Source organism: Schistosoma haematobium, chromosome 3 (genome assembly GCF_000699445.3).
Source record: "Schistosoma haematobium chromosome 3, whole genome shotgun sequence".
NCBI lineage: Eukaryota > Metazoa > Platyhelminthes > Trematoda > Strigeidida > Schistosomatidae > Schistosoma > Schistosoma haematobium.
Window position 1 is genome coordinate 45359178 of NC_067198.1, and position 72089 is coordinate 45431266.

Genomic DNA, 72089 nt, shown 5'->3' on the forward strand with positions numbered 1-72089 from the left:
TAACATAAGTAGCATACACTACAATACTATTGAATTTAATTTATCATAGCTGCCTACAAACCTAGACTTCATGGATTCTTTCCTATAGGAGAGCTTAGATGGCTGCTTCTCTAGGTCAGAATACCAGAACGAAACAAATGTTTCATTCAATGTGTAGTCAATCCGTGGTTTCAGTTAACCTTAGATAAATTTTTTTTGTAAGATTTTGAAATAGATTCTTTACTAGTCACAATTGATTGATCACTGGGTGGTGATCAATGTTATGTGTGTCAAGTCCTTATTTAGCTTAGATCGAATGCTACCGTTCATGCTGCAGTGTGGCCACCAGTCTAGGTGACTCGACATTGCGGGCACTATATATTGATTTTTATATGGTGGTTGGAGGTAGTCGACAGGAAACCCTGGACCCGGGTTCGCAACATGATCGATAGCATTCTATCTGCACTAAATAAGGACTTAACACACATGACATTGATCACCACCCAGTGATCAATCAATTGTGATTACATCTCAGTCCTACAGGAGGTCAGTCGCGGTTCGGATAGATCATTGGTAACGTCTCTGACTGTGAAGCTGAGTAACACGTGATCGAATCCGTCAGGGAGCACCAGTTCCCTCAGGATTACAGGTACACCTTAGTGACGAGTGCCAAGTGGCACGAAACCCGGGTCCTGTCGACTACCTCCAACCACCATCTAATTCTTTAATAGCGAATACTGAATATACCCATTCCCCAATGTCTATCATCTTATAAACTAGGATTATGTGAAGTTCATTTTTCAAAATTATTACATGTTAGTTTCTATGATAGGTAATAGGTTATATAACAAAGGGTTAGAAGTGAATAAAACATCTTAATTTTATTCTTTTGTTTCTAAATATTCCTGTTTCAGTATTATTACCATATGAATGATATGAACTAAACATATATTTGTTATCAATTTGGGGTTATAAAGATTGTTAGGTTTTTATCGAGACTATGAACCGATCAATGTTAGACCACTATTGAAGACATGGAAGGATTGGATAGCCGTTTTATCCTAATATGGGACTCCATAGCAGTGAGCACAGATGATCCCACACGCGGGATTCGAACCCATGACCTTTGATCTTGCGCAAACACTTAGCCTTTAGACTATCTGTTACATTCTTGATCTGTCTACCCATTTTTAGTGCTGGGGATATTTATCTAATATGGATTTAGACCTTAACGCGATACACTGACCGGCTGAACGTTAAGGCTAGTATAGGTGAGTTCAAAGTGGAGTAGAAAGAAGAAAACTATTCGATCACCTGATTGGCTGACAAGCACGCGTGTGAGAGAAGACAAGTCAACTGGAACAGTACTCGATTTATTCTCGATTCCGATCTGGTTCCCGATTTCAGATCAATGTAAAAAGGTACATGAATAAATAGATGACTAACCCGACCACAAAGTACAATAATTAGGAAAATACAATTATATCCAAAACTGGAGATTAGCGTAGAAAATAGAATACAATAGCTTTGGAACAAAAAGGGATATGACAGTCAATCATACATTAAACGAAAGCTTATGATCTGTAGAATAGATTAGGGACAAAAATAAATTTTAATGTCTTACAAGCTTTGAATGAACTGAAATAACGTCCCCCAAAAATAACTTCCGTAGTTTGTCAAGGCTTCCTGTGTCTTTGTTCATATCACTATCGTTGGATACCGGCTCATTAGTCTGGAGGTTAAACGTTCAGGCAAGATTGAACGCCCAATCTTCAATCATATGATTTGTTAGCTTTAAAAAAAAAAACTGATTTCCTCTCATTGTCATTTATCAATAAAATTACAACCCAAAATATTTTAGGATCAAAATTATCGTACAATTCACATACTTATAACATTGAAACTGAATATGTATCATTATGTTGGAGTAGCTTTTAGAATGAATGCTTTAAGGGTGAAGAAATCTAGATGAGACTATAATTTATGGATTACCATTGAGTGATGTTAGACTGAACTCCGCCTGGAGTCCCTCCGGGGGCTACTGCCGGTCCCAAGCCCGGATAAAGGAGGAGGGTTGGGCATGGGGTTAGCGTCCCCATCCCGTAGAAAACTAACTCGCTAAAAAAACGCTAACCAGAAAAAATTATTCAAACCTTTTAAACTCTGCCTTGGGAGTCAGAAGGTCTTCATTTAGAAGAACTATGACGCCTCATGATGAAAGCCGAATTCCTTCGGAAGTTACGAGGCCGATGCCCCTTCTGACAACCAGAGCGACCATTTATTTAGGTACATGGAATGTTCGTACAATGTGGGACACCGGAAGAGCCTTCCAGATTGCTGCAGAAATGAGAAGATACAACCTAGAGGTACTTGGGATCAGTGAAACACATTGGACACAAGTTGGACAACAACGACTAACTACAGGAGAGCTTCTGTTATACTCCGGCCATGAAGAAGAAAATGCACCACATACACAAGGAGTTGCATTGATGCTGTCCAAACAAGCACAAATTGCACTTATAGGATGGGAATCTCATGGACCAAGGATCATCAAAGCCTCGTTCAAAACAAAGAAAGAGGGTATTTCAATGAACATCATCCAATTCTATGCGCCTACCAACGACTACAATGAAGACGCTAAAGATCAATTCTACAATAGGCTGCAGTCAATAGTCGAGAAGTGCCCAACAAAGGACCTGACCATTCTGATGGGAGATTTCAACGCCAAGGTTGGAACGGACAACACTGGATATGAAGACATCATGGGACGACACGGACTGGGAGAAAGAAACGAAAATGGTGAGAGATTTGCAAATCTATGTGCCTTCAATAAGCTGGTCATAGGCGGCACCATATTCCCACATAAACGCATACACAAAACCACATGGACTTCACCGGATCACTCTACACAAAACCAAATCGACCATATTTGCATCAACAAAACGTTCAGGAGGACTATAGAGGACGTGAGAACTAAGAGAGGAGCTGATATAGCATCAGATCATCACTTGCTGGTCGCCAAGATGAAATTGAAACTCAAGAAGCACTGGACAACGGGGCAGACAGTATCACAAAAGTTCAATACGGCCTTTTTCCAGGATACTAACAAACTCAACAAATTCAAGATAGTCCTCAGCAACAAGTTCCAGGCCTTTCATGATCTACTCAATGGAGAAGGAACTACTGTGGAGAGCAACTGGAAGGGGATCAAAGAGGCAATCACTTCAACATGTCATGAGGTCCTGGGTCACAAGAAGCACGACCACAAGGAATGGATCACTGTTGGTACACTGGATAAGATTCAAGAAAGAAGGAACAAGAAGGCAGCAATCAATACCAGCCGAACAAGAGCAGAAAAAGCCAAGGCACAAGCTGAATACACGGAAATAAACAAACAAGTGAAGAGGAGCATCAGAACCGACAAATGTAAATATGTGGAAGAATTAGCAACGACGGCGGAAAAGGCTGCAAGAGAAGGAAACATGAGACAATTATATGACACGACAAAGAAACTCTCTGGAAATCGCCGCAAACCAGAACGACCAGTGAAAAGCAAGGAAGGCAAGGTAATTACCAACATTGAAGAGCAACAAAACAGGTGGGTAGAACACTTCAAAGAACTGTTGAATCGACCAGCTCCACTGAACCCACCCAACATCGAAGCAGCACCCACGGACCTCCCAATCAATGTTGGCCCACCAACAATTGAAGAAATCAGCATGGCCATCAGACAAATCAAGAGTGGCAAAGCAGCAGGACCGGACAACATCCCAGCAGAGGCACTAAAAGCAGACGTAGCGGCAACTGCAAGGATACTCCACATTCTCTTCAATAAGATTTGGGATGAGGAACAAGTACCAACAGACTGGAAAGAAGGACTCCTGATCAAAATACCGAAGAAAGGTGATCTCAGCAAGTGTGATAACTACAGGCGCATCACTCTTCTCTCAATACCGGGAAAAGTCTTCAACAGAGTATTGTTAAACAGGATGAAGGACTGCGTAGACGTCCAACTTCGTGACCAACAGGCAGGATTCCGTAAGGATAGATCGTGTACAGACCAAATCGCAACTCTACGGATCATTGTGGAACAATCAATTGAATGGAATTCATCACTCTACATCAACTTCATTGACTACGAAAAGGCATTTGATAGCGTGGACAGAACAACACTATGGAAATTTCTTCGACACTACGGCGTGCCTCAGAAGATAGTCAATATCATACAGAACTCATATGATGGATTACACTGCAAAATCGTGCATGGAGGACAGTTGACAAAGTCGTTCAAAGTGAAGACCGGTGTTAGGCAAGGTTGCTTACTCTCACCCTTTCTCTTTCTCCTGGTGATCGACTGGATCATGAAGACGTCAACGTCTGAAGGAAAGCGCGGGATACAATGGACATCTAAGATGCAGTTGGATGATCTAGACTTCGCAGACGATCTGGCCCTTCTATCCCAAACGCAACAACAGATGCAGATGACAAACAGTGTGGCAGCAGCCTCAGCAGCAATAGGTCTCAATATACACAAAGGGAAAAGCAGGATTCTCCGATACAACACAGAATGCACCAATCCAATCATAATTGACGGAGAAGATTTGGAAGATGTAAAAACCTTTACGTATTTGGGCAGCATCATTGATGAACAGGGTGGATCTGATGCAGATGTGAAGGCGCGGATCGGCAAAGCAAGAGCAGCATATTTACAACTGAGGAACATCTGAAACTCAAAGCAACTGTCAACCAACACCAAGGTCAGGATTTTCAATACAAATGTCAAGACAGTTCTACTGTATGGGGCAGAAACCTGGAGAACTACAAAAGCCATCATCCAGAAAATACAGGTGTTTATTAACAATTGTCTACGCAAAATACTTCAGATCCATTGGCCGGACACTATTAGCAACAACGTACTGTGGGAGAGAACAAACCAGATTCCAGTGGAGGAAGAAATCAGGAAGAAGCGCTGGAAGTGGATAGGACACACATTGAGGAAAGCACCCAACTGCGTCACAAGACAAGCCCTCACATGGAATCCTGAAGGTCAAAGGAAAAGAGGAATACTAAAGAACACATTACGCCGAGAAATGGAGATAGACATGAGAAAAATGAACAAGAATTGGATGGAACTAGAAAAGAAGGCCCAGGACAGAGTGGGTTGGAGAATGCTGGTCAGCGGCCTATGCTCCATTGGGAGTAACAGGCGTAAGTAAGTAAGTAAGATGTTAGACTGACCTTGAGAGTATCCACCTGGTAACTAGGACCAAATGAAGGTTATAAATTAGTGTGAGGAATTATAATTATGATTTACAGTTGATGGTTAAGGTTAAGAATTGGATTTGCGGGGGGGGGGGGTCATCACGAACTGACATCAGCTATAATGCCATGAATCTATTTAGCTCAATGGATGAATGAATTTCGCGCGAAAATCGAGGGCCTGGTATCATATACCTGATTGGCTAGTTTATAAATTATAATCCTGCCACTTGATGACCAGTTTATTAAATCATTCTGGCAACTATTTTTGTTTTATTTTAATAGTATTGCAGTGAACAGCGGGGACAATCGAATGTATTTGAACACAAAATAATAGAACATCTTACTAAAATCTGAGAACTATACAGTAAATAATTAATTTGCAAAATATCAATCTATTGTCTCAAACTTGACTGTTTCTTTTGCAAATATCAGTACATCGGTCCTACAGATGAAAGCTTGATCTTAAGATCACTGAAGTGAGATCCATTCAAAGACAAGTACTTACATGCTTACTTACACCTGTTACCCCTCGTAGAGGAACGTGAGCCGCCCACCAGAAATCTCCATAGGGATCTGTCCTGTTCAACTCTTCCCAGTTGTTCTTAGTTGCTACTGTATTATCTAGTACCACATCAAGCCCATATGGGCTATTCTAACTTTCGGACAGATCGATCTATTCATTCTATTCAAGCCCGATTTTTACCCTGTTTATTATTAGCTTATTAAACTTTACTGTTTTTTATATGAGCGTATGTGCGCGTGTTTCTTGTCCTACCCATAACATGTCTGGAGCCTATTTTTGTCTGACCATAAACATCGACTCCGCCTGTAGCTCTTCTACGGCTACTGCTGGTTCTAAGACCGGGTAAAGAAGGAGGATTGGGAGTGCGGACGGCAACCCCATCCCATGGAAAAAAATCTTGCTAAAAAATAGCTAACCAGATTAAGAAAATTAAACTCTGCTCTCTGAGTTCAAAGAAAAATTATGACGCCTCATAATGAAAGCCGAGATTCTTAGGAAATCATGAGGCAGATGCCCCTTCTAACAACCAGAGCAACAATTCTCATATGTACACGGAACGTTCGGACAATGTGTGAGATCGGGAAGACCGGTCAAATAGCAACGGATATGAGGAGCTACAACTTGACAGTACTGAGAATCAGCGAAAGCTATTGGGTCCAAATAGGACAGCAAAGGCTAAATACGAAAGATGCTGCTGTACACTGGTCAAAAAAGGAAAAATGCCACACACTCAGGGAGTTGCTCTGATGCTGTCCAAAGAAGCACGAAATACACCTATAGGATAGGAATCTCATACATCCGGAATCATCAACACAACTAGGGCTATATCAGAAAACAAATGAATACAGATAATCTAATAGTTCTCCTTACTCCATCATCAAATCGAATATTGAGCAATATATTGCACAAGCAGATGGCTATCAAGACTCAGTAGCCAAGTTGGTAACGCGATAGCATTTGAAGCAGACGGTACTGGGTTCGAGTCTGAGATGCAGGTACATCTAGCTGACGACTCCCGAATACGACGAAACACGCGTCCTCGATTCCACTACTAACCACTATCCATCTTTGCTAACTAACCAATATAGTTTATTTTACATTACGAGAATCAAATATTCAAAACAAATAACATACTCGACAAGTGGCTTTTCCTTTATCAGAAAACAAATGAATACAGATAATCTAATAGTTCTCCTTACTCCAACATCAAATCGAATATTGAGTGTTATAATCTATCAATTGAATTGATGCCTTGAGTACACTGTAAATATGTTTCTCATCTTGTCAATAATCTGTGTCATTTTTCTAGTTTAAAGATGAGTACTTGATAAAGATAAACAATGTGTATGTAAAACGTAAATGGTCATCAATTATGTGACATCGTGTTGTCTTATCATTTATTCACGTAATCGAATTACTCTCATTGTCAATTAGAGCGGTGTTTGAGTGAGTGGGTGAGTGAGTGAGAGAGCAGGAAAAGTTTGTTTACTCAATTGTGAAACGAAATTGTAAACTTCCAATCACTACTCATTCTAATTGAATCAATGTTTGAAGTGGATTATACTCATAATGGCAAGCGAAAATAATTGAACATCCGACAGTTGTAATTATCCTGGTTTGTTGTTTCCGTTCGACAGTTGGTCAATATATTTTTGTCATACATATCAATTTGACATTGAATGTGTTGTGAAGTTGATTGTAGTAATTTCAAATTGAGTATGTTTAGATGGAAAGAGAAGTAGATCAGTCATTTCAGATTGTAAAGACACATTTAGTCGATTTGTGAATGAACATGAATCCGAGTAAATAGTGTTGTGACTTTAAGTCAAGCTAATTATCACGTGACTAATTCGCCGATCGAACTACGACTTATACAAACTTGGTACTGTGTCAAACCAATGACGTTCGAACGGTATGGTCAGCCTAGCATCCTTATTGATCCATTGTTTGTCTAACCCGTCCAGTTGAGTCCAGAACGCCAAAACTGGCTTCCACCATGCGAATCATTTATTTCAAACATACTGGGTTTATATACCGACCAAACACATCGTATCATACCATAAAATAGAAAATAACACTTGTACAAGATCAAGTCAGAAAGTGGCAGTGAGTGTGGGGGACTGTGATCAATAAACTGAACATAAGAATAGTAAATCGTGTTATCATAATGGTCTATTGGTCAAAATGAAGCTTATAATAGGAGGAATATAAATATGCATAGCTTCGCTACCTAATAATTATACAATCAAATTATGTACATAAATAGTTCTGACGAGTTACTATTCATAATTCTCGTCGGGATATAACAATAAGCATTACATTTAGTTGACATAAAAGAAGATCCGTTTATCTTACTGAATGCTACAATCTCTCGATAACTAATGTTACACTTATCTATTCAATTTTGAGCTACCCTGTTGCTCAAGAACTGATGATAGAATCTGATTGTTTAAACCAAATGAAATGGGTTTAAACCTACTCCAATGAATGATTACAGTTTAATTATGTAATATACACTAATACCTTTAAACAAATTCAGGAAACTTAAGTGGCAAAGATTTGCAGCTCAGGCATATGAAAATATTTCCTTAAACCTAATCTATGAACGAATACAGAAATAGTCAATTTATCTTACAAGACTAGAGAACAACTCACATGAACAATTAACATGAACTCAAGAATAATTGAAGATGATAAAATCTATCAAAACAGTGTGTTAAAAACAAGAACATCACAGGACACGCTGATATAGTACTTGTAGAATAACTGAGTTAAGCACTGAAGATGCCGTCAAGCATAATAATGAAAACTCCACCATTAAATCATGTACATCAGGGACACACAACACTATTGAATTCAAATTGTAGAAAATATTGTGATCGAATGGTGAATTATTCTTATTTCGATAATCACTTATTAAAATGACAATATGATCCGAAGAATGGATACTGTGATTATTGGATAAAATTATATTATGCAATTCAGATGGTGGTTGTCACGCAGCTTCATAGTCAGAGACGTTACCACTGAGCTATCCGAGCCGCAACTGACCTCCTGTAGGACTGAGATGTAATCACAATTGATTGATCACTGGGTGGTGATCAATGTTATGCGTGTCAAGTCCTTTTTTAGTGCAGATCGAATGCTATAGATCATGTTGCGATTTGGCCACCAGTCTAGGTGACTCGACATTGCGGGTACAGGTACACCTTGCTGACGAGTGCCAAGTAGCACGAAACCCGGGTCCAGGTTTCCTGTTGACTACCTCCAACCACCATCTGAAACTCAATATATAGTGCCCGCAATGTCGAGTCACCTAGACTGGTGGCCACATTGCAACATGATCGATAGCATTCTATCTGCACTAACAAGGACTAGACACACATGACATTGATCACCACCCAGTGGTCAATCAAATGTGATTATATTATGCAATCGATAACATTTAAAAGATCTTCAATCCTTGATCGTTATGTAACCTAAATCTATACAAAGTATAAAGTCAACATCTTTACTGAGAATAGTTTCAATGTCACTAATCGTTATACATTAAAATTAAAACAGATAATCATTTCATTTTAAGGTAGTATATGTAATGAGTGTAGTACATCTGAATTAGTAATGATCAAAGGTTATAATTGTTTGACCTTCAAAAAAAAGTTATGTTAACGACAAAACTAAATGACTACTTTAAAATGGATTAAAAGGATCACACTGTGATCTTTCTGCATGACACCAAACTGAGTCAAATACTATATATATAATTTCCAGAAGATCTCATAAACAAATCACTATTCATATTTTATACAATACCATAAAAGCTGAGTTTAGATCAATCTTGTGACCTGTTTCAATTATATGTTTAGCAGTAGAGGATGATGGATACTTATCTTCTGCTCTTATTAGGTCACCTGATTGTATGTGTTTCTACAGCCATTTCGGTACATATTCACTCGCCCTAATGTGACCCAATAAGAGCAGAGGATAAACATCCATCATCCTCTATTGTTAAACACTATTCATATTGCTTATATCTTACTCCGTTGGAGTTGCATTTCGAAAATGGGTGTTATACTACTCATTTACTTTATGAGTAGCTAAACTCTTTAGTATAATATTCGATGGTAGAATCTATCAACCATTAAATGTGATAGAATTTTGTATACACTTTTCTAACTAAGGATATTGTATACACAAAGGATAAACCATTCAAGTGTTTTCTTTGATCCACGAGAAGAAGCATTATTGATGCATTTCAAAAGTGATTTAATACAAAACAGATCATGATCAATGAAATGGTTCTAATCCATATTAGTAAAAAAAATTCTCGCATAGACCAGATAGTTTGAAACTACCCAAGTTAATTGTCATTGGATATGTTATATCCTGTGAAATATGTAAAAAAAAACAACTAAACTTGTAAGAAGGACACTAAAAGGTCTTAAAAGTTCTAGGGCGATGATCAGTTTGTAATCTAGCCAAAATAAATGTGTATCATTCATGATCTCAATTATTATCAAGATATGTTATAGACGAATAGTACTTATTGTCTCATACGTTGTAGAATTATGCAGTGGAAATTTACTACAGAGACGAGCTTAAACTATTCTTAAAATGACTACATGATCTTGGAATCATTTTCAGGCAATAAGCAGAAAATCGGAAGTATTTTGAGTTAGAACTAATGCAAGTTGTTAGAGTTAAGTGATTTGAATAAGTTTGTCAGTTTTCCAACCTTATTATTGTAAACATTTCACTATATAGAGTCTTTAATCTGAGTGCAGTTTTATTCATGTTATTGGCCGATAAAAAAGATTTTCAGTAAAATCACTAGAGTTACACAGATGAAACTGTAAAGGAAGTATTATTGTCGCTATACTGATGTGAGGAATTCATGAGAGAAAACCGTAATCTATTTCAGGATCCTTACTTCAATAACTGATCAATCGACCCGTCAACTATCAATAAAATAATTCCTCAGTATAGGGTTGTGGAGATCATCAATTATTTGATAGAGATCATGAATCGATTGATGTTAGACAACCATTGAAAACCAGGAAGCACTGAACGACCGTTTCGTTCTATTGTGGGACACTCCTCGCCAGTGCGCATCCACAATCCCATAAGCGGGATCCTCACAAAGATTCATGAGGGAATTCTCGGAGTTTTGGTGAGAAGCCGTGACCAGTGGGGCTAATCCGAGTGATGATGGTGATGATAGGCCTTGGAACATAATGAATCCGTGTTTTTTTTCTCGTTGTATTTACATTTATCAAAGGATCAAGATGTATAAAACTAAGAATATGATTTAAAAAGATGATATTATATGATTATATATTATATGACTTGTGACGACGGACCACGGGTGAAATCGAGGAAGCTGTAGGAGGGCTCAGAAGGAGCCGAAGATATTCCATCCAACCAAATTTTGGAAGAATATCCTAGAATTCCTACGTGTAGCTTCCTGATTGGACAATGCTAATAACCCCCTGTATTCGGATTGGAAGACTGTAATGATGATTTCGTTCTTACTAAAAATTATAAATACCTGACAATTTTGTACTATAATTTGACAGTGTCTGAGAATAATAGTCCTTTCATTAGTCTTCTGTCTTCTCATTGCGACTTGGAAGGGTTCTGGCATTCTAGTGCTCACGTTATAAGCGGTATATCAAGAACAACCTTCTAGATATAACAGGACTCAAACTGTATGACGTAACACATACATACAAACATATATGTATATATACACACACACATAACAATCCAATCGTTAATTAACTACGGAAAGAATTCTATACATTATAACTTTTTATAATGAACCAAGTTTACACATAGTAATCAAATATTTTTATAATAATTATGTGGTTACCAAAATAAAAGGAATTTAAAAGGTGTCCATGTTTGTAAAAACAAAAAAAAACAACTAAAGTTTTCAGTTTATTCCAAAAAAAAGGACTGTACTGGGTTATTTAAAGAAAGTGTATGAACTCATTAAGAAGGATCAATAAAATGTTATTAATATTAGTATTATGACTTGAATAATCAATTTTTGTATTCCACAATAGAGAGCGTTTAAAATGAAGCCAGGAGTCGGACAGAAGACTGCTAATCTTATTTGGAATCTGATGATTCACAGTTCTAACACTGATAAGTAGTTCCTTAAAACAGAAGAATGCAATACAAGATAACATTCATACATATATCTGTATATAAAAACCAGTAGTCATGTTGGGTGAGATTATGGACAACCTTTGAGCGATGCTAAACTGATCTTGAGACTGTCTACGTACATACTACGGCCAAATTACGGTTATAAACCAGTTTGAGAAATTAGAATTATGATTTACAGTTAATAGTTAGGGTTAAGAATTAAATTTAGGGTTTTCATCACGAACTGACATCAGTTATAATGCCAAAAACTCTATTTAGCTAAATGAATAAATTTTGCGCCAAAATTCAAGACCAATTATCGTAAATCTCATTGGTTCGTCCATAAATTATAGTCTCGCTGTCATACTGATCAAATGAAGTTTACCTAAACCTGTAAATCAATTGACGAAATGTGAATTCTTAAATTAGAACAGAGTTCGTGCGCTTTGTTAAGAAAAAGAGATAGCCTACTTCTGTGATAGATATACGATAAATTAGTATCACTACTGTCAAGCTACAAATGTTAAGGATAAATTAAAACTATTAATTATGAATACTTTGTATGTTTATTTTGTGATAAATATTTCCAATGCTCTGATTTAACAAGATATTATTATCATTGTATTCCAACAGTTACATATTCACAATCTTACAGAAACAAAACTAGGACTATCCCAAATTCTGTATAATTTTTGTACTACCTGACATTAGCAAAACTCCGCCTGTACCTCTTATACGGTTACTGCCGGTCCCAAGCCCGGGTAAAGGAGGAGGGTTGGGCATGGGGTTAGCGTCCCCATCCCGTAGAAAACTAACTCGCTAAAAAAACGCTTACCAGAAAAAAATAATCCAAACCATTTTAACTCTACCCTGGAAGTTAGAAGGTCTTCATTTAGAAGAATTATGACGCTTCATGGTGAAAGCCGAGCTCCTTCGGAAGCCACGAGGCCGATGCCCCTTCTAACAACCAGAGCAAAAATTTTTATAGGTACATGGAACGTTCGAACAATGTGGGAAACCGGGAAGACCAGTCAAATATCAATGGAAATGAGGAGATACAACTTAGCAGTATTGGGAATCAGCGAAACCCACTGGACCCAAGCTGGACAGAAAAGGCTAAATACGGGAGAGATGCTGCTATACTTCGGTCACGGAGAGGACAATGCTCCACACACTCAGGGAGTCGCTCTTATGCTGTCCAAAGTAGCACGAAATGCACTTGTAGGATGGGAATCTCACGGATCCAGAATCATCAAAGCATCATTCAAAACAAAGAAGGAGGGGATCTTAATGAATATTATCCAATGTTATGCACCCACCAATGATAGCAACGACGACATTAAAGATCAATTCTACGAGCGGCTGCAGTCAATCATTGAGAAATGCCCAAGAAAGGACCTAACTATTCTGATGGGAGATCTAAATGCCAAAGTCGGAATAGACAACACTGGATATGAAGATATTATGGGACGACATGGACTAGGAGAAAGAAACGAAAATGGAGAAAGATTTGCAAATCTATGTGCATTCAACAAATTGGTCATAGGAGGCACAATATTTCCACACAAGCGTATACACAAGGCTACATGGATCTCACCGGACCACACTACAGAGAACCAAATAGATCATATTTGCATCAACAAAAAATTCCGAAGGACAATGGAAGATGTGAGAACCAGGAGAGGTGCTGACGTAGCTTCAGATCACCACCTAGTTGTAGCCAATTTGAAACTGAAGCTAAAAAAGAACTGGACAAGTGGACAAACAACACTACAAAGGTTCAATACAGCCTTCCTTCGAGATACTGTCAAACTCAATGAATTCAAGATAGCTCTCAACAACAGGTTCCAAGCCTTACAAGATCTACTGAAGGAAGAAGAAACCACTATGGAGGACAACTGGAAAGGCATCAAATAAGCATTAACTTCAACGTGTCAAGAGGTTCTGGGTCTAAAGAAACACCACCATAAGGAGTGGATCTCTATAGAAACACTGGACAAGATCAAAGAAAGGAAGAACAAGAAGGCAACAATAAACAACAGCCGAACACGAGCAGAGAAAGTCCAAGCACAAGCTGAATACATAGAAGCAAACAAACAAGTGAAGAGGAGCATTAGAAAAGACAAGAAGAAATACGTAGAAGAACTAGGAACGACGGCGGAAAAAGCTACTAGAGAAGGATATATGAAACAACTTTACGATACAACGAAGAAACTGGCAGCGAAATACAGTAAACTAGAGAGGCCGGTCAAAGACAAGGAAGGCAAGCCGATCACCGAAATTCAACAACAGCGTAACAGATGGGTAGAATACTTCGAGGAACTCCTGAATAGCAGCAGTCTCTGCATCACTAGGCCTCAGCATACACAAAGGGAAAACCAAGGTACTCAAATTCAAAGCGCACAACAGCAATCCAATCACTCTTGATGGCGAAACTCTGGAAGATGTAGAGTCCTTCATATACCTAGGAAGCATCATCGATGAACAAGGAGGATCCGATGCAGACGTAAAGGTGAGGATTGGCAAAGCAAGGGTCGCATTCCTTCAATTAAAGAACATATGGAACTCAAAACAACTTTCAACCAATATCAAAGTGAGAATCTTCAATACGAACGTCAAGGCAGTTCTACTGTATGGAGCTGAAACTTGGAGAACTACAACAACCACAATCAAGAAAGTACAAGCATTTATAAATAGCTGTCGACGCAAGATACTCAACATCCATTGGCCGGATACCATCAGCAATAGCCTTCTGTGGGAGAGAACAAACCAACTTCCAGCTGAAGAAGAAATTAGGAAAAGACGATGGAAATGGATAGGACATACATTACGCAAATCGTCAAACTGCATCACGAGGCAAGCCTTAACTTGGAATATTGAAGGGAAGCGAAAAAGAGGAAGGCCAAAGAACACATTGCGTCGGATAATAGAAGCAGATATGAAAAGGATGAATTACAACTGGAAGGAGCTAGAAAGGATTGCCCAGGACAGGGTGGGATGGAGAATGCTGGTGAGCGGCCTATGCTCCTTCACGAGGAGTAACAGGCGTAAGTAAGTAAGTGACATTAGCGAGGAAATTCGGGGTGGAAAAACTTTCTTAATTATTAATTTAGCACTACTTTTGGTTATGATACCGAACATTGTTTAACTTTCTAAAACTGCAGAAAATCATCTACAGGAATATCAGTACACTACCAACGGTGGTTAACATTTTTCGCGTGTAGAGCTGAAATGTAATTAAAGTACTTCAAAATTAGGTTCATTTCCTGATATCACTTGTATCTTGGGTTTTCATAACGATCAACATAAACAATATCGTTTTTATAAGTGTAATGTGATAAAACGTCACGATGTAGAAAACCCCTGTGATTGAGTTAGTTCTCTTTTCAGAGTTATGGTAGTAATACATTGATATGTCGATAAATAAGCTGACTACCTTGGGGGTTGGGGATAGTCAACTCTCCCGCTCGAAATGCTCTGACATTGCCACGCGTATTCAGCCACTGAGAGAGAAGTCCGAATCACTTCCTTCTCGAGATGAAAGCGTTGTTTATGAAAAATAAGAGGACAAAAATCAAATGTCTGACGCTTTAGCTGGGTTGTCGGAAGAAGGTAAGTAAAGTAAAGTAAAAGTAAAGGAAGGAAGGAAGGAAGGATATCTGTAATCACTAACTAAGACAAAACATATTTTCCAAAAAACAGAAACTTATATTTCAAGTATATCATTAACAAATGGAAGATTACATTATCATCACCATCAATCTCTTAGATGGTAGAAATTGTTCACTTGAAAATACAATAACATGTAAATATATCATATTTCACAGTAAGGAAAACACAACTGTAAAACATACCGAGAAATATTGTTTAAAAAATACTGATGACTGGTAATGTATGCGCTTAGTTTTTTCTCCCGTAGGGGGAGATTACAAAGCAATGGATGCTAATACAAAATATTCTACAAAAATGCATACAAAACACTTATTTATTTATTTCTTATTATCTAACTGAGAAATTATGGGGTATTATATATATATATATATATATATATATATATATATATATATATATATTCATAAATACAGAGGCACATTATAACGACACAAGGAAGATCACGTTATCATGCGCATTAATAGATAGTTGAAAGACACATGTGAACTATTAGTTGTGTTATCATTCATTCAAATAACTATACATGAAAGATATCTTTCAGTGGAAAAGCAAACAAATATTGAGAATGTAAATAGCAAAATAACAGTATCAATATATATATATATATATATATATATATATATATATATATATATATATATATATATATATAGTAATGTTGGGAGATAAATTGTATCTTCACAGTGTTGAAAGTGGAGATTACGAAGGAATAATCAAACTATCCATCCATCCATATATATATAACACTGGATACAAGTTGAAATCAAATAGAAAATACTGCCATTGTCAATAAGTAGAATTGAACAGTAACACAAGAGATTCAATTATCATTTTAAGAGAAAATAAGGGAGAAAAAAAAATACTTTACTACATACAAAATAAAACCAAATTAATCAATAAGCAAAGAGATAACCGATGTGCAGCAGAAGAGTAAATGGAAGAAGTTTATTTGGATATTACTATCACTATGATGACAACTACTAATACTACTACTACTACTACTACTACTACTACTACTACTACTACTACTACTACTACTACACAGAATGAGTAGTTGAATGGTTGGTGGGACATAAAATGTAACAGCAGTAGTAGTCGTTAAACAGCTACAAAAATGAGGAAGTAAGAAAGACTTTTCTTATCTCTATTTTACATACACACACATGTACTTCTGTATTTGTCTTCAATTAATTGATAATACTTATCTGTACACAATCAGACACACACACAGAGAAGATAACCTACAACAACTGAAGTATTGATTGATTTTAATCTAAATCCGAATGACGTCGAAAATCTAAATGATGCATAGCTGAATTGAATAATGAATGAAGACGAAACGCTTCAGCCAGTACCAATTTAATATTTTCATCAGTCCAATGAAATGTTGGTAAATGTTGTAATAATAACATAATACCTTGAAAATCTTGTTCACGGCAAAGATCATTAGAAAATTGTAGTAGAAAAGCTGCACAGACATAAACGTGAAAATTTGAAAATCCACTATTTTCTGACTGTATATAAAATGGAATTGAATTATAAAAAGGAAATGATCAATTAAATATATACGAGTAAATCATTCAATCAAATATGAAAGTACTATATAGTAGTAGTAGTCGAACGGGTTGACAGCTTCACTTATCTTGAAAGTTTAGTCAGCCTTAATGGGTTGGTATCGGACGAAATCTCAGCACAGATTCGAAAATCTCGTTTGGCTTTTGCCAACTTACGTCACCTATGGAGAAGGCGAGATATACGCCTATCAATTAAGGGACGAGTACACTGCAAAGCAGTTCGTTCTGTTTTAATTTACGGCAGCGAAACATAGCCATTAAGAGTAGAAGATACTCGTAAGCTACTAGTATTCGACCACAGATGCCCTAGAAATATTGCTGGCGTCTTCTGGGATCACCGGGTAAGTAATAGTGAGGTTAGACGCAGGGTATTAGGGAATGATGGTAAATCAGTTGACGAGTTTGTTAATCTTCATCGACTGAGATGGTTGGGCCACGTGTTACGTATGCCCGAACACTGATTACCACGACGTGCAATGCTAACCGGTGTTGGAGATAGTTGGAAGAAGGTTAGAGGCGGCCAAACCAAAACGTGGCATCAGTGCTTGAAGACATTAACTTCTAGTTTGAGCCATGTTGGTAGATGCAGACTACTTGGTTGGGGTCCGCGTGACTATCGTAACCAATGGTTGGAGACTCTTGATGACATGGCTCAGAATCGGTCACAATGGCGTCGGTGTATACACTCTCTGTTTTCCCTTAAACTAAGAGATTAAAATCGCTTCATATCTTTCTTTCTACTAACTAATTCTTTCTCCCTGTACTATATCCTTATTGCAATCTTTCTTTTATATATTACCACCTCTGAATTAACCACTTATATGAATCCGGTGTCCATCTTGTGTTAATGAGGTATGGCAACTTGGACCGATGCATATATGTGCCTGGTCCCACGTTGTAGCTGACTGACTGATTGTATACAACAAACTAAATTAATAAGATATTTTATACTGTGAAATAGTCTCACAATCTATTCACATCTAAATAATAATTATACGCTCATTAGTGGCTACAATTGATGTAGCTTAACGTAGTTTCAGTGCAGACTTTTATGTCTGAAGAAGTAAGATAGCCATCATGGATGATATTCAATCCAGTGATCAAAGGTGATAGATAGTCAATGAAATTCTTTCTCATACCTCAAATTCACCCTTACGAATACACGTACAATCTGCTATCTTAACACATTTTTTTTCATATCATACACACTATAAAAAATACATTAAAAATTGTTCACATGATTGAATGACCTATTTATTATACAGTTAACTGAAGAACCATGTACCCATTTTTATATTCGATAATTTTGATGTTTGATTATATTTGCTTGAAAGTGTTTGAACCAGATTGTCGAACAAAAATTAAGATTCATTAAAATACTATGAAGGTTCTTATAAAAAATTAGAAGCAGTTCAGTTAAGAAAAACACAACCAGAAAGTAATCATACATTTAAACAAGTTCCTCTCACTTATATGAGCAAAATAAATTTACAACAGCATCGCCACTCGCTTCTATTCTGAGCCACGTCTGATAACGCCTCAAGCCATTGTGTTGCACTATCTGTCGGACCCCAACCAGGGAGTTGAGAAGGACCAACGGAAGCTAATCTTGCACAGCTTTCTTTCGTATTACGCATATCATACACTGACCAACACTCTATTTTTAACAACCGGTCCCAATGTCGGCAAATAATTCACGATGTGGAATTCTCTGGGACGACATTAGTAGGACATGTTCAAACCATTGAAGTCGATGTTTCAAGATAGTGACACTAATCGAATTATCGTTGCTGTGCCCAAACAAACGATGCTGAACCTCTGAATTAATAACATGGTGTTACCACTGGATTTCAGCAATCCTTGCCTCTTAATGCTTCTAAGATTTATTATTATTACTTTCGTAGACTAATGTTCTATTTATTTTTGTTCTATTTTCTATTATACTCATCTTCCTTTCTCTATCTCTACACAATCTCGTTTTTACTTGTATGGAGTATATGTATTTTGCTGTCCCCTGTGTACCGGTAATTAAGGTGTTTAAATAAATAAATATTTTTCACACCATTCTAATACTGATCTAGACAATCAATGGAATACTCCTTTCCGAGAACGACAGTGTCAGTTGCTATGTCAAGCCCACATGGCTTATTCTAGCTTCCGGACAGGTCAATTTATTCATTCTACTTGAGTTACATTTTGACCTTGTTAACTATTCGCTTATCAACCTTGACTGTTTTTATATGAGCGTATATGTGTGCCTTTCTCATTTCACTCATCATATGTATGTAACTTATTTTTGTCTGACTATAAATATCGATTCACGCTTAGTTAAATCAAGTTGATCCACATGCTTTCTCCACTACGTGTTATTTCGCTTCGCTGCCTTCTTTCCGCTTCGTTTCCTTAATCGTTTGTCTGGATCAACGATTGTATGCAATATATGCATGCGAAATCCATTCTCGTATTTGACTTATTTAATCCCGTTATTCACAAACGCGAGTTAAGTCGATGATTATATACGAGGATTGCCGACATGTATATTTCAATAAAAATCACTTACGATTTAAATGGAGTCAGATTTAGGGTCACTAAACAAAATAGAGAAAATGTCGATAATGCAATGAGAAGATGAATGTTATCATTGCATTATCGAAATTTATCCAAGTGACTAATTGTTTTAAAATACAGAAAGTTCCCATGACTGTAAGTAAATGGTTTACTATCGTATCTGTCTAGAAAAGCATTATATTAGGATGCAAACTGCCTTTAATTGCGGAGATTAATTGAGTAGACTAGGTACCATGAAGCGGAAGCGATTTCGAGTCATAAATTTTTCTGTGTAAACCTGTGACTAAAAGGTTATAAACTTTAGGACTTAAAGCAGTACGCAAACACAAGCGAATATACGAGATATTTTAGTAATTGGGTTAGTCGGCTTTTAACCAGTAGGCTAGTCTCACTTCAGCTATTAAGAATTAAGCATTATTTGGATTGACTTTTGTCAACTTTCGTCACCTATGGCATAAGCGAGATGTTCGTCTGGCAAACAAAGGATGAATATACTATGTGGCAGTTTGTTTCGATCTACTTTATAGCTGGGAAAATGGATTCAGTATATTATTTGTAGGTCACTAGTATTTGGCTATAGATGCCTTCGGAGCACTGCTGGTCATCAAGTGAACACTTATGTTGAGGTTGGATGTAGTATATTACATAAAGATGGCAAATCAGTTGATGAGCTAGTGAATTTTTATTGACTGGATTGGTTGGGACATGTAGACTGCCAGGATGAGATCTTAGCTAAAATTGTGACCAATGGTTGGAGACGTTGGGTGATATGGCTCTGAATCAGCCACAATCTAACAAATGCATTCACTATTTGTTTTCACTTAGATTTTGAGTTTTAAGATTGTCTTATACTTTTTATCTCGAAAAATTATTATTTCCTCTTGAATCATTTTGTCTCTGCCTAATCTTTTCTGTTACCTCTGATATTATTACTAATCCTACTATTCTGATATTGGCATGAATAATTTTTACTTTGTTGTAAGGATATGGTATGGCAACTTGAACTGATGGGTAAAAGTGAGTTAGGTTTAATACTACCAATGGCTGACCGATTAGTTCAAAGTCGACTACTACATAAACCTGTACTTGATGAATTCCCATTAAATCTGTGTCGTTAGTAAACCAAAATATAAACGAACATATACAAAAAGACAAGTGAAAAAAATTCAACGTACCATATAAGTATCCCATAAACGTATAATACATCGTAATGGTAATTCACGTATTAATAAATTATTCATCCATCGAAAAGCAAATTGTAAAAATTCAACATCATTTTGTATAAAATGTTGATATAATTTAGTATCAATACGTTCAATTAGACTAGCCAACATCTTTACATTGTTTTGTAGGCCAGGTTGAGCAAATGTATAATTATCTTGTATTGTATCCAATAGATGTGATGTACACCAAAATACATCAGCTTCAACTGAATTCAATTTTTCACAGGTGATATCCGAATGTAGGCTTAATTCACCTGATGTATTTAAATCTATAATGAGTATAGGATAAGAGGTGGAGTTGATTCAATGAAAGTAAAGCGTGGCAGAAGAAGAAAGATAAACAAGCAACAAAAGAGGACAGCCGAAGAGAAGTGATTTCAAAAAGAAAAGACAGTGTAGTGTGCATTACTTATAGTTTTTTTCTAAATAAATGCTACAAAGAAAATATAGTGAATACATATCAGCCAAATGTTTATCCGATTAGGTTGTAAATGATAATGGTTGACCTAAGGTGAGAGCGTATATCTGTTTATCTAAGATGGATAAATATGTAGGATCTAAAGAAACTTCTTGATGAATTTTAAAAGAATGATTAACTATACTACGGATAAAAAATGACATTATTTCCATGATCTTAAAATCTTGTGGTATTAAGAAAAATCGATATCGAGAATCAATCTCTTATATATCGTGGTTTGTATTTTGATTGACGACCATTCAGAGTAGCAATCAACCCTATGTTTGCCCAGCCCTATAGGGTTGATCGAATTCTGTTACCAAGTTCAAATGCAATCGCTAGTCTGACTCGATACCATGTGTATCATATTTTGCTGTTAGTTGGATGCTGTTAGCAGGATCACCTTAGCTTGGATCTCCTATTAGTTAGGATCCATTAGTAAAGCGTATCAGTAATCACGAGGGGATTAATGTAGCTTTCAGGACTCTAAACTGCTAAGATGAGATAAAACGTGAACAGTTTAATTTAGTGTGATATCTGTTCAGTATACCATGCAGCATTAATGTATACATTAATTCAGTGGAAAATTCATTTATACGTTCCTCCTAATTCATTTGTGTGATATTTATTTATTCCTTATTCACTGCCCGTAAAATCTATAAACAAATGAATATATTTGGTTAAAATTGACATGTCTTTGAAGGGTCAATATAATATTCGCTTGACATGGATCATTGTCTTATTATTTGCATTGTGTGAATCTCAGTTTCGCACCTGTCTCAAGTTCAACTTCCATACAAACCTGCATCAGATAGTATACCATTATCAAAGTATAACCTAATAACTGCCTATCATACATACACAATTATATATCACTCATTCAAACATAGTGAAAAAACGATATCAAATGATGACTGCATTGAGACAACATCAATAAAAGTCAATCAGTGTAAAGGACTACTACATAAACACTAAAATTAGTTCTAAGTCATCAATAGAAATCAATGGATCAGTGTAAATCTCTCAGTAGTTAGTTAGTGTGCTTTAATTAAAAGAAAAAAAAATGCTTCAACAATTACATCTCTATGACAATAGATGTTATAATGTTGAATTTTATAAAAATCTAAAGAGCTTCAACTTGTTGATAACCTTTCAATAATCATTTCACATTCTAATAACTAAACTATATAAGAGCTAAGAATTAGAAAGTGGTAAATATATGCAAACTTAGAAATGGCTAAATTATTATCAACTTAATAGAGAAAACGATAGAAATATAGATAACACGTTTAAAACATTTCCTTTTATAGCATTTTATCAATTACGATGTATTACATAACTAAAAGTAAAACACACATATATTGCATACTTTCATGCAGGTACTTTTGAAAAGAGAAAATAAATGAAGTTATTTCATTTGTTACAACTTAAATCAGAGATTATTTGTAGTAATGCTTGATGAGAAATTATGAAATAAACTTCTATCTTTATAAGCAAAAACGGATAGTGATTAGCAGTGGAATTTAGGACAAAGCGCGTTTCGTCCTATTTAGGATGTACCTGTAACTCAGAGTTGATGTTCACTCTAGGACTCGAACCCAGTACAGTTCACTTCAAACACCATTGCGTTATGCACTTAGCTACTGAGTCCTGGTAGCCACCTGCTTGTACAATGGGGTGAAGTTATATTCACTCTGAGATGTAGGTACATCCAGTTGACGAGTCACAAATAGGACGAAACGCGAGTCCTGAATTCCACTACTAGTCATTATCCGTCTTTGCTTATAAAGCTTGTGACTTCAGGCAGTATCGAGTCATTCCGCACAGAATTCACATATGCCAACAAGAGACTGATCAATTGCAGCCCTAAATAACAATGGGAAGACACAAGTAAACAACGTCAAGTGAATAAAACTTCTATCTTGTTATCATATTGTTCATAAAATATTTATTAAAATTACTTTGAAGGTCATCGTGAAGATTAGAGATCCGAACAAATAGATAGTTGATCTAGTTAAATTAAATTATTAAAGCTGGATTTTCAACAGCAACAAAAAATCTAACTTTATCTGGAGCTATTTTCTATGGTTATTGTTAGTCCCAAGCTCGAATAAAGGAGAAGAGTTTGACATAGAGTTAGTAACCCCATCCAGTAAAAAGAACTTTGTTGAAGAATATTAACCAGAAACAGTACTAAATAGACATATTAAAAATTAATATTAACTTAATACTATACTTTGCCTAACAAACCATTACGCAACTGTAGAAAATATTCAACACATCCATGGACAAGTAACGATTTTTATTTAATTATTATAAACTATTTGAAAATATCTCCATGACTCAAGAGTGGAACGAAAGCGTCTTTTTTAACAGCACCTAAGTAACCAAATACAGGTTTGCAGTATAGTCAGTTATGAATCAGAACTATTGTGTGCAGGTTTAAAAACATGGTATATTGAACTAGAAGTTGAATATTTAACCAAATGAATAATATGTCAAGGCAGAGAGAGGGTTATTAATTTGTAAATATGCACCTTGATATGAAAGTTATAACAAATATAGGACAAGATTAATCGAAGGTTAAGATCTATTATTTGGTATAATTTTATGGGACTGCCCTAAACATGCCTAATAACACTACACCTGAGAGCAAAAAATATTAACACTAAGTTTTTATATCGAATGAGATACTCGGCTTCTAACTAGCAGGTAATCGGTTTGAATCCCATGCTACCTATCTCAGTTAGTGTGGCGAAATAGTATACTTTTTTAAAATTCATTTGACAAGTACAGGTCCCTGAACTCGTCAACGAACCACCGTTCAATTGAATAGGGGTCGGTGATATTAACCGGGTGCCCATAGACATTGCTACAAGGCGGCCCCAAATACATATGCGCCACACTTCGTCATTTAATATGTTGTGAGGGCTGGAATACTGATCGGGTGTCCAAACCGAAACAGGTGACTTTCCTAAGGGGCCATTCCCGAATCTTTGACCTACGAGTCTAATACATAAGGCAGTGGAGCGACGTTAGATGAAGCCTTGTGGTAGTCGGTGACCAACAATGGGTTTATACGCCACTTGTTTTTTTAGGATACTGGAGCCCATGTACACCACTGGTTTGGAATCAGGGTTTCCCAACTCCCCTAGGTGGATCTTCTGTTTCCACCAACCCGGTTAAAGCGCCAAATATTCGCTTTTATTACTCTCAATTTCATAAACAACACCCCCACCACGAGAAGGAAGTGAGTAGGACTTCCCTGGCAGTGGCTGCATACATGTTGTCATGTCAGAGCATTTCAAGAGTAAGAGCGGTCTCCTTCCACCCACGGCCGTACCGTGGCATTTGGAGAGCACGAACTGAGGAAAAAGTACGAGGATTGAGCATACGACCTTACTTGTTAGAACTTCACTGATTCAACGACGAAGCCACCGCTCTACAAGATAGCATCACAACTCACATAAATTATGTGGCCCAAAGTTCAACACGTAAGCCTATAATTAGTATCTAATGTCTATGAACCTTGGGTTACAAACACATTCCTATAGTATATTTATTAAAACATGCAATTAATTCTATACTAGGCATAATATTGTAAAAGCAGTAATTTTGACAGCAACGCATGCACTACAAATTTGGGGGAAATAAAGATTTTTTAGAGAGTGATCACCCTATTAGTAAGTGCAAATTAGTCAAATATTTGATAAACATTTTGTATTAACCTTTGCGAAATACGCAATATTTTAGGTGTTTTCTAGCAGTAACACTTACCTGATGATTTTCCATCGATCAAGCTAGGTACTAAATCTGAATGAATAGTGAGAAAATATAAATTTATATACTGTTCTTCATGAAGTAGATCATTTACGAAATATAGATTGAGCCATATCTATTTTTTTGTGTGACAGTAAACGAAACTATCCTATGGTATCACATTATCAAGCCATTGTTTCTGACAAACTCTTCTACAAAAAATACTTTCATAAAAATACATATATCAAGCTTAGAAGTATCACTATGTTCAGAACAATAGATTATACGTTATGAATGCACATATGTAGAACGAAGGCCATTACATCACGGAAATATATGATGGAAATGATTTAACGATCAAAATATTCCTTACAACACAATATTATTTAACTAATTATTGTGTGATGTATACTTATAGCTACTAATTATGGTATGAAGTTTAGTGTTGGTTAAGAACAATGACTAGAACTAATGAGATGGGGTTGTAAGAGATACTTGTGTTTATATATGTGAAAATCCTCCATATGCGCACTCCATGTGGCAACAGTTCTTCGTTTCCCTCTCTACATAATGCTTCTCCTATCGCCTTCTGAACTTCTTCAGAAAGCTGAACGTTCAGACATAGTACTTGTAGCAGGTGATTTTAATGCCCACGTAGGTAGTTATCACCAAACAGAAAAACATTTAGATAGGTATTTTGGTATTCCGGCTCAGCGAACAGATAATGGTGATCGTCTGCTGCAGCTGTGCTCGGACAATCATTTATTTTTATCAAACACTAATTTTAACCATAAGGAGAGACATTGTCTAACATGGCGACCCCCTACACCAAACCAACGATGGACTCAAATAGACCATATTGCCATCAGTCATCGTTGGAGAGGGTCGGTACAAGATTGTCGCACATTCTGGAATACCTGCTTGGACTCCGACCATCCTCTAGTACATGCACGCATCTGCTTACGCCTCACTGGACGCAGAAAAGCCACACCAAGAAGACCCATTAGAATTGAATTGAGTGACGACAAAGCCTGAAGTAGATTCCAGAAACAACTGAGGTCACACTTAGGTAGTTCTGAAAACGAGGCTGACCCGGATATTGCTTGGATAAATATACAACAGGTGTGGAATCAGCAGTGACATCTATTAATGATTTAAAGCAAATGGTTACAAAAAGCCAATGGCTTTCTTCTAAGTCTATTGCACTGTTGGATTCTCGTAAACTTATTCCATCACGTTCCGAAAACGATGACGAGCGAAAGCAAATCAGATCTAGGTTAAGGAAAAGTCTAAGGAACGACCGTGAGCAGGGGTGAGCAACGAAAGCAAAAGAGATGGAAAAGGCAACGGCTGTAGGTAAACCAGACAGCTTTCCAGACTAATAAAAGAAACTGGAATCAGGAAGGCGAGTGTAAGTGAAATTATCTCGGAAAAAGAAGACACTTATCTGCTCTCAGCCCAGACGTTTAGAACGGTGGGCGGAACATTTCAGAGAACAGTTCAGCTGGCCTTCATCTACTCTACAACTACCTTCCACTCCCAGACAGCCTAAATGGAACATTGAAGTAGGTTCCGCAACTCTAGCAGAAGTTCAAAAGGCTATAGTTAATCTAAAACGAGGAAGGGCAGTTGGTCCAGATGGATTGGCTCCAGAAGTCTTTAAGGATGGTGGTCCAATTTTAGCGATTAGGTTGACTAATATTTTAGCTAAGATCTGGGAGTTAGACGTTATCCCATCTAACTGGTCGCAATCACTTATCGTCCCAATATATAAGAAAGGGTCAAAATCATCCTGTGACAACCACAGAGGGATTAGTTTAACTAATATAATATCTAAAATACTAGCCTCGATAATTATCAGACGCGTAACTAAGACTCGTGAACTGCAAACACGAGAAAATCAGGCTAGCTTCAGACCTGGTCGTGGCTGCATCGACCACATATTCACCATTCGTCTGATCATAAAATACAGGCATGCTTAACGGCTTCCGATAATGGTGGTCTTTTTTGACTTAAAAGCAGCATTTGACTCGGTAGACCGCGAGATTCTGTGGCAGTGTGTCATTGAAAAGTGTACCTCAGAAGTACATAAACCTTGTGAGGGTACTTTACTCGAACACTATCAGTTAAGTCAGAGGTTATGGTGAACTGTCATGTGATTTCGTAACCTCAGGTGTTGTCCGGTATGGCTGTCCAATATCTCTATTTCTGTTTAGCTTCATAAGAGACCTACCGCTGGAAATAATGTTCTCGTTGACTGAATTTTCAGGAATCGATCTTCTACCAGAAAGTCCACTTATCGACTTAGAATACGCAGATGATATAGTCCTGTTTGGTGAAGATGCTGATAAAATACAGTCTTTTGGGAGCACTGAGCAACAATGCCAGAATGTCTAGGATGCGTTTCTGCCCCCCCCCTCTAAATGTAAGATGGTGCTTCAGGACTGGTGTGAGTCAACATCTGAACTAGGGATAGGGAGTGAAGCAGTCGAACGCCTTGACAGCTTCACTTATCTTGAAAGCCTGATCAGCCCTAATGCGTTGGTGTCTGACGAAAACTCATCACGGATTCGAAAAGCTCGTTTGGCTTTTGCCAACTAACGTCACCTATGGAGAAGGCGAGATATACGTCTATCAATAAAAGCACGAGTATACTGCGTGGCAGTCCGTTCTGTTTTAATTTACGGCAGCGAAACGTGGCCATTAAGAGTAGAAGACACTCGTAAGCTACTAGTATTCGACCACAGGTGCCCTAGAAATATTGCTGGCGTCTGCTGGGATCACCGGGTAAGTAATAGTGAGGTTAGACGCAGGGTATTATGGAATGATGATAAATCAGTTGATGAGGTTGTGAATTTTCATCGACTAAAATGATTGGGCCACGGTGTTACGTATGCTTGGACACCGAGTACCACGACGCGCAATGCTCATTAGTGTTGGAGACAGTTCGAAGAAAGTTAGGGGTGGCCAAACCAAAATGTGACATCAGTCCATGAAGTTACTAAATTCTGGTCTGAGCCAAGTTGGTAGATGTGGACTACTTGGCTGGGGTTCGCGCGACTATCGCAGTCAATGGTTGGAGACAGTGGGTGACATGGCTCAGAATCCATCACAATGGCGTAGGTGTATACACTATTTTTCTTCCCTTACACCGTGAAATTAAAATCACTTTATGTCTTTCTTTCTACGAACTAATCCTTTCTTCCTGTATTATATCTTTATACACAATTTTTCTTTTATATATTACTACCACTGAAGTAATTACTATGAATTTGGTGTTTATCTTGCTGTACTAATAAGGTATTACAACTTGGGCCAATGCATATATGTGCCTTGTCCTACGTCGTAGATGACTGACTGTTATGTGGACTTTCTAGGTTCATTTGGGATCATGTGCCTAGTCCTTTAAATCACAGTCTGTTTAGCAGCGTAATAAGTTTTCTTGATGGGTACTTTTGGCCTCTGTCATAGAATCATATTATGTGACCAGATTGTTCAAAATGTTCAGAAGGAAGAACGAATACATTGGGCCCCGAATGAACTACCACTGCTATTTTTTTAAAAACTAAATTAGTATTATTAATAATGGCGATTATTGAACTATCCAACAAATGTACAATTGATATTACATGCAGGAAATGAGCAAAAACAAAGTGCGCTTTAATGACTTCGGAATATCCGATGAGCAGGTTAGTTTAAAATAGCTACATTTATTATTAGTGCCTCAAATAATTTTTAGTTAACAATCATTAATAGTTCATAATAATAATAATAATAATAATAATAATAATAATAATAATAATAATAATAATAATAATAATAATAATAATAATAATAATAATATGACATAATGGTTTCTATGATACATAAACTAAGCAATATGTATATCTGGGCTGTATCTCAAACATTAGCTAACTAAATACTGTATATTTTATTTTAAAAAAAGCTTAGAACTAACTAACTGACTAATGTGTAACTGACATTGGTTCGTCTATTTAACCTGCCTAAACGTTTTCCTGGAATTTCGAAATATTCTTACCATGGATAAACAAATGTTAATATTAAGCTTTAAAAATAACTGGTTATCTTTTCAGTCACCATTACTTCTACGGAGGGCTTTACTACGGTCCCAAACATACACACACTAATACGCCTTTAAATACCAATATTACCTACATGACGTTAGATTTCTAGAGAATCTGAGTAGTACTAAGAAGTTATTAACCATGGAAAATATGATGCTAATTACATAACTATTTCTGTTGGATCATGCTAGTTTTGGAGTAGTGTGTAAAATGCTTTGTTTTATCAATGTAGATATAAGATAGAAATTGAACAAAGAAGAATAAAGAGGGATAAAACTACAGAATAGTGTGCGCAAATATGATAGAAATGAATGGATAACATTGTCCATATTAAGCGAAGTTGTCACAGATACTGTATTATACATTTTATATCAAAATAAACGTAGAATAATGCAAATATTTAACAGATATCGAAAAAAAGGATTCACAACAAAATATACGAAACTTACCAACATGAGTGTATTCTGATAAAAATACAATGAAGAATGGAGTTAACAAATCATTGATACCTTGTACATAACCAATTCCTGGATGTCGCATAGACCAGACAAATAGAATTCGTTCAAACATCTGTACATTGTGAAGGACAAAAAAACTGAGACGGTAAAAGTTATTTTAGAGAATCGTACCTGAAAACTGATAAATTTGAAGATAAATCAATAACAGTAATATGGTAATAATAATCAGTAAAGGGTTGTAGAGATTGTTGAATTTTAATTGAGATCATGAACCGATCAATGTTGGACTACCATTGAAAACTTGAAAGCACTGGACAGCCGTTTCGTCCTATTATGGGACTCTTAATCAGTGCGCATCCAAGAACCCACAGGTGGAAATCAAACACAAGACCTTCAAGTCTTGCTTCCGAACATTTAATCTCTAAACCACTGAGCCGGAATCTAACAGTGTTAATGTCTAACTCCAACCAATCCATCATATTGCGCAACCCTTCATCCATTGCTTGTGCTGGATAAATGTCTCACGCCCGACATGGATTTAACTAAACTGGTTATGGATTGTCAATAAGATTTCAGGAGTTATGTCTTGAAGCTAGTCACCAGTGACCACATGATTATGATCAGTATGGATGATTTGTTGAGTGTAGTTGTAATCACGAACTGATCTTTCAAGTTTTTGTTTATATTTTAGGTCCGAGTACCGCATGAGAGGTCGTGGATGCGCACTGTTGACGAGCCCCATACCAGAACGAAACGGCTGTCTATTGCTTCCAGGTTTTTAATAGTGGTTTAACGTCTATCGGTTCATGATCTCGGTTGAAACCAAACAATCTCCAAAACCCTATACTGATGATTGTCATGTGCGCACTAGTGACTAGCTTCGAGAGGTAATTCTCAGAGTTGTAATGAGAAGCCGTGGCCAGTGGGTTTTAACCGGGTCGGATGTGACGCAGTTACTCAATGAAGACAATGGAAGATGGTCGTGCAATGTCGTGAATAATAATAATAATAATAATAATAATAATAATAATAATAATAATTATTATTATTATTATTATTATTATTATTATTATTATTATTATTCTCTGAATACGGCCGTTAGCAGTATATTCAGTTATAGCATTAAAACGTGGTCATTGGCAAACTGAAACAATATATGGGCTGATATAATTCAATTATCAATTCATTTAAAGGATTACCTGTTTATGGTGGGACTAACCTGTGATGGTTAAGCGTAGGATACTGGGTAGTGATGGTAACTTGGTTAATGACACTGTTAACTCACTGGACGAGATAATTAGGATACATGTTATACACACTCAGTTACTATATAAGAAGGTCGAAAACAACTAGGGATAAGCCGCTGCAAACCTTCTGGTCAAGGTGAACAAGGTAAGCGTAATATGTGACTGAAGATAAATGGAATGGTTCAAGATTGGTAGTAGATGTGAAAATATATTGTTTGCTATCTTTGTTTAAATATCTCACACTCTTCGTTCCTCTATGTTATTTATTCCTTTCGGATTATACTTCATATATATGGTTTTCTCTACTAACGAAATTAATTATTTGATTTCCTTGTCTTGAGCACCGCTGTTGGTTCAAAACCAGAGTTTCCCAGCTGCTCTAGGTGAATTCTTCATATTTATTAACCCCATTTAAACACTAAATGTCCAGTTTTGTTGTTTTATTTTTGTGAAAGTACTATTTCAGCGCGAACGTAATGAGTAGAATTTTCCCGAAAGTATAAAGTCTCAGTCGTGTGAAAGTATTTTCAGAGCGATTCGGGGAAACAGTAGATGTGTAAAATACATTTTAATCATCCCTATAAACATCCAAAGCATCCATCCAATCTTTTTCCCATTTCTAAGTTACAATTTAATCATATTGCTGACAACATATAACATACAGAAAACTATATTTTTTGTTTAAGCGCTCAACAACAATATAACTTACTGCAACCATTTCGGGCCTTCGATAAAGTAATGTCATTCTGTTTAAATCTTTCTGAATTTGATGAAACATTGGTTTATGTTTAACATTTTCACGTAAATGAAAATACTGACTAACAAAAAGTGTATATTGTTTACGTTTATCCGCTAGTACAGTGACACGTCGTTCAAGACTAGTTGGAAGATAATCCTGGAACATAAAAATAATTTTAAAAAAGAGTAGGAAATACTTTGTTAAAATACGAATTATGATGACAAATTTACTTCCTTTGCAATATTGATTAACACTACATCTCAGACGTGACACCGTCATTCAGTGATCTAGCCAGTCAACTAACGATACATTATTGACAGTTCAAAACACAACAGTTTTGGTTGAGAATTCTAGTGTACACAGATGTATTCATTAATTTAGCTTAACATTAGAGTTTAGAACTACGATTCCTCATACGATTGTATTAAGTATTTGTATTATAATGTAAACGACTAGCAATGAAAGCGTTCAATTAAGATAAAATGATTTCAAAACCAAAAAAAGACTATTCAGCTGTATTTTGTGTCCAAAAATGAAGAAATACACACTACTCGAACTTCGAGAACATGTGTTTACTTTGTTGTCTATTTACAAATGTTACAGCTGTGATTCAGATTTCGAACCCGACAGAAACATGGATCTTTAAAGGGTGGTAAGATATCAATTACTGACAAATACAAACACAAGGGATGAAAAACATCCTGACAATTTTAACAATTTTTTTACATATCCACTACTGAGTGAGTGTATGAAGAACGCATTTATATATTTAGCTCCAAGTAGTGCCTCTTGTATTTGCGAAGGCTTACGATACAACATAAATGTTCAAACCGAAGTAGACGGAGTGATATTCAAATTTGCAACACATTAGGTGAAAATCGAGTACTTGAATCACAAACCCACTACTCTTTACAAATAAAAAGATATCACAAATAACCTCCGTGTATTAGAAAATGCCTCACCGATATGCATAAACTTACACGTACATTATGTAGAATAAATAGAAAAGGAAACAGAATCTTATGGAGATAATCGGTGAAAAGTTAACCCGTTAATAAATACTCATACCATTATGAAAATAAATAGACCAAAATTTCTGGATAAAAAACCAAATGCTTACACATAACAATTTCCATACTGTTGGTCGAAGTTCTCCTGGAATTCCAGACCAAGAAAGTTGACGCAATATGACTAGAATGAAAGAGATGATGTTTAAAAGAAAAGAACAACACAGAGATCAACACTCGTCATAACTAATACATTAGGCACACTCTGAAAAAAAACTTTATTAGAGAGTAATGTATGAAAAGAATTTCCAATCAATAAGTCCCTGCCAAGAAAATGTCGACAGTGTATTGAGAAGACATAGTTAGACTAAGGAAAGCGATATATTTACGTTACATATTTCGAACAATCTAGTCACACATACTCGTCACGGCATTTCAAAAGAAAACCAATAAAAGTCAATTAAATAAAGGTTCAATAAATATACAGCGATAATTGGAAATAAAGGAGAGAAAAATCAATGTACTGTGGGAAGAATAGGAGATTGTCACATTATCCTAAACCCTACAACGAGTTAACGATTATCAGGACAGATTCAAGGTTAAAACAAACTGCTTCTGGACACATAAAGGAAGTTTGAGTTTTCTAATGACCGAGGCATTCTACAAACTGAAGAATGCGTACTTGGCAAATCCTAAACTATGAGTTGGAAGCTGTTTCAAGGCAAGTTATATGACCTGTTTTGATTGTGTTATGCAATCGATGGACATGGTCTTTTACTCCTTGAGTTTTTCGGGGCAGTTGGGACTAAATAATTATTACTGCATTTTGATGCATGCTTCGTCACCCTCTATTACAATCTTTAATTAATCCCCTTGTGTGTCCACACACATGTGAATTGGTAAATACAGTGGGATATTTAAGACTATGTGGAGTCGTCGACTCCATCTTCTTGATAACAACTAATTTTCACTACTGTGATTTTTCGATGGATGTCTACTCTCTACTTTACAAAAATGCTATTTGACTCTACTCCATAAATCAATATGATGTAAAACCTTTTCTTCGTAACATAATCAAGAAAAAGTTCCAGGGTTAACTGGCTTTTATACAAATTTAGAAACTTTAAAGGATATCCGTTTAGTGTTAATGCTTGGGATATTAGTTTTATATCCACTTTAATCGTATATTCGTTGAAGATTCGTTAAACTCTGTTGAAGATCCACCTTACCACGCCTCACTACAGAGAACAGAAACTCTGAAAGTTGCCATAATTCAAATATCACATTTTGCATACCTGCTGACATACACATATAAATACACGATGTTTTACGTAGACTCACCTTGACCGAAATGACACGAGTGATATGGTCAAACGCATTTTGTTTGCAATAAATATTCTGCTTTGTTCCTCTGCACTACATAAACGTAAGTTGATTTCACTTGGTTATTTACGGAAGAAGTGATTTAGACTGAGGAACGAAACTCAATTTTCTACTCGCTGGGATTTCGCAAATATATTACTTTATTATCATGTGGAAGCCTAATATTTGATCAGTTTACGTAAGTTTTCTATAAACTAGTCGTCTTATGGTTCCGTCATCTCTTTGACTCAAAAGTATGTCTAGAAAAGGAAACTGGTTGCTAATTACCTCACAAGTTAGTACACTATCGTTTTGTATGTTAAGTTTATCTAATAACGAAGTTGTTATGATCTTGGTCTACAGGCTGGCCGTGTAGTTGGATGTGCAGGGGAATCTGTCTTTGATTCTTTAGACTACTTAACATAACCTTGAGACCGCAAATGCGTGAATCCGACTTCTGAATGATTGGTCTTGTAGACGGAGAACTATCCCATTCGCTAACTAACGGTGCGCTACGCGGACACCGAATGGTTGGGAAGAAAAAATGACTGTAGTAAAACCTTTTAATCGGAACTTAATTTTAATTCAAAAGAGTACAAGACTAAATATATGAATGATTGGACTAAAATGCACAGCAAATGAGGATATACAATGTAAGGTATTTAGGGTACCAAGACAGGATACGAAATTCGTGTTCAAATTACGATAAATTTCAAATAGAAGATATGATAATAATTTACAGACTAAACGAAAGCTTTTGATTAGGGGAAAAAGAAAGTCACATAAACCAAATGTCAGTAATGACAGATTGAGAATTAAGCGTACTAATGTCCCAAAAATTAGCTTTCTTAGTTTTTCATTTGTTTTTATCTTCATGACAGAAGTCACATCGAAGTCCCTATCACATAAAACCAGGATATTACGCATGTGCCACCTACACAGTGACCGCACTGAGTTTACTCGTCATATTTCCAACATGTGACATATAAACATCAATTAAGAAAGTTTCTGCAATGTTAACCATACCTACATCAAACACTTGTCGAAAGCGTTCACTCTCAATTATGAACCGAACTTAGTCAGCACATAATAAAAGTGATTCTCTAAATTGTGTTGGCCAAGTAGGAAACATACTACATAAGCAATCAAAAAAGAATACCAACAGTTTTCACTAAAGGCATATTAGTGAATCCTGACCCTGCTACCTTGACCTGGTGGTCGAGATTGCCGATCGGAATGAACCAATCGAGATATATTGGCTGGAACAATCGTTTCTCAAGGTCCTACAATAACAGAAAGGTCCGCTGAAGAGCGGTAAGAATAAAAACAAAAAACCCAAGGTCCGAAGGCGAAATCTTATTGCTAACTGTACAGAGGTGTGACGGCAGTAAGATTTTTCCTTCAGACAACCAGCATGACAGCGATGTTACCTTCCCACAAAAGAAGGGTGGGTTAGAAAAAGTCCATCTTAAGAATTCACACCTTGCCTTAATCCACGGATTTCCGTCTCCGGTGATAAGGTCTCGACAAGTAGGAAGCTGGCAGGAAAATTACCCACGAAAAGGTCGTGTGTGACTGGCCTCAAGCAGTTGTCCCGTGGGCAATGCGGTCACGCTCCCAGATCACTAAGACCGCCTCTAACCCAATGTCCTTTTCAGATGCCTCTAGAAGAAACATTCCATGGTGTGGGCAACCGGAGAGTGATAACCACCCTCATAGCTCTAACAGCACTCATATTAGTAAATAAAGATCAATAAGTTCAAACGTATCTTTTAACAAAAACTTATATAATGTGTTGTGCAATAGGTTTGGCAGTTTTGTCAACTATTTTACGAGTTTATGTGTAGGTGAACTGCATATAGATAATATTGATTTTTAGAAACTACTCGATTTGTGAACTTTAGGTAATCCGTACAAATTTGAGAGTTTAGATTCCATAAGATTTAGAATATTAAGTTCCTCTTTGTTAATAATATTTATTATCAGAATGAGTTTTGTGGAGATTTTAGTAAATTTCACAGGTTGAAATCATGAGTCAGTTGAAGCTAGACCACCATGGAAAACCTGGAAGCACTGGACGGCCGTTTCGTCCTAGTATGGGACTCCTCAGCAGTGCGCATCCACGAACCCGCCCCCTGCGGGATTCGAACCCAGGACCTACTGGCTTCGCGCGCGAGCACTTAACCACTAGACCACTGAGCCGGCATCCAACGGTGTTAATGTCTAACTTCAACCAATCCACGAAGTTGCGCCATCGAACACCAATGTCTTCAGTGAGCACTGTTGAGGAGTCCCACAATAGGACGAAACGGCCGTCCAGTGCTTCCAGGTTTTCAATGGTGGTCTAGCTTCAACTGACTCATGATTTCAACCTGTGAAATAATATTTATGTTAAGGAGTTTTTCACTAGATTGCAGTTTACTCTAGTTTACAATTTCCTAACATCACGACCGGGGACTACGATAAACTGCCTTTCATTACAATAATGGATAAAATATCTTTCTTATAGTCACATTTGTTCACAACAACACCTAAACCTTTATCGGACCTGCAAACACGATATTTAATCTACTCTGGAGGTATTTTTTTATGGCATTAAAACATTTAGCCATTAGGATATTTTTATCTTTTTTGACGAGCATGAAATTGAAGAGCAATATCAACCAATTTCACATTCAGATAACCATAAATGGTTGACAGAGTAGCAAAACCATACTCATCGATTGCATAACACAATCAAAACAGGTCATATAACTTGCCTTGAAACAGCTTCCAACTCATAGTTTAGGATTTGCCAAGTACGCATTCTTCAGTTTGTAGAATGCCTCGGTCATTAGAAAACTCAAACTTCCTTTATGTGTCCAGAAGCAGTTTGTTTTAACCTTGAATCTGTCCTGATAATCGTTAACTCGTTGTAGGGTTTAGGATAATGTGACAATCTCCTATTCTTCCCACAGTACATTGATTTTTCTCTCCTTTATTTCCAATTATCGCTGTATATTTATTGAACCTTTATTTAATTGACTTTTATTGGTTTTCTTTTGAAATGCCGTGACGAGTATGTGTGACTAGATTGTTCGAAATATGTAACGTAAATATATCGCTTTCCTTAGTCTAACTATGTCTTCTCAATACACTGTCGAAAATAGCAACTGATTAGACTAAAGAAGAGGATATCTTTAAAATTACCATTTTGTGGCGTCATTGGTAGGGGTTATGTAACAGTATGGGTGTTACATAGGAATTTCACCTACATAGGAACATATTTAACACCCTTCACAAGTTTACGAAAGAGATCCCAATAATATGTGCGTACAACGCAGATCACCTTTAAAGACTATAAAAGCTACTTGAATTCACAATAACTCAGATGAATAGCTACTGTAAAATCAACTGTTTACTTTATTCTAATATAAGTTGACAGGTGATTTAACCACGGTGAATGAAAGAATAAATGGCCTTAGAGCTGATATACAGTTCTTTTTTCTTGAATTATCTCAAAAAAACTCAAAAGGAATGTGGGTGAGTAGAAATACTATTAATAAACCATAGGCTATCAGTCAGTCAGTCAGTAACAACGTAGAACTTCGTACGTACGTACATCAGTTCGAGTTGCCACACCACATTAGTACAGAGATGCAGTGGTCGATTCAAATACCGTAGTGGTAGAGGTAGCAAGAGTATAAGCAGTAATCGGGAAGATTAGGGTTTGGAGATGTTATTTAAAGAGTATAATCCAGTGAAACAAATTTGGAAAGAGGAAAAAAGGGACATGAAGAATTCAGAAGATTAGAATTTGGGAGAACACAAAGAGTGGATGCACCTGCGCCATTGAAAACGATTTTGAGCCATGTCATTCAGGGTCTCTAACCATCGGTTGCTATCATCTCGTGGTCCCCAACCAGGTAGTCTACACCTACCAACATGACTCAGTCCACTTGTCAGTGACTTCATGGATTTGTGCCATGTTTTGGTTTGGCCGCCCCTACCTTTCTTCCAACCTACTCCTATACCACTGAACATAGCACGTCGAGGCAGTCGGTGGTTGGGCATACGTAACACGTGTCCCAGCCATTATAGGGTCTCTAACTGAAGTAACAACTGTGGGAATATAATACTGTTTATGCTGTTTATGACTGATTCATTAAAAATCTAACCGGATAAAAACGAAAGAATATTAAAGTAGAAGACCAACAAAACCATTTTGAACTATTTTCCTCAAACGATGTTTTCGAAATCTACATCACTGAAAACTAATGATAAATAAATGACAGCACAAGTGAATAACTGGATAAATCCGAAGGTATGAAACCAACCTCGTGAAAGTTAACACGATGAAAAGATTGATTCAAGCAGCATATCTATGATGATATTAAATAAAGTGTATGTTATATGCTTTGCACCTTCCAAGTGCAAAATACTTTTACAAGGCTGGTAGGATTATGGACGTGCACTCACTCTGGGTAGTGAGCAGATAGTGCTGGTAGTGACGTGAGTGATGAGATCAATTCACGTATAATGAAAGTCAGAGCGGTTTATTCTAATCTGTGGAATCTTTCGCGCCATCGTGACGTTAGTCTGGCTGTAAAAAGTTGAATCTACAACGCGTTGGTAGGAGCAGTTCTGCTCTATGCTTGTGAAACCTGGCCTCGCCGAGTTGAGGATGTTAGACGACTCTCTATGTTTGATCATCGTTGTCTCCGAAAGACTGCTGACATCCAGTGACAACACCATGTTAGTAATGCAGAGGTTCAGCATCGTGTGTTCGGACACAGAGACGACAGTTCAATTAGTGTCACTATCTTGAAACATTGACTTCAGTATCTTGGACATGTCCTACGAATGTCGTCCCAGAGAATTCCTCGTCGTGCATCATTTTCCGACGCTGGGACTGGTTGGAAAAAGCAGAGAGGTGGTCAGTGTATGACATGGTGTCGTGGTATGAAAGAAAGCTGCACAGGACTGGCTACTGTTGGTCCTTCTCGACTCCCTGGTTTTGGTTCTAGAGATGCTGCAACAAGCAAGTTATCCCTAATTCTCATCTTATTTATTTATTATTTATTTAAACACATAGATATTGGTACGAGGAGGCACCAAATACATACGCGCCAAAAAAATCTCATTTGATTTGTGTGAGGGCTGTGATAGTGCCCGGGTGCCCAAACCGAAGCAGGTGGTCTTCTTAAAGGGCCACACCCGGAGCCTTCGACCTGAAGGTCTGATCCACAAGGCAGTGGAGCATTGTAAGGAGATGCAGTCCCATGGTAGCCGGTGACCAACGATTGGTTCACACGCCATTTGTTCTTTCAGGATACTGGAGCCCATGTGCACCATTGGTTTGGAATCTGTTTAAAGCTCCGGACAGTCTCGTCTACAGGGGACGTTTTTCCGTTTGGGTAGTGAAACTACCCAGTCTCCCAAATTCACTTTTATTACGAGATAACTTTTAGCTAGGTTTTTAACCTAAAAGCTCAAACCACAAGGTTATGGAACAAATCAAAGATACACGTTCCTTGGACAGGTGGTGGTCATAGTAAATTCATGTAGCGTTTGTTTCTTCAGGAGCCTAAATCTAATTGGTTAGGAATTATGTTTTTCAAACCCTCTTGCACATACAGCAGTCCAGTTTAACGGTTAAATGTTTTTTCACACTTTTAATTTAGTGAGAATATAATCAATCCGTCAAAGAAATTAGTAAAACCAATGTCCTGAAATAGTAAATTTATGGGACAATTCAGAGAGAAAGAAACGAATCTCCCAACTTCTCTACGCAAATGCTCATGGTAACTAATGTATTGTCAACGTGAAAAGTGAGAGATTTTCATATTCTCAGCAGTCTGTGTCAACTATTTTGATGTTTATAAAAGGTCGAAAATGTTTTCTTTGTTACAAGGCTTCGAAGTTAACACAAAGCTTTACAAAGAACTAAAGCAAGGTCACATACCTAAATCTGTTATACTTGAGTTGATACACGTATTGAAACGTTGGGTTCGACCTTGATCTAACAGCTTTCGATGGGCAACAGGAAAATCATCAGGACTTGCTCTCAATCTCACACCCATACCAGGAGCATGTTTCGGGGATTTGTCATATGGGAGTATGAGTGAATTTTTAATATCAAGAGATTCAATCTGAAAACAATGGAAAGAATAAATTGATAAAGTATGTAAGATATTACGGACAAAGATAACAGTTTTAAGTGGATGTCAGACGCTGACAATTACATATTACCCATATATATTTGGGCGAAATTACTGTAAGAGTAAAATAGTCCTCATAAACATACCATGCCAAACAGAAGAATACCTCGCCTTGAGGCTAGACGCAGTGCAGAACAAATCTAATGCACACGTTCACCAAATGAATAAAAACTGTCAAATTCTGTAATGACTTATTTATTTAAACACAAACATTATTACAAAGAGGCATCAATAGAAAACTACGGTGAAACAATCTGCAGTTTTTATTATCAACCAGCTGGTACACTAACATGGTTCTGAGTTTTTGGATCTTAAACCCCAACCAAGGGGTGATGATGGACCGATAGTTTTCAATACAACTATGCATCATTCCACAGAGTCATATAACAAATTTAGTCCCTCTCAATTTTCTACCCAGGACCATAGTCGACGAACGATACTTGACAGAAAATCAACTGAAACATGCATTAAACATGATCAAACCACCAAAGACTATATATTCAGTATGTATAAATACTGGATATGAACAATCTTTAGGATACAACTTTACTGAACACAGACGCTGAATGTTCCCAATTCATAAAATCAGGTTTTGCAACAAAGAACCAGTTATTTGCACCAGTACATAGTGAACTTGACTTCTTACACCTGCAATAGCTCCGCGACAACGCGGGAGGTGTTCGCAGGAAGCATCAAAATGTGGCTTTCGCGACTCGGCAAAACATCAAAAAGTAGCAGGCTTGGTGGACAAAAGAATAAATATTTATATCAATTTAATAGACCACCATGGAAAACCTGGAAGCAATAGACGGTCGTTCCGTCCTAGCATGGGACTCCTTAGAAGTGCGCATCCACGATCCCACTAGACATTAACACCATTGGATGCCAGCTTAGTGGTCTACAGGCTAAGCGTTCGAGCGCGAGACCGATAGGTCTTAAGTTCGAATCCCGCGACCAGGATCGTGGATGCGCGCCGCTGAGGGGTTTAATACTAGGACGAAACGGCCGTCCAGTGCTTCTATGTTTTCCATGGTGGTCTAGCTTCAATCGACTCATGAATGCAACTATTAAATTATTATAATATCCACGAAACCCCTTTCTGAATACATTTATATATTTGTGACATAATAGTGCTTTGAAAATTCCAATGTTCTACAAAACAACCCTAATTAATGAATTACTATTTCACTACAAACCTATCTATAGACTGATTCAATTTAGTTTTCAGTATAATCGGGCGTACTTAGAGGTTTCTAGGTAAATTAGGACCAAATTCATGGTTTACATCTTAAGCATAATTAAATGCAACAGAACCAAGATTACTGTTTTCGCTTTAATTGGATTTATTTCAATTGAAGTAATCGCCAAGAGCATCATTCTTTCTAAAGTAATTTACCATCTGTACTATTTGAGTACGGGAACAAAAACGGCAGTGGCATTTTTTTTCCTCGTTTAGTATATCTTTTAGTATTATTTGTGTCCAAAGGTGTTAAGAACTTTTTGGCATCTATTTAAGTCGGAGTTTTGTTTTCAGTTACAGTAACATATAAACCTCAGCTTTTTGAGTTTATCGTCTATCACCTTTAAAGCCTTTGGAGACACGTATCTTAGAGATCAGTTTTTTGTTGTTCTCTCTGAGATCACTAACCAATTTTATGATGCACGTAAAACATCGTTGTGGTAGACATGCATGCTTTTTCCCGGTCGATGATGGAATGTAATGTGACAACTGCAGCAAGTGGTGTCAAAACATGTGCACCGGACTCACATCGGCTGCATATAAAAGGTGCTACAAACCACTATCACGTTGGCTGTGCAAAGCATGCTGCTCTACAAAGTCTATCCTGATTCTTCAAGCGATTGAGCTGCCGAACATAATTAGAAAGATACTCCCAGATAAACAGCCGGCAGCACATCAGCAGATTTCAGTTTTTGAGAAAGTAGCAAGCGTCATCACGAGTCCAGCTTTGGATGAGACTGCCAAAGTGAACCCCAATAGCGTAGCGGACAACAAACAGACAGATGTAGGCATGGTTACGAGAAAAAGGAAAAAGCGCGCTGAGAAGAAACATTTTATAGGTAGCACTAAGGTAGGTGAATCTACGGTTTCAGTTCCGGATTAACATGTCAACGCAAAACAGGCTCAGGGAGGAGCGAAGCCTGAGCGTGTGGTCAAGAGACATAAGGTCAATGATTGGCCACACAGTTACACCCAGAAAAAGAAAAGTAAGGAAATAGAGTGAGACCTTCGCGCCTGACGCCAAACCGGACTGCAAAGATGATAAGATTTTAGGAAACAGCTTAAGACGGACCTCATTGACAGGTCAGTCATTTTTCATAAGTAAAGAGAATCTTCTCGTTTCTCTTGGACATATTCTTCATACACACACGGTTATGATGTCGATCAAATGACTTTCCTCCCACATTTAAGAAGTGATCATGCAGTCATATTATTCAAGTTCATGGCTGAGATGGCCTGTCAAACAGTTGCGCCGGCTCGTCCTAACGTATGGAAGGCAGACATGAAGGCGATCAACTCTACAGCCTCGGCTGAAAACTAAATAATTGACTCAGGGGCATCAATAGAAGAGGTAAGGAGTCATTTCCAGCAGTTCTACAATCAAGTAACTCAACCTTTAATACCCTAGACAGTCCCAAAAAAGAAGCACAGCCATCCCCAGATAGATCAGGATATTCGACGTTTACTACGACAAAAGAAATGTTGGGACATAACCATCAGCCTTGGCATAGCAAGTACGATGGAACGTTACAGGTCGGTAAGAAATAAGTGTATAATTACAATCTGGGAAGCTCAGCAAAAATCCGGGATGTAGTTGGCATAATCTGTAATCAAGCAGCCTAAGAGACTATTCTCGTACATAAATCACAGAGCAAGGACGCAGCATTGGATTCCCAACCAAGCCACGGAAGGAAGTGGATCTTGAATGATAGAGGATGATCAGGAAAGAGCAGAGGCTATGGCAGACAATTTCGGGACAGTTTTCAGTCACGAAGAACTAGACCCAAGTACAAAGTCATCTGCTTACTTTAGACTTCGATCGAGACGATGTACTTAAGGTCCTTAGCGCTTTAGACATAGAAAAGTCAACAGGCCTGGGTGAACTACACCCTAAAACCTTGAGACTAATTGCACAATATATTGCTGCCCCATTGACTATGATATTGATTGTCAATTGGCCAAGGTGAGTTACCTGCGGACTCGAAGGATGCGATCGTCACTCCAAAATATAAAACAGGGTCAAGACAACTTCCATCAAACCAAAGACCTACCAGTCTCACCAGTGTCGTGGTTAAAACACTGGAAAGAATAGTCAAAAAGACCATAATGACATTCGTGGAAACCAACAGCTTGTTGAACATAGAACATGGCTTCAGAAAAAATTTATCTTACAAAACGAATCTCTTAGTAGTAAGAGAGAAATGGATAAAAGTTCTAGATAATGAAAACCAGCGGATGTTTTCTATATAAACTTCAGCAAAGCATTTGATAAGGTGCCAACAAATAGACTACTCTTGAAGCTGGAAAATCTAGGTACCGTCAGACCTCTCCTAAAACGGCTTAAAAATTTCCTGGAATAAATTCCAAGTACTCCTTCTGGAAAACAGTACTTAGCGAAGCAACACAAGGCTCTATCCTAGATCCTTTACTTTTCATACTGTATGTAAATTAACTCCCAAGTATGACTTAGTCCCCAGTGTTACTATACGCTGATAATGTAGGAATCTAACGAGAAGTAGCAGGAGACACAGGTGCATATGATCTTCAGGCGGACTTAGATATTCTAAAAAGTGGATCTGCAAGTGTGTCTGCAAGCATGTTAGGGATACAAAGGTAAATAGGTACAGCATAGGGGAAGTGCCTGTACCCGTCGTGCGGTCTCACAAGAATCTTGGAGTCAGTCAGTAACAACGTAGAACTTCGTACGTACGTACATCAGTTCGAGTTGCCACACCACATTAGTACAGAGATGCAGTGGTCGATTCAAATACCGTAGTGGTAGAGGTAGCAAGAGTATAAGCAGTAATCGGGAAGATTAGGGTTTGGAGATGTTATTTAAAGAGTATAATCCAGTGAAACAAATTTGGAAAGAGGAAAAAAGGGACATGAAGAATTCAGAAGATTAGAATTTGGGAGAACACAAAGAGTGGATGCACCTGCGCCATTGAAAACGATTTTGAGCCATGTCATTCAGGGTCTCTAACCATCGGTTGCTATCATCTCGTGGTCCCCAACCAGGTAGTCTACACCTACCAACATGACTCAGTCCACTTGTCAGTGACTTCATGGATTTGTGCCATGTTTTGGTTTGGCCGCCCCTACCTTTCTTCCAACCTACTCCTATACCACTGAACATAGCACGTCGAGGCAGTCGGTGGTTGGGCATACGTAACACGTGTCCCAGCCATCTCAACTGATGAAGTTTCACTACGTCATCAATTGATTTTTCATCCTTACCTAGTACCCGTTTCCTAACAACTGTGTTACTTACTCGATGGTCCCATGATATACGAGCAATGTTTCAAAGACACCTATGATCGAATACTAGTAACCTACGAATACCCTCTACTCTTACCGGCCATGTTTCACTGCCATAAAGTAGGACGGAACGAACTGCTGCGCAGTAAACCCGTCCTTTGTTTGATAGACGGATATCTCGCCTACGCCATAAATGACGCAAATTGGTAAAAGCTAGTCGAGCCTTCTGTATCCGTGCTGAGATTTCGTCACACACCAGACCACAAGGGCTGATGAGACTTCCAAGATAAGTGAAGCGATCGACACGCTCAATTACTTCACTCCCTATCACTAGTTCGGGTGTAGATGTAACCCAATCCTGAAGCAACATTTTGCATTTCGAGGGGGAGAATCTCATCCCGAACATGCTTGCATTGTTGCTTAGAGTGGTCAGAAGACTGCATTTTGTCAGCGTCTTTACCAAATAAAACTACGTCATCAGCATATTATAAGTCAACAAGTGAACCTCCCGGTAGAAGTTCAACCCCTGGAAATATAGACGAGGAAAGTGTTATCTCTAAAAGTACGTCAATGACAAAGTTAAACAAGAATGGAGAGAGTGGACAGCCCTGACGAACACCACTTGAGGTAATCAATTCTGATGACAGTTCGCCATAAGCTCTCACTCTACCAGTTGTGTTCGAGTAGAGAGCCTTCATAAGGTTAATGTACTTCTTTGGTACTCCTTTCGGTGACAAACACTGCCATAGAACCTCACGATCAACAGAGTCGAATGCCGCCTTAAGGTCGAGAAATACTACCATTGTGGGAAGTCTGAACGTGTGTGTGTTCTAGAACCTGACGTAGTGTGAATATCTGATCTATACAACCACGTCCAGGTCGAAAACCGGCCTGGTTTTCTCTAATCTGCTCTTCACGAGCTTTGATTAGGCGTCGAAGTATTATTGAAGCTAATATTTTAGACACTATATTATTCAAACTGATTCCTCTGTGATTGTTACAAGAGGACTTTTGTCCTTTCTTATAGATTGGCACAATCAGTGATTGAGACCAGTCAGATGGGATTACGTCCAGTTCCCAAATTCTACCTAAGACCTCGGTTAATCTCATTGCTAATACTGGACCACCATCCTTAAAATCTCAGGAGTAAACCTGTCAGGGCCTGCTGCTCTCCCTCGTTTCAGATTTCCTATGGCTTTTTCAACTTCGTAAAGGGACGGAGGACCTACATTAACTTGCCATTCAGGTTGACTAGAGATCGTGGGGAACCGAAATGTGGCTGAAGGCCAGTTGAACTGATCCCTAAAGTGTTCTGCCCATCGATCCAATCTCTTGGATTGAGAAGGTATAATATATCCATGACAAAGAGTCATGATATTAAGACTACGTCCCATTGCCCTGAGGTTGCAGCTAAGGGGCTTAGAACTCTATGGGCTTTAAGACGGACATCCACCAAGTTAGATACTACTATGTTTACTACAGTATACACAACCTTAGTGAGAACGAAACTTGAGAACTGAGTTTGGGCTGCAAACCTCTTTAAAAGGTGACTCGTACATCCTAGAAAAAGCACAGAGGGCAGCTACCTGTGCAATTTCAAAGGATATAGCAGGCGAATAGAAAAGTCGAAAACAAACAAAATACTTGTGGCATACAGGTTTTCACACTGAGTCATCAATTATTGGAACCTGTTACACGAAGTAGGGATGTCCGCACCTCCAACTGACTGACTCAAGATAAAACACTCACAGAAGCATACTAGGAAAGGAATAGCACAGGTCGTAGGAGTTCTGTCTTTACTATACAAATCTGAATTTGAGTTAGTAGTTTAAATTGAGCTAAGAAATACATGCGTACGAATATCATGGATAAACAGCACCAACCTGGTTCCCTCTTTTCTAGGTACAATTTATAGAGTGGCTCGGAGCTATAGATTGAAAGGATGTCCTTATTTAGAGATTCTGGGATAACGTTATACATTATGCAAAGGGAGCAATTATATAGGAAGACACAGCAACTACAACTGCAATCTACATAAAAAACAATCCTTAAAAACATTAAAAATGAAAGTGAATAAAAACGGGGACAAACACGTTACACTAGTATATGTATAAATATATCGTTCATATTTGACATCACCGGAATCTCTCAAAGTAGAAGGCAAAAGTCATAGAAAGTAGCATTTTCTCAGCCTTACATTTCTTTGTCTGTTATCCTGCTTTTCAGCGATAGCCGACTCTTGTCTGTGCATGTCCAGAACTTTTTGTGCTGTTTTTTGCACAACTAACACAAAATAATAAATAAATTGACAAACAACCTTTAGGTGATATTATGTTCAGATATTCCCGATCGTCTGCATCCCACACATCTTGACTATTGATCTGAAACAAAGCGAACCCTTTTGATCCCTTTCCAGCCATGAAAATTAACAATCAATGACAAGTAGGACGCGTTAAACCGTGCGAACTTCGGGGTATTGCCATCGAAAAATGCAGCGCCATTTTTTGAATGCGTCCGCTATTAATTTAGCTTTTATTACAGAATCAGTTTCAGTTTGGGAAGGACAGGAGGCCTGATGGCCTGTGTTAGTCCTGGCAATGGTGGTATCTCAGTTCATTCAACTTTCTTTTGAAGGAATCGACGGACGGAGCCTCAACCACGTGCTGAGGTAAGGAATTCCACTCGTTGATGATTCGGTGGGAAAGTCGATAGTCAGCTGACAAGTAATTTGTTCTGGGCTTGTGAACTTTGTTGGAGTGTCTTCGTAAATTCCCTGTTTTGAAAGACAAGAAAAATGAGGGCATATCAGGTGCAAATTTGGCACTAAGCAATTTGAAAACTGTAATCAAGTCGCCTCTAGTTCTGCGATATGACAACGGGAAAAGGTTCAGCTTGGCCAGTCGAGCTTCATACGGAAGCTTCGCTATTCCGGGAATCAGCTTAGTCGCCGTTCTCTGAACCCTTTCCAGAAGCTCACTGTCTTTTTCTAAACATGGGCTGGCCGCTTGTATGCAGCACTCAAGTTTAGGACGTACAAACACTGTATACAAAATCAAAAACTTCTTGGCGTCAACATGACTAAAAGCCCTACGTATTGACCATAAGGTTCTAAAACCTTTGGCGGCTATTGCACGGCAGTATGCAGTAGTCTTTAAGTCTTGGCTAACGATGACTTCTAAATCATTATATGTCTGGACGACAGGTAGCTCAGTGTTATTCATCGTGTACGTATCTGTACCTTGATGACCGATATGCATCACAACACACTTGGAAGTATTTATCGGCAACTGCCAGGTTTGAGACCATTCAGATAATTTCTTCAGGTCATTTTGGAGTTCTATGTTATCACCCTCACATCGTATTGTTCTCCATATCTTGACATCGTCAGCATACAACAAGACCGATGATGATAGGAGACGAAGAAGGTCATTTACATACAAGAGGAATAGCACTGGCCCCAAAACTGTACCCTGTGGCACTCCACTAAGCACAGTTTCCCAGCTAGATAACTTTGAGTTCACTCGTACTCTTTGTTGACGCCCAACTAGGAAGTCTTTTATCCACATAAATAGATTGCCTCCAATCCCGACATTTCTTAACTTATATAACAGCCGGTTGTGCGGAACTTTGTCAAAAGCTTTATTAAAATCAATGAAGGCTACGCCTACAGGTAGCTTCTGGTCCTTAAGAGCGCACCAGCTTTCACGAGCCACCAATAAGTTAGTGAGAGTTTATAACCCTCAATTAACCGTAATGTACGGATGGACACTCTCGAGGTTGTCTATAAACTATAGTCTCACAGATCTATCTCATGAAGACAGACTGAGACATCCAAACTTACTTCTATTATCTTACTGCAGATTACGGGGTAACTCAATATTGGTTTGTCGTATACCGAACGATTAACGTAAGTCAATGCCCATTGGCATTAATGAGTTGACATTTCCTTTCATATAGGACAGATCATTTGAGAGGACATACTAAGTTCAAAAACCTAGATAAAATCATCTACACCTGGATTTTTATTTTTCACACCGAGTCTTCAGTAATAAGGATAGTAGGTTGATGAACCTGTATTAATCCTGACACACTGCTTTCCAGTGAAGGTCCAGTTTCTCCTTGAAAGTATTCACTGATGGGTCTGATACCACTTGTTCGGGTAAGGCGTTCCAATGATTGACTACTCGATGAGAAAAACGGGACACCACTTTAAGTTTATTAGATCGTGGTTTATGAACCTTCTTGCTATGACCTCGGAGATTATTAGTGCTGTAGGGAGCAAAAAGACAAGACATATTAACACCCAAATCATAATTGAAGATACGAAATGCCAGTGTAAGGTCACCTCGTGTCCTACGATACGACAAGGGGAAAAGATTTAGGCGTTTTAAACACTCATCGTAAGGGAGTCTAGAAAGACCCTTCACTAATTTCGTTCCTACATGCTGGACACGCTCAAGGGAGTTAGTATCCTTTACCAGACACGGGCTAGCTGCTTGGATACAGTACTCTAAATGTGGTCTTACATAGGTGGGATATAAAATTCGGAACGTTTCCTCGTCAAAAGATTTGAACGCTCGGCGAAGTGACCATAACGCACGAAAACCTTTGACAGCGGCTGCTTTGCAATGCGTATTTGTTTTTTAAATCATGACTTAATACTACTCCTAAGTCTTTATGCTCTTGAACGCTTTGAAGAGGTTTACCCTCAATAGTGTAACGGTAACTATTACCGTGACCGATGTGCATTAGCACACTCTTCCTAGCATTGATTTCTAAGCCTCACTCTCGAGCCCATCTAACTAAATCGTCTAAGTCAGCTTGAAGATCCAGATGATCAGCCGCACTTTTTATTGTTCTCCAGATTTTTACATCATCCGCAAACAATAATGTCGACGACCTAAGTAACAGCGGTAACTCATTAACGTAGAGAAGGAGGAGCAGAGGGCCTAAGATGGTGCCTTGGGGTACACCACTTTTGACCGGCTTCCAATCGGATAGCGTTCCGTTGACCCTCACTCTCTGTCTGCGGTCACATAGGAAATTTCCTATCCACTCATGCACAGTACCTATTATTCCGAAGCTCGTGAGCTTCTGCATAAGACCTACGTGTGAAACCTTGTCGAATGCCTTGCTAAAATCTATGAATATCACATCAACAGACAGACCGTTATCTATAGCTGCTGTCCAATCCTCCCTCGCAATAAGCAAGTTAGTCAAGCATGAACGCTTGTTACGAAATCCGTGTTGCTCAGGAGCTAACAGATTGTGTAAATCTATGTGGCTTAGCAACCTAACCCGAATTATCTTTTCAAGTAACTTAACGACTATGCTAGTTAGACTAACAGGCCGGTAGTTAGATACTATCTGTCTCTGACCATCCTAAATTTATAGGATTGACTATAGCTTCCTTCCAATCTCTAAGGAGTTGAGCGAGTGGAAAGGACATGTTGAAGAGTGTCGCAAGCGGTTTTGAAATAATGTCCGCCAGAGCTTCATACGGAAGCTTCGCTATTCCGGGAATCAGCTTAGTCGCCGTTCTCTGAACCCTTTCCAGAAGCTCACTGTCTTTTTCTAAACATGGGCTGGCCGCTTGTATGCAGCACTCAAGTTTAGGACGTACAAACACTGTATACAAAATCAAAAACTTCTTGGCGTCAACATGACTAAAAGCCCTACGTATTGACCATAAGGTTCTAAAACCTTTGGCGGCTATTGCACGGCAGTATGCAGTAGTCTTTAAGTCTTGGCTAACGATGACTTCTAAATCATTATATGTCTGGACGACAGGTAGCTCAGTGTTATTCATCGTGTACGTATCTGTACCTTGATGACCGATATGCATCACAACACACTTGGAAGTATTTATCGGCAACTGCCAGGTTTGAGACCATTCAGATAATTTCTTCAGGTCATTTTGGAGTTCTATGTTATCACCCTCACATCGTATTGTTCTCCATATCTTGACATCGTCAGCATACAACAAGACCGATGATGATAGGAGACGAAGAAGGTCATTTACATACAAGAGGAATAGCACTGGCCCCAAAACTGTACCCTGTGGCACTCCACTAAGCACAGTTTCCCAGCTAGATAACTTTGAGTTCACTCGTACTCTTTGTTGACGCCCAACTAGGAAGTCTTTTATCCACATAAATAGATTGCCTCCAATCCCGACATTTCTTAACTTATATAACAGCCGGTTGTGCGGAACTTTGTCAAAAGCTTTATTAAAATCAATGAAGGCTACGCCTACAGGTAGCTTCTGGTCCTTAAGAGCGCACCAGCTTTCACGAGCCACTAGGAAGTTAGTGAAAGAAATCAACCTATTCTGAAGCCGTGCTGCTTCTCCGAAAGTATCCGGTTTTTATCGAGATACTTAAACAGCTCCTTCCGAATAATCTTTTCTAAGATTTTAACAACCACACTAGTTAGGCTAACGGGGCGGTAATTCTCAGGTTTGTGTTTCGTACCTGCTTTGAAGACAGGACTTACTATGGCGTTTTTCCAGTCTTTGGGTAAACGATCCTGAGTTACGTATAGGTTAAAGCATATATTTAAAGGGTTCGCAACGAAGTTGGATAATTCCTTCAGTAGCCTAGGATGTAATTCATCGGGCCCCATGGATTTACCTATGTCAAGCTTATTTAGTAGACCAAAGACATCAACTTCTTTAATGGTCACGCTATCCAGTGTATGTGTGGAGGGATCTGTATGTGCTGATGGTAAGGGTGCTTCTATGGTATATACATTGCTGAAGTAGTTTGAGAGCACTTGAGCCTTATCAAAGTCGTCCTCCACTAGTGACGCGGCAGTACTGTCTCCTCATAGTGCAGGAATATTTCCTCTTCTCTTTGTCCTTGGGTTTATATAAGAATACAAACGTTTAGGACATTCTATGGATTCCTTAACAATCTTTTCTTCGTACAATTTTCTAGACTTATGGAGGGTCGAGGCACAGGTATTCCGGACTTTTTTATACTGGGATTTAGTTTCATCAGTCCCCAGTAACCTAAATCTATCCCACATTCTCCTTCCCTTACGGAGAAGGATAAGACAACAATTTCAAGTTTATAGTCAAAACCACACACTGATTTTAGGATACTTCCTAATGTAAAGGAGTAGAACAAAATTTATTCGAGACTTTCCATTTTGCCTTCATAAAACGAACTCAAACGAAAATAAATAGTCTTTTTTTCTTGCGGTCGAATCTACTCATGTATGTTTGCTTCGTATTTGAAACAAGAACCCATTTGAATTCCATGCTGATTTTCTGACTCATTTACGCCAAGCAGTATATTCTGGACATTGTTTCATCAAAGTTACGAAACGCTTCACAAATAGCCTATAATATCCAAGACCTCTTGCCAGAGCCTCCCTTGAATCATCCGTGGTTCTGAGATCATTACTAACTATAACTATAACGGAGAAGAATGCGGACCTCCCTACTGAACCATGGTGGGGAGTTTCTCGGTCCCCTTGGTATAGTCCAAGGGATATGGGGTGTGGTAACTTTTAAGTATGAATTTCGAAATGCGTCCCAAGCCACTTCAATTGAGGACTCTGGTTCTATTGTCCAATCTACTAACGATGTTGAGTGCATGATATCTGGTATATTTGCTTTCCAGACGTTAGGTCTGGATTGGGCTGACGCGTGCTCGTGACTGACAGTTATATGGAAGTCGAAAATAAAAACTGTGTGACCACTTTTACCTAGAGGTAGCATATGATGGAGGTTCGCAACGTCATCCTCATAGTGAGTCAGTACAAGATCTAGTAAGGATAATTCGGTGTCCGGGTCGTACCTAGTCGCTTCTTTCACATGTTGCACTAGGGCACATGTGATAACCGCATCAACTAGTTCCTGCTCGAAGGAATTTTCTGACGATTCAGTTCGCAGATTTTCCCAGTCTACCATAGGTGCATTAAAGTCCCCTAGGATTAGACATCGACCACTTTGTGACCAAGTATTGAGACTGCTCAGCAGGACTTCATTTACCTCACAGCTTGGACTGCGATAGACCAAACCAATCATCAGCTCTTGTCCCTTGCATTTCAAGCGGAGACTAACTAATTCACACGTCCCACTCTCATGGGATACACTGTTGATAATGGCCAATGGGATAGAATTCCTAATGAATAGATCTACTCCACCTCCTTTACGCTTTTGTATTCTGTCGGCCCTTACTAACGTAAAACCCTCGAAATCAAGTTCCATAATATGTTAATTGAATGGTTTTCTTTTTTTCAGCTTTGCAATGAAAACATGATTTCTGTGTACATATGCCATTTTTGTGGGTTTATAAGAGATATGGTTAGTAAAGTGTCCACAACAAGACGTGTTGTTTTTAATTAGTGTCACGAAAATTCAGGAATTGACAAACACTTTTGTTCGTACCAGCCTTATGATCTAAATATTTCAAACCCAGTCATTACAGATTTCGGGAATGAACGCCTTTAATATTTCGGGATGCGTATGGCCGAAGCTTGAGAGTTGTTGAGAGGGGTGCATAGCATGGATTACCCTGTAGTGGTAAATAAATCCTCAAAGTAAATAGCTCTGTAAGTTTTCAACATTGGATGCTACCACATTAGTTTTAATGGACTCACCTAGCTGAAGGCGCTCGGTCATGTATCCGCACCAAGTCACGAGTGGGAACGGCGTCCTCAACAACCCCTGCAATCGAACCTCCTCCTTTCTGTCTTTTGATTTCACTTGTTGGGTACGATTAATATTAGAAGGTGTTACTGGTTAAAGCGTTTTCAAACTCCGAATACTTGTGGCAGAACCCGACTTCTCTGAACACGGCGTGGTCGACACGTGCACAATTCCTCGCAGTAGTCAAGGCACTACTGCGCGAATTCAGCAGATACGTAAAACCTAGTATGTTTACTAGTGATGTTTCTGAACCTTACGAAACGCTGAGACGTTCTGTTCTTAAACTAGGAAACCTTTTAGAACAAGGTTAGACTAGAGACAGAACAATATATTCAATACGAATAAAAGATATAAGCTAACATTCCGCAAGGACCATGCCTGCATGGCCGAGCCATGCCATATGATCAACTATAATTCATTCAAATCTTTGTTCGCGCCTTCTCCATCGTTAGGTATTTCTCCGCGTTAAATATTGAATATCTATTTTCCGAGTAATCTCATATTCACCTTTGAGGATTGTGTGGTTATGGTTCAATGCCACTACAACCTAACCGATAGGCAAAGTTTAGACCAACTCCTCAATAACATCGACCTGCACCACGGTTCTGCGACAGACATGTTGCAACGAATGAGAGAGGTTATCAACCAAAGAACTTTCGATGATGGCCTGCTCAAACAAATTTTCGTATCCAAACTTCCTCAACAGGTGCAAGCTGTGCTGCTCTCGTTTCACAACAACGCCATGAACGAGCTGGCCGCATCTGCCGACCACATTTTAGAAATCACGAAATCTTCTAATACCGAGGTTTTTCAGTCAAAGAAAAGCCTCAAACGACCCAGAATGACATTACAGAGTTGTGTCATACACTTACACGTTATCTTAAGTTTCGTAACGACCGTAAACGGTCACACACCCTCGAAGAAGCACTTCACGTAAGCGATCTGTCTCTAGACCACGAGAGACTGATAACCCCGACTGGTACTTGTATCATAACCAGTATGGAAAGTTGTAGAATTGTGGTCTACTATGATATTAGTACTGCTCTAATAATAGACCTAATCCTAAATTTGTAGATTTGTCATGATATAACTGCCTAATCTATAAGATCTTACGTGGAAGTCACACCATCGACTACACCAACTCACTGTATCGTATCAATTACCAATACATGATGTAGAACAAGGTTGGGCTAGAGAAAGAACAACATATTTAATATGAATAGAAGATATAAGGTAACATTCAGCAGAGACCACGCCTGCATGGCCAAGCCATGCCATTCGATCAACTCCAACTCATTCAATTCCTTGTTCGCGCCTTTCTCCGCGTTAAATATTGAATATCTATTTTCTGAGTAGTCTCGTGTTCACAGCTTTGTGGATTGTGTGGCTATTGTACAATGCCACTACACTACTCTCCCACCAGAATCAACGTGATATTGGTTCGATACCGAATTGGATGGGATTGTCGTGCGCCGAAGGTTACCAAGACTAGTAAGAATCCCCCGGGTAATGATAAGCTGAAAAATAAATCAAAAAGGCGGCAGCATCTGGTCGAGAAATACACGTAATAATTTTAAAATATCTGCCTTCATGCCTAACACGCTTGAAATGGAAATTTGTGTGAAGATTATTTGAGCTATAAAAAATGGGATTACAATAATAATAATAAAACGATGCGTGTTAATAGCCGTTGGTTAATAACTTAACGTGTAGGTAGTATGTATTTTCTGTTTAGAAATAATAAAAGCAATCAATATTGTAGAAATATTAGAATTAGTTTTGGTTTAAATTATAAAATCAAATAACGTTCATGCTAGTAAGTTGTCCATGAGTTGATTTTCAATTGCATTTGTATTAGTAGGCTAACTGAAGGAACAAAAGTATTACCGTGGAGAAGAATTCCAACTAGTGTTCCAGTTAGTTTGATACGGTTTATTTAGTTACAGGAAGATTTCCTCAACCTCATTTTTACTTGACCGTGATAGAATTTAGTAATACTACTAATACACATGAATGGTTATCAAAACAAAATTTGAATACGTGAGTGATGATTATATGAATTTGGGACAGATAGCTAGGAACAAATCGTTAAACATGAGTGTTTTCGTTAGAGACATGCTCTAGACTCAATGTTCTGTGTTGCCATAGACTATTTATACATATTTATATCTGACGGCTGATTGGGCATACAAGTTAGTTGAAAGTATGCAGTTTATCATAAGGCGGAATACGATTTAATTGAGATATAGTGGTTGCAAGTTATTGAAATCAGTTAAGCCTATGTGTCATATTACTAAGTGATGTGGTGGTGCAAGATGTATTTGGCTAAACAAGTTTTTACAAGATCACTAATAATGAGTGATGTTCATGTGATTATCAGGGAGTACATAAGTTGTAACCAAGGGGAGTACACTCCCAACTCACGTCTATTATAATGACTTGAACCTTAGTCAGTGTTGGGGTAAATTCGACATTGGTGTTTTCAGTTTGCAGGAGATTTGCTCGACTGCTTATACTGATTATTTGCATGCATGATTGTGTCGCTAAACCATCAATAAGACTGACAAGGTTTTGAGATATTTACTGAATGAGCAACTGATAAAGAAACATACTGTAGTCATCTGTAGTGAATGGAGATAAAAGAAAAACAACACTAGTGATAATTATAAGTCAATTTGCTGACCGACTTTGTTAATAGTTTCATTAATTTCATCAATCATATTACGTGATTGTCAAGTAATGACAATGCTTTATGACGATATCCTGAATATATTACGTTTAACTAGTTATAGTGTTGATTGAGGATTAGCCAGTGGAAAAATAGGTATTGTTGCTTTAGGTGATTCGAAATTACCAGAAATTTATAACGTTAAAGAATCCGAGACGCCTAATTATATTATAAATTTCAATTCAGAAATGTTCGTTTAGTGTTAATTCTAGTAGGCTACGGAGTTTTGATTTTAAACGTTTGTTTAACCAACAGCTACCTGGTGATTTAGTTATTTGACTAGTGCAGTTGATAGTACCTAAAGTTGTAATCTTATTACCTAAACTATGTCCGTATTTTCGGCTGCTAATATGATAAACCAATCCATAAACCCAAATACGATTAGTGACAACGACTATGGTGGGTTTATTGATAAATGTTAAATGTGATTCAGATGATTCCTAAATTTAGAAGGCATGAAGATATAGTGTAACGTATGTACGGGTCAGGTTAATATGCAGGTTGCTGACGTATATGACAATTTAAAAATAATGAACATGACCAGATAAATAATTTTAAAGTTAAGACTGCTTATGAAACTTCAGGCAGGAATATGATGCGTTATAAACATTCCATAAGAAGTTGCTGCATTTAGCCTAGGGACACTTACAAATATATGGCAAAAGCAACTGGAAAACATATATATGTTCAGTGCAAAAAATCATTAAGTAAGATAGTTGAACTCGCCTGGATTATTTCTAAAAATTATATTATTCAGTGGACGACACATATGACGCCATTCCTTAGGAGTAGTAATGATCCAAAAGTATCCAGAATAAAACATGCAGTATGGCAATTAATTCCAGGGTGCTTGATGCTGTTAACGTTTTTTCTACTCGCTCGGATCAGAACCATCGAATGAATCCAGATAATTGTGTGGTCGCCATTAAACGAGCCATCGAAAATCTTCGGTCCTCAGTCTTCAGTAATAAGGATAGGAGGTCTATCGACCTACATTAATCCTTGCAGTTTGTAATACTGTGGAGGTCCAACCTCGTTTTGAATATATTAACAGACGGTGCTGATATAACATGTTCCGGTAGATAATTCCTGTAATTCACTCCTAGGTGCGAGAAACGGTAAATCAGTTGATGAGGTTGTTAATCTTCATCGACTGAGATGGTTGGGCCGCGTGTTACTTATGCCTGAACACCGATTACCACGTCGTGCAATGCTAATGGGTGTTAGAGATAGTTGGAAGAGAATTAGGGGCGGCCAAACCAAAACGTGGCATCAGTGCTTGAAGACACTAACCTCTAGTCTGAGCCATGTTGGTAGATGCAGACTACTTGGTTGGGGTTCGCGTGACTTTCGTAACCGAGGGTTGGAGACTTGGTGACATGGCTCAGAATCGATCACAATGGCGTCCGTGTATACACTCTCTGTCTTCCCTTAAACTAAGAGATTAAAATCGCTTCATATCTTTCTTTCTACGAACTAATTCTTTCTTCCTGTACTTCATCCCTATATGCAACCTTTCTCTTATATATTACCACCTTTGACCCAACCACTGCTATGAATCCGGTGTTCATCTTGTTGTGCTGATGCGGTATGGCAACCTGGACCGATGCATATATGTGCCTGGTCCTACGTTGTAGCTGACTGACTGACTGAGACGTAAACGGTTTGATCTCGGTTTTTGAACTTTCTTCAAATGTCCTCTCAAATGATCGGTTCTAGACGGAAGCAAAAGATAAGACATGTTAATACCAAGGTCATCGTTCAGTATACGATAGGCCAATATTAGATCATCCCGTATTCTACGGTAAGATAACGGAAATAAGTTAAGGTGTCTCAGTCTGTCTTCATAAGATAGGCCAGATAGACCTTGTACCATCTTAGTAGCTCGTCGTTGGACTCTTTCTAGCATATCTGCTTCATACTTGAAACAAGGACACGCTGCTTGAATCCCGTATTCTAAATGTGGTCGCACATAAATCGGGTATAGTAATCTAAACATTTCATCATCTAAATACTGGAAAGACCTACGAATGACCATAATACCCTATAGCCTTTTGCAGCAGCAGCCTTACAGTGACTATTCGTTTTGAGATCATTGCTTAATATGGCTACTAAATCTTTATAGTTTCTTGCTTTGGGTAGCACAAATCCACGTAGTGTATAGTCATACGATTCATCAGAGTTATTTAACTGCATCACTACACTCTCATTAGGATTTACTTCTAGTGACCACCTGTCTAACCATGCCACCAATGAGCTAAGATCGTCCTGTAATACTATTCTATCCGACATACTATGTATGGGTCTCCAAATCTTTATGTCATCAGTGAAGAGTAGAACGGATGATTTTGCTACAGTTGGCAATTCATTTACATAAAGTAAAAAGAGAAGAGGACCTAGGATTGTACCTTGGGGAACCCCACTTTTTACAGGTACCCACGAGGAGAGAGCCCCATTAACCCTTACCCCTTGTCTCCTGTCATGGAGAAAGTTACTTATCAAATCGACGACTGTATAATGGATTCCAAAACGTTCCAGTTTGAATTTAAGACCAGAGTGGGAAACCTTATCAAAGGCTTTATTTAGATCTATGAAAATCACATCCACAGGTGGCATTCCGATCCTTTGCTGCAGCCCAATCTTCTCGTGCAATGAGAAGATTTGTCAAGCAAGATAGGCCTTTCCGAAAATCATGTTGTGCCCTGGAGAAAAGATTTTGCCCTTCAACATAGTTTATAACAGTTATCCGGATGGTTTTCTCCATCAGTTTTACAACTGCACTAGTTAAGCTAACGAGTCTACAGTTACTAACTAAATCCCTACTCCCAGCCTTATACACCGGACTTATTATGGCGTCTTTCCAGTCTCTAGGATGTCTGGACTGTCTCAGAGACATGTCGAATAGTATCGCTAATGGTTCAGCAATTTCATCTGATATGGCTTTCACAATGAATGTCATCAGGACCACTGGACTTATCAGGTTTGAGATGCTGAAGTAGCCTTAAAACAGTATCTTTCTCAATGACTACAGGATCCATCAGCGAGCCGTCACGGTCGCGATGAATCATTGGTCGTTCCTCATTACCGATAGAAAACACCTTACTAAAATATTCCGATAAAGCTTCAGCTTTTCCGGCATCATTCTCTGCTAAGATTAACGGATTATCTCGTATCAAAAGTGATGGAATTCTATCGCTTCTCTTAGTTGGCCTTTTTATATACGAGAACAACCGTTTCGGACTATGTCTAGAATCCCTAACCAATTGTTTTTCGTATGATAGTCTAGTCTTGCTTATTAACGCTTTACAGGCATTCCTAATCTTACAATAACTGGATCTGTATTGTTCTAAGCCAGTAGAGATGAACATATTCCAGTGCTTCTTCCTTTTCCTAAGAAGTTTCCTTACTGGTTTAGTTATCCATGGTGGACTGTTATTCGGTCTTCGTGGCACCAGGTATGGTATGAACGGGGACGTAACCAGACTAAACTTACCTTTAAATACAGACCATGCTTCTTCAACTGATAAGCTAGTATCTACCAACCAGTCTGTCTTAGCAGCGCATTCCTGAATGGCTGATATGTTAGCTTTCCATACATTTGGGCGAGGAGTAACCTGATCGTATAACATGTCCCTAGTTCTAAACGCGAATGACAAAACAGCGTGATCGCTATTCACTAACGATGGAAGAATATTTAGGTCGACAATATCCTCAGTCACATGAATGATTACCAAGTCCAACAGAGAAGAACCTTGGTTAACACCAAAACGTGTGGGTTTGGATACATGCTGCACTAGTGCATGCTCCATTATTGTTATCACGAACCTACTATCAAAGGAGTTTATAGATCCTTCTGTGGTCATCTCAGTCCATCTAATATCGGGTACATTAAAGTTTCCTATTATCAAGCATCTGGTATTTGCACTCCAAAGATGAATGTACTCTAAACTAAAGTCATCAGCTAAGCAGATCGGGCTACGATAGATGACACCGAGCATAAATGTACTACATCCGATAGCCAATTTACAGCTAATGATTTCACAAGTACCGCTATCATGCGATTCTCTAGCAGAGGAGCGGATATTTATATTATTGGCCATGTATAACAGGACGCCACCTCCTTTTCTACATCTATGTCTATCTGAATAATACTGGTGTAATGTCAAAGTCATGGACTAACCAAGTTTCTGTCACTGCTACGATGAGTGGCTTTTTCCTGTCCACTAGTGCTTCTAGCTCATAGAACTTATTTCGAAGACTACGAGCGTTGGCATATAAAACTCCTAAGTAGAACAGCCTATCCACACAGGCCTTGGCAGCATTCGCTTCCCAGACCTGACTATCCGAAAACCCACTAGCCGGAGATTTTCCTCGTAGTTTTGCCGACGGGTTTCAAGTTCAGCTAGCGCTTTCTTCCTTTTTATTCTATCTTCGAGAGACATGTCAGGTCTAACTTGGATGTCAAAATTGTCGTGACAACGAGCGCTACTTAACAAAAGATCCCGTTGCTACTCTGATCCTAGGATTATCTTAAGGAGTCTGCATGGACGGGGTTCAACATTGTCCTCGGTCCTCTTGCTAATTTTTTGACCTGAACTCCTTTGGAGTTATCAGTAACAACGTAGAACTTCGTACGTACGTACATCAGTTCGAGTTGCCACGCCACATTAGCACAGAGATGCAGTTGTCGACTCAAATCCCATAGTGATAGAGGTAATAAGAGTATAAGCAGTAATCGGGAAGATTAGGGTTTGGAGATGTTATTTAAAGAGTATAATCCAGTGAAACAAATTTGGAAAGAGGAAAAAAGGGACATGAAGAATTCAGAAGATTAGAATTTGGGAGAACACAAAGAGTGGATGCACCTGCGCCATTGAAAACGATTTTGAGCCATGTCATTCAGGGTCTCTAACCATCGGTTGCTATCATCTCGTGGTCCCCAACCAGGTAGTCTACACCTACCAACATGACTCAGTCCACTTGTCAGTGACTTCATGGATTTGTGCCATGTTTTGGTTTGGCCGCCCCTACCTTTCTTCCAACCTACTCCTATACCACTGAACATAGCACGTCGAGGCAGTCGGTGGTTGGGCATACGTAACACGTGTCCCAGCCATCTCAACTGATGAAGTTTCACTACGTCATCAATTGATTTTTCATCCTTACCTAGTACCCGTTTCCTAACAACTGTGTTACTTACTCGATGGTCCCATGATATACGAGCAATGTTTCAAAGACACCTATGATCGAATACTAGTAACCTACGAATACCCTCTACTCTTACCGGCCATGTTTCACTGCCATAAAGTAGGACGGAACGAACTGCTGCGCAGTAAACCCGTCCTTTGTTTGATAGACGGATATCTCGCCTACGCCATAAATGACGCAAATTGGTAAAAGCTAGTCGAGCCTTCTGTATCCGTGCTGAGATTTCGTCACACACCAGACCACAAGGGCTGATGAGACTTCCAAGATAAGTGAAGCGATCGACACGCTCAATTACTTCACTCCCTATCACTAGTTCGGGTGTAGATGTAACCCAATCCTGAAGCAACATTTTGCATTTCGAGGGGGAGAATCTCATCCCGAACATGCTTGCATTGTTGCTTAGAGTGGTCAGAAGACTGCATTTTTTCAGCGTCTTTACCAAATAAAACTACGTCATCAGCATATTATAAGTCAACAAGTGAACCTCCCGGTAGAAGTTCAACCCCTGGAAATATAGACGAGGAAAGTGTTATCTCTAAAAGTACGTCGACCACAAAGGTATACTACGAATGTATTCTCCTAGCTTTTCTAAGTCATGCGCGAGTCTAATTTTTGGATCAGGGTCGTTTGACTCCCGCAATTTGCTCACAATAATATTCAGTCACGCCAGGATGGGTTTCACTCTTACCATCAGATCTTGGTAGTGCAATTTGTGGCTCACAATTTGAGTCCACCAGTGAGTTACTAACTACCTGTGTACTGTTTACAGCTTTTTTCTTTTCGTTTCGTTTCTTACGTACCGTAGTCCACTTTTCATCCCTCAGAACACTAGGACTATTTGGAACGGTGACTGTTTTATCCAGATCTTCGGTTCCCACTAAAGGTGCATTATTAACAATGTCAGTACCAGGTGGTACTACTCCCCCTGGTAATGTCGACACGGAGATTTCACTTTCACGTCGATTGTTTGAGACGTCGCATAACAGCAGGTACTACCCTGACACATTTGTCACTGTCAGTGCCCGTGTTGTCAGCGCATATGCCATCGTTCTTCTTACAGGCCAAAGCCAATAGGCTCATAGCCTCTTGTATTAGTAATGCCTTGTTGGCACAGCAAAACATGCAAAGCCAATGTGAGCTAGGCTTCGAACATCTTTTGTATGCGGTGGGACTTAAACGGGTGCGCATTTTGTGGAATCACTTATTGCATTCGTCACACTGCATTCCCTCCTCCACAGGGAACAAACGGTTTGGTTGTCCACATTTGCGAGTACTACCAACCATTTTAGTCAGATCAAGGTGTAACACACAATATGATCACAGTATGAACACAAATGTCAGTCAACGAATAAAAGGTTACCACAAGACAAACTTCAGCAAGATTTTAAACCTTAACTAAAGCACTTTGATACAGACCAAGAATGCTTTCGAATGTAATAAATACACAAAAGCCAAAAACACTCAATAGAATCTCACTTTAACTGTATTAGATTCAATTAAAGTGTAAATCGTAGTTTTGCTACGTAATTTACGATCAAAACAGTTAACTAATTCAACGAGAAACAATACCACTGTCCTTTTTAGATAACGCGCGTCAAATGACCTTATGACTGCAGGAAACTTATATCTGAAACTCACCGTATGTTTTTGGAGAAGTGACATCCTTGTTGTTTGGCAATGGAACTCGAAAATATGAAACTAGGCAGGCAGTGGTAGGAAGAAAAGATATAACAGGATAATGCGTAGTTTAAAACAGGATGAGGTGTTAGGTGAAGGAACACTGATAATTAGATACAGACAACTATTTAGTCCTTGATTGCATTGTAAGTCAATGTATATTTACGCTATTTACAGGTCATATTAGCTAGAGCTTGACGTTTAAACAAAACTATGTCGCTGAAGCATGTGAATGCTATTAAGGCCATCAAAGCTAATTAGTTGATATAGATGATCAACTTTTATTATCGATTGAGCTATTAAGTTATGAGAACTAATAGATATAACATTACGATAATATATGTGACCAATAATCAAAGGGCTATTGGAATAATGGGTTTACACAAATAAAAACCGATTGAGAAGGTTAAGGTGGAAATAATGATTAACAATAATAGGTTGCGTTTCCTTAGTTGGGCTCACCAATCTAGAATTATGGTCTACTATGATATTAGTACTGCTCTAATAATAGACCTAATCCTAAATTTGTAGATTTGTCATGATATAACTGCCTAATCTATAAGATCTTACGTGGAAGTCACACCATCGACTACACCAACTCACTGTATCGTATCAATTACCAATACATGATGTAGAACAAGGTTGGGCTAGAGAAAGAACAACATATTTAATATGAATAGAAGATATAAGGTAACATTCAGCAGAGACCACGCCTGCATGGCCAAGCCATGCCATTCGATCAACTCCAACTCATTCAATTCCTTGTTCGCGCCTTTCTCCGCGTTAAATATTGAATATCTATTTTCTGAGTAGTCTCGTGTTCACAGCTTTGTGGATTGTATAGATATTGTCCAGTGCCACTACAAAATCTTTCAGAAATTGCAAAAAACCCTGCAATTTCTTAAACTCAAAGTCTACCAACAAGAAAAACAACTCGTGAATTTTCCAAGCCGGCACGCGTTAACGGCAACCGCAGCCGGGGAACATAGTCGTCTGTTGTACGTCACGGATGTGACAACGAGAGTTCGCCACCTCGTCGACACTGGCGAAGAAGTTAGCGTTCCCCCAGCAAATTCTAACGAACGGCTTCACGAATCGGTTTTAAACTTACAGGGGCTAACGGAAGACCTATTGTAGTGAACAGAACACGAGTGGGGACAATCAAATGCATTTAGCACAAAAATTACAGACTATCTCAATAAAATCTGAATACCATAAAGTCAATCGTCAATTCGCAAAATATCAATGCATCATATCAAACTGGACTGTTTCCGTTGCAAACACTAATCCATTGTCTCCCATTCCATTGTACATGCGTTTTCCTACAAATTCCATTGTGCTCTCGCTTTTCCTTTCTTGATCTTCACCTCATCGTCTGCTGCCAGATATTACGTTTTAACTCGCGATATATACTACTTATATCAATATAAGTAGCACACACCACACTATCGCTACGTATGACAAAAGATACGTTTACCTTAACGTGAGTATACGCAAACCCATTCACTGGATCTTCGTGGTTGCAGATGTTTCTATGCCAATCATTGGTATGGGCCTTCTACGACACCATAATATAATCATCGATACGCGCAAACGGAGGCTAGTAGACGGAAACACTAATTTATCTGTTTGCGTAACTGCTTTTTCTGGTTGCAGATTATCTCCAGTCACAATTGAGCATACGATAGACCCATTTTATCAACCACTACTCTATAAGTATCCTGGGATACACCAAACGCAACCGAAATTGCCGTGTGTTATCAGCAACGTCATGCACCACATCACGACTACAGGACCACCTGCATTCTCTAAAGCACGACGACTAGCCCCCGAAAAACTAAGGTTGGTGAAAAACGACTTAGGTATAATACGACCATGGGCATCTCCGTTGCTCATGGTCCCTAAAAGGACAGCAACGATTGGCGTCCAACTGGTGACTATCGGCGATTGAATGCGAAAACCATTCCTGATCGTTACCCGTTTCCTCACGTTCACGATTTGACAGCTACCTTGAAAGATACAACTATCTTTTCGAAAATCGAATTGGTAAAAGCGTATAACCAAATTCCCATGGCCACTGACGACATTCTGAAAACAGCTAGCATAACTCCCTTCGAACTCTGTGAATTTTTGCGAATGCCTTTCGATCTAAGAAACGCTGCACAAACTTTCCAAAGGTTCATAGACGACGTTTTTCGAGGTCTCAACTTCGTACATGCGTATGTTGACAACTGTCTGATAGCAAGTCAGGACAGAGAATCTCATCTCAAGCATTTCTATCTTGTTTTCGAACGACTACAAAAACATGGTATTAATGTAAACATTCAGAAATGCCAAATCGGAACTGACTCTTTAGACTTCCAAGAACACACTATAGATGCGCAAGGCATCCGACCCCTTAGAACCAAAGTGGCGGCCACTCAGGATTACCCAGAACCGATATCCACCAAGCAATTACGCACGTTTAATGGCCTCGTAAGTTTCTATAGACGATTCATACCGAAACGCATGTTACTTATGAAACCTCTTATCGATCAACTTCGTAGAAATGTGAAATTCATTGATCTAGATAACACTGCGCGAAAAGCATTCTCCACAATTAAGGAACTTAACACTAAAGCAACGATGATTGCAAATCAGGACACCGAAGCGCCAACTAGTATCGCAGTAGACGCATACGACTCAGCAATCGGAGGGTCATACATCAATGTATTAACCACTCCTGGCAACCCTTGGCATTTTTCTCTAGAAGGTTGCTAGACACTGAATCGAGGTACAGCACATTCGGTAGGGAACTCCTAGCTATGTATTGTGCTGTACGGCATTTCCAACACTACATCGAAGGGCGTGAATTCACTCTTTTCACGGACCATAAACCGCTCACTTTCTCGTTAAGCTCTCCTTCAGACAAGTACTCTCCCCGTAAGTCTCGACAACTGGACTACATTTCGCAGTTTACTTCAGATATTCAACACATCTCTGGAGCAAACAATTTAGTTGCAGACGCCTTATCTCGCATAACTTCCTTGAACAGTTTCCAAGGAATCGACCTTCTTAAACTCGCCGAGCTTCAAAAAGACGACACTGATCTTCAGCACGAGTTATCGTCCACAACACTTAAACTACGCATCAAACAGATGGGAACAGGTAAGGAAACCTTACTCTGTGACACATCTACAGGTAGGGATCGCCCAATCGTGCCGAAACATTATCGACGCAATGTCTTCAACACATTGCACAAACTTTCGCATCCAGGTGTTCGTGCAACCATCAAGCTTATAGCAGAAAGGTTTTGCTGGCCTGGAATGAATAAAGACGTGAGGGAGTGGGCACACTCTTGTGTAAGCTGCCAAGAATCTAAGGTCATCAGACACAATAAATGTCCCTTAGGTTCATTTAAAACTCCCGATGCTCGTTTCGACCATGTTCATCTGGATTTGGTAGGACCTTTACCAGATTCAAATGGATACCTTTACCTCTTAACCTGCGTAGACCGTTTCACTTGATGGCCAGAAGCAGTACCTATCAAGGACATCACTGCTGAAACAGTGGCTCGCGCCTTCGTCGAACGATGGGTGGCAAACTTTGGTTGCCCTTCAACTATCACTACAGACCGCGGACGTCGGTTTGAATCTGAACTTTTCCGTCGTCTGACCACACTTTTAGGAATCACTCACTTCCGAACGACCGCCTACCACCCACAAGCAAATGGGTTAGTAGAGCGCTTTCACCGACAACCAAAAGCTCCGCCATCAGCTGCAAACGTTTCACAGTGGGCCGATGCTCTTTCATTCGTCTTACTAGGTATCCGCAATTCAGTGAAAGGTGACACTGGATACACTGCGGCTCAACTCGTTTATGGAACGACACTTCGAATTCCAGGAGAATTCGTGGATTCTTCATCTTTTTCAGTGAACATGGATCTAACCTCCTACACAAACAGGCTTACAAACCCAATGCGTTCAGTTAAACCTGCCTCCACTCGACCTCAATAAACTGATGTTTTCGTTCAACCTGACTTACGATATAGTACACATGTATTCGTTCGTCGAGACTCGCATCGACGACCATTCGAATCAGCATATGAGGGACCTTTCAAAGTTCTTCAACGTGAATCCAAGTACTATATAGTCGATAAGAACGGAACAAACGATAGCATCAACATCGATCGCCTCAAAGCAGAGTATTTAGAAGGAAATCCTATCCACGTCGATTTTCCTTCGGTACAATCGAACGACACGGCTCCGACACTTATAACACCTCATCCGACAGCCAAAATGCACGATGATACTTCGACAGTATCTGAAAATAAACTTAGAACAACGCGTTCTGGAAGAAGAGTAAGATTTCCAGAACATTTAAACGACTATTGCAAGTAAGACACCAGTTAACATTTTACTTCATCTCGATTTTCCATGGTATTGCACATAATATAAAATAATCAATTTTCATATGTTTATATTTATATTTATTTGTAATTTTACTAATGTGTATATTAATGAAATATGAAATACTGGAGACTGAATGTCACACGGTTTAAGACAGTGCGTTACTACGCATGACTTTGAGTATTTCTTCAAGAAATATGAGCTTATGGTCTTCGTTGGAAGAAGCATATGATAACTTAGATCTTTCAGAAAGTGATGGAGAATGTAACAACTCCACAAAGTTATATATGCAAAAATTTCAAAGCAAAGTCGATTTTTCAATGAAAAATGAAAGGAAGTTAAAAGATAAGAGCGACAAGGCAACGACTGATCATGCTCTAGACAGAAGATCGTGCTCCATACTATTCAAAATGATGAACCAGGAAATATTTAGTGAAGTCAATGGGTGTATTAGTACAGGTAAGTCACTTGTCTAGAGCAGTTAGGATAATAGGTCTATCGACTTATATTAATCCTTACAGTTTGTATCACTTTGGCGCTACGATCTCGTTTTGAATATATCGACAGAATGTGCTTATATTCTGTGTTCTGGTAAATAATTACGGTAACTAGACATCGCGCTCTATTTAAAAAGACAGTGGTATTGTTTCTCGTTGAGTTAATTAACAGTTTTGATCGTAAATTACGCATCGCAACTACTGTTTACACTTTAATTGCAGTTAAAGTGATATTGTATTGAGCGTTTCGATTTCGCTTTTGTGTATTTATTGCATCGAAGCATACTTGGTCGACTCGATTTAGTCTTCAGTAATAAGGATAGTAGGTTGATGAACCTGTATTAATCCTGACACACTGCTTTCCAGTGAAGGTCCAGTTTCTCCTTGAAAGTATTCACTGATGGGTCTGATACCACTTGTTCGGGTAAGGCGTTCCAATGATTGACTACTCGATGAGAAAAACGGGACACCACTTTAAGTTTATTAGATCGTGGTTTATGAACCTTCTTGCTATGACCTCGGAGATTATTAGTGCTGTAGGGAGCAAAAAGACAAGACATATTAACACCCAAATCATAATTGAAGATACGAAATGCCAGTGTAAGGTCACCTCGTGTCCTACGATACGACAAGGGGAAAAGATTTAGGCGTTTTAAACACTCATCGTAAGGGAGTCTAGAAAGACCCTTCACTAATTTCGTTCCTACATGCTGGACACGCTCAAGGGAGTTAGTATCCTTTACCAGACACGGGCTAGCTGCTTGGATACAGTACTCTAAATATGGTCTTACATAGGTGGGATATAAAATTCGGAACGTTTCCTCGTCAAAAGATTTGAACGCTCGGCGAAGTGACCATAACGCACGAAAACCTTTGACAGCGGCTGCTTTGCAATGCGTATTTGTTTTTAAATCATGACTTAATACTACTCCTAAGTCTTTATGCTCTTGAACGCTTTGAAGAGGTTTACCCTCAATAGTGTAACGGTAACTATTACCGTGACCGATGTGCATTAGCACACTCTTCCTAGCATTGATTTCTAAGCCCCACTCTCGAGCCCATCTAACTAAATCGTCTAAGTCAGCTTGAAGATCCAGATGATCAGCCGCACTTTTATTGTTCTCCAGATTTTTACATCATCCGCAAACAATAATGTCGACGACCTAAGTAACAGCGGTAACTCATTAACGTAGAGAAGGAGGAGCAGAGGGCCTAAGATGGTGCCTTGGGGTACACCACTTTTGACCGGCTTCCAATCGGATAGCGTTCCGTTGACCCTCACTCTCTGTCTGCGGTCACATAGGAAATTTCCTATCCACTCATGCACAGTACCTATTATTCCGAAGCTCGTGAGCTTCTGCATAAGACCTACATGTGAAACCTTGTCGAATGCCTTGCTAAAATCTATGAATATCACATCAACAGACAGACCGTTATCTATAGCTGCTGTCCAATCCTCCCTCGCAATAAGCAAGTTAGTCAAGCATGAACGCTTGTTACGAAATCCGTGTTGCTCAGGAGCTAACAGATTGTGTAAATCTATGTGGCTTAGCAACCTAACCCGAATTATCTTTTCAACTTAACGACTATGCTAGTTAGACTAACAGGCCGGTAGTTAGATACTATCTGTCTCTGACCATCCTAAATTTATAGGACTGACTATAGCTTCCTTCCAATCTCTAAGGAGTTGAGCGAGTGGAAAGGACATGTTGAAGAGTGTCGCAAGCGGTTTTGAAATAATGTCCGCAAGAGATGACAGCAACCGTGAATGTAACCCGTCAGGGTCCGGTGTGTTACCAGGTTTGAGGTTAGTTATGAACGGAAGGACAGTTTCCTCAGTCACCTGTACAGATTCCATGGTTGGTATCTCAGTGTGAGTGGGACACGTATTTGTTACAATAAACGTAGAGAAGACTTCGCTAAAATAGTTTGAAAAAGTCTCAGCTTTTGCTCGATCTGATTCAGCTAGTAATTCTGAGTTTTCGTGTAACAGTAACGGGGGAATACCATCACGACGTTTCGTCCGCCGTTTAACATACGAAAACAATCGTTTCGGACAAGTACGGCTATCACATACTAAATGTCGTTCGTAAGTGGTACGGGATTTGGCTATGGTTTTCTTACAGATATTACGGAATTTTTGGTACTCACGCTTAAATGGTGCATGACCTGTCAAAAGAATAAGTCCCAGAAATGTTTCCTACGCTTTAACAGTTTCCGGGTTTCCTTATTAATCCATGGAGGGCAATGTGATAGCTTACGTGCTGACCATGGGATAAATGGCGACGTTACGGACTCGAATGTAGCCTTAAACTTATTCCATTCATCTTCGATCATTCCATCCGCGTCGACCGACCAATCAGTCGAGATAGCACAGTCTCTGATTGCCGGAATATTGGCTCGCCAGATATTGGGACGGGGTGGAGCAGATACGAATTGTATACCATGTGTCCTAAACTTAAGGTGAATTACAACGTGATCACTGTTCACTAGTGGGGGAAGGTGCTGAATATCAAAGACATCCTCACAGTGGTGGGTGCGGGAGAGGTCCAGCAGTGATGGATCATGATTGAAATCAATATGTGTCGGTTTTGTGATACATTGTACAAGTGCACACTGAATAACGGTAGATAAAAGGTCGCTATCGAAACCACTACCTCGAGCTGTAAGCTCTTTCCAGTTGATATGCGGTGCGTTGAAGTCCCCAATGATTTTAATAAAGCTTTTGACAAAGTTAACTCCGCCTGTAGCTCTTATAGGGTTGCTGCCGGTCCCAAGCCCGGGTAAAGGAGGAGGGTTGGGCATGGGGTTAGCGTCCCCATCCCGTAGAAAACTAACTCGCTAAAAAACGCTTACCAGAAAAAATAATCCAAACCATTTTAACTCTGCCCTGGGAGTTAGAAGGTCTTCATTTAGAAGAATTATGACGCTTCATGGTGAAAGCCGAGCTCCTTCGGAAGCCACGAGGCCGATGCCCCTTCTAACAACCAGAGCAAAAATTTTTATAGGTACATGGAACGTTCGAACAATGTGGGAAACCGGGAAGACCAGTCAAATATCAATGGAAATGAGGAGATACAACTTAGCAGTACTGGGAATCAGCGAAACCCACTGGACCCAAGCTGGACAGAAAAGGCTAAATACGGGAGAGATGCTGCTATACTCCGGTCACGAAGAGGACAATGCTCCACACACTCAGGGAGTCGCTCTTATGCTGTCCAAAGTAGCACGAAATGCACTTGTAGGATGGGAATCTCACGGATCCAGAATCATCAAAGCATCATTCAAAACAAAGAAGGAGGGGATCTTAATGAATATTATCCAATGTTATGCACCCACCAATGATAGCAACGACGACATTAAAGATCAATTCTACGAGCGGCTGCAGTCAATCATTGAGAAATGCCCAAGAAAGGACCTAACTATTCTGATGGGAGATCTAAATGCCAAAGTCGGAATAGACAACACTGGATATGAAGATATTATGGGACGACATGGACTAGGAGAAAGAAACGAAAATGGAGAAAGATTTGCAAATTTGTGTGCATTCAACAAATTGGTCATAGGAGGCACAATATTTCCACACAAGCGTATACACAAGGCTACATGGATCTCACCGGACCACACTACAGAGAACCAAATAGATCATATTTGCATCAACAAAAATTCCGAAGGACAATGGAAGATGTGAGAACCAGGAAAGGTGCTGACGTAGCTTCAGATCACCACCTAGTTGTAGCCAATTTGAAACTGAAGCTAAAAAAGAACTGGACAAGTGGACAAACAGCAATACAAAGGTTCAATACAGCCTTCCTTCGAGATACTGTCAAACTCAATGAATTCAAGATAGCTCTCAACAACAGGTTCCAAGCCTTACGAGATCTACTGAAAGAAGAAGAAACTACTATGGAGGACAACTGGAAAGGCATCAAGGAAGCATTAACTTCAACGTGTCAAGAGGTTCTGGGCCTAAAGAAACACCATCATAAGGAATGGATCTCTATAGAAACACTGGACAAGATCAAAGAAAGGAAGAACAAGAAGGCAGCAATTAACAACAGCCGAACACGAGCAGAGAAAGTCCAAGCACAAGCTGAATACATAGAAGCAAACAAACAAGTGAAGAGGAGCATTAGAGCCGACAAGAAGAAATACGTGGAAGAGCT

At 38.7% G+C, this 72089-nt stretch overlaps 2 protein-coding genes across 4 annotated transcripts in view; one reads left to right on the forward strand and one right to left on the reverse strand.

The window, feature by feature from the left end:
- Window positions 1–866: 866 nt before the first annotated feature.
- MS3_00005879 (uncharacterized protein) lies at window positions 867–47283 on the reverse strand. 2 transcript variants are annotated; one of them, XM_051213962.1, is made up of 9 exons: window positions 47084–47283; window positions 46964–47049; window positions 40013–40199; window positions 32820–32890; window positions 31670–31855; window positions 29705–29825; window positions 20907–21223; window positions 15354–17103; window positions 867–1771 (listed from the first exon to the last, which is right to left on the reverse strand). In XM_051213962.1, exons 1-8 carry the CDS (start codon window positions 47184–47186, stop codon window positions 16858–16860), a joined length of 1317 nt encoding a protein of 438 aa, XP_051069984.1. In that variant the 5' UTR covers window positions 47187–47283; the 3' UTR covers window positions 867–1771; window positions 15354–16857. The 2 variants fall into 2 exon arrangements, with proteins under 2 accessions (XP_051069984.1, XP_051069985.1); XM_051213963.1 differs by lacking the exon at window positions 867–1771 and having other exon boundaries at window positions 15609–16366; window positions 17007–17103; window positions 46964–47283.
- Window positions 47284–67531: 20248 nt separating this feature from the next.
- RIOK1_1 (Serine/threonine-protein kinase RIO1) overlaps window positions 67532–72089 on the forward strand; it is a 15224-nt gene continuing 10666 nt past the window's right edge. For both annotated transcript variants that reach the window (XM_051213964.1, XM_051213965.1), the window contains exon 1: window positions 67532–67885. Coding sequence is in view for 1 of the 2 variants with exons in the window: in XM_051213965.1 (XP_051069987.1) it covers window positions 67597–67885 (289 nt within the window). In the remaining variant the exon portion in view is untranslated. The remainder of the gene's footprint in view (window positions 67886–72089) is intronic.

Coding starts and splice junctions, on each gene's coding strand:
- MS3_00005879 (XM_051213962.1), bottom strand. CDS start 47,186: ATGGCTGGAAAGGGATCAAAAGGGTTCGCTTTGTTTCAGATCAATAGT. Junction 47,050..47,083: donor GAACATAATATCACCTAAAG/GTTGTTTGTCAA, acceptor ATTTTGTGTTAG/TTGTGCAAAAAACAGCACAA. Junction 32,891..40,012: donor CTCAAGTATAACAGATTTAG/GTATGTGACCTT, acceptor CTTTCATTCTAG/TCATATTGCGTCAACTTTCT.